At 46.3% G+C, this 72,089-nt stretch overlaps 1 long non-coding RNA gene across 2 annotated transcripts; it reads left to right on the top strand.

Moving 5' to 3' along the window:
• Positions 1 to 13,469: 13,469 nt before the first annotated feature.
• LOC134345012 (uncharacterized) lies at positions 13,470 to 50,111 on the top strand. Of its 2 annotated transcripts, none has more exons than XR_010017592.1 (3): positions 13,470 to 14,064; positions 19,555 to 19,757; positions 50,072 to 50,111. It is a non-coding gene; the product is annotated as an uncharacterized LOC134345012 (long non-coding RNA). The 2 variants fall into 2 exon arrangements; XR_010017591.1 differs by lacking the exon at positions 50,072 to 50,111 and adding an exon at positions 20,790 to 23,462.
• Positions 50,112 to 72,089: the final 21,978 nt, after the last annotated feature.

Here is a 72,089-nt window from a genome sequence, read left to right on the forward strand (position 1 = left end):
GTACAACCTCGCTCACTCCTCGGTTTTCCTCTGCCTAATCCTTGCTCCCTGATCTTCCCTGCAACCATTAATAAACACTCTTCTGATTATACTACCTCCATGTCAGTGTCCTGCGTTTAGGTTCACCCATTGTTGTTCACCTGTTTTCTCCGCAACAGAACAGTCTGGCCAGATTGAACCCCGCGGACACAAACACTATCCTACAAGCCCCCGCCAGCCAGAGTTCTCTACTGAAACCCCGCCCAGAGAGCAAGTTGAAGAAAGTGACTCAGAGCTCCCAGGTATCAAATGAGAAAATTGTGCAATTACAAAGACAATTAGAAGAAGCCAATAACAGGAATTCTGCAGATGCTGGAAATTCAAGCAACACACATCAGAGTTGCTGGTGAACGCAGCAGGCCAGGCAGCATCTCTAGGAAGAGGTACAGTCGACGTTTCAGGCCGAGACCCTTCGTCAGGACTAACTGAAGGAAGAGTTAGTTCTCTTACTAACTCTTCCTTCAGTTAGTCCTGATGAAGGGTCTCGGCCTGAAACGTCGACTGTATCTCTTCCTACAGTTGCTGCCTGGCCTGCTGCGTTCACCAGCAACTTTGATGTGTGTTGCTAGAAGAAGCCAATGTCTTGTCACGAACTGAATCATACTTCAGAGAAAGGATTAAGCGACTGTCGCCATTTGACAAGGTCAGGGGTGGTATGACATGGTGTATTACAACATGCAACTTTGATGTTGATGCTGATTTGCTTTTTCAAGAAAATTCTACAACTGGTCAGAAAATAACCTTGACTGAGAGAATTGTCTGTGTTGCCAAACATGAAGTGCCTGCACCGTTTGGAACCACATCAAATTCAGGGTCTGGACTTCATACACATGTTCCCTGTTGTACATTGATTGGTAAAATGTGCTATTGAAACCAGAGAATTGGCAAACCTTCTTAAGGATGGTGAAGATTTCATAGATGAAAGTGTTTGGTAATTTTATACCCAGCAGTGGGAAGATTACAAGTTTTCTAGTAAAAGTGTTGAATGGAATCTGTGCCTACCTCAATCAACATTGGGTCCACCGTGAATGTGATGAAAGTACCCAGGATGAGCTGGCTCGTAAATGTGAACAGGTACTTATTGAGAAACATCTAGAAATTCTTCATATGGAATTCCAGAACTTAGTAGCTGCTGATAAAAATAAGGACTTGGATAAAAGTATAACTCAGTGTCTCGAATCCAAGATGGTCTTGGGGAGCTGAAGAAACTTCTAGAAACACATATCCATAACCAGGGCTTGGCTGCAATTGAGAAGTGTGAAGAAGCTGCTCTGAATGATCCCAAGATGTATGTACAGACAATTCTGGATGTTCATAAGAAGTATAATGCATGAGTGATGTCAGCTTTCAACAATGATGCTGGTTTTGTGGCTGCTTTAGATAAGGACGTGGCCGTTTACTAAATAATAATGCAGTCACAAAAAATGGCTCGGTCATCAAGTAAATCTCCGGAATTATTGGCACGATACTGTGACTCTCTACTGAAGAAAAGCTCCAAGAATCCTGAAGAAGCTGAGCTTGAAGACACACTTAATCAAGTGATGGTGGTATTTAAGTATATTGAAGCCATACCCGTTCAAGCACAAAGGTTGAAGATAAAGCAAGAAACCTAACCAGTGATGTAAGTAGCCAGAGCAAACCAACCACTCTTGCAGCGAAGAAAGTAAGCAGTCCTGAGCACTTGTCTGTAACTGAGCAAGAAAAGCGTTCACTGACTTCCACAAAGGAGAAACCAACAACTGATTTAAAGTCAGGAAAATCTCCAGCACCAGTTATCAGTTACAAGAACAAGAAATCAACCGTCTCCTGTGATTTAAAAAAAAAAGGCATAAAGGAGAAGCAAGTCCAGAATGCAAAAGATGACGATATAAAACTCAAGCTACCCAGATCCAGGGGCATTCATCCCACGTTCCACGTCTCCCAGCTGAAACCTGTGTCTGTCAGCCTGTTGTGCCCTCCTGCCAAACTCTCTCCACCCACCCGGGTCATCAACAATCCGGGCAAGCCTGGTGATTCACCTGGAGACTCCCGTTGGGGGGGGGGGGGGGGGAACTGTCCTGGTCCCGACCGTTAATTCCTCTTATTCTCCTAATTCCCTTTTTCCCCTGTTCTCCTGGGCTCCTTGATTGCGACACCTGATTCTCATCTAAACCTGCAGCATAAAAGCCCCGACTTTGCATCCACTCATTACCAGACCTTTGCTTCAGCCAGTGCGGTAATTCACGTTTCCGGCCACTTAGCATTGTGTATTCTAAGTTTTGTTTGCACGTTGTTTGCCTGTGTTAACCTTGTCTCTCGGCTGCTTAGAATTGTGTATTCTAAGGTCTGTTCCCGCGCTGTTTGCCAGTGTTATCCCTGTCAAGGTTGGTAATGGATCTCAAGAGAATGAATTTGTTGAATGCCTACAAGGATGGCTTTTTAGAGCAATTTGTTATTAAGCCTACTAGGAGATTAGCTATACTGGATTGGGTGTTATGTAATAAACCAGAGGCGATTAGGGAGCTTAAGTAAAGGAACCCTTAGGAAACAGTGATCACAATATGTCTGAGTTCAACTTGGTAGGGAGAAAGTGAAGTCTGACATAGTAGTATTTCAGTGAAGGAAATTACAGTGTTAGGGGAGAGGAGTTGAGCAAAGTAAATTGGAAGAAGATGCAAGCAGGAATGGCTTCAGTTTCTGGAAAAAATGAGAAAGTACAGAGTAGATGTTTTCCACAAGGGAAGAAATACTCAAATGGCAAAATAGTACACCCGTGGCTAACAAGGGAAATTAAAGCTAATGTAAAAGCAAAAAAGAGGGCATACAGGAAAGCAAAAAATAGTGGGAAGATAGAGGATTGGGAAGCTACAGAAAGCAACTAAAATAATCATTAGGAAGGAAAATATGAAATATGAAAGCAAGCTAGCAAACAATATAAAGATGGATAGAAAAAGCTTTATCAAGTATATAAAAAATAAAAGGGAGATGACAATGGATATAGTGAGAATTATATACAGAATTAAAAGGGCTAAAACCTGACTGACATTTGCAGCTTGATAGGTTACACTGTGAGAATAATGTTGCAAGATAACTCAGGAACAAAGGAGTGCTGGTTGCATGAGAAAGCTGCTTTGTGTAACCACTAAGGTGTTCAAAAGGCTTAAAGACCAAAGGGTACATAAGTCTCCCTGGCCAGATGAACTACACCCTAGGGTTCTGAAAAAGGTAGCAGTAGAGATTGTGGAGGCATAGAAAGGATCTTTCAAAAATCATCGGAGTCTGACTTGGTTCTGGAGGACTGGAAAATTGCAAATAGCACTTCACTCTTTAAGAAGGGAAGGAGGCAGCAGAAAGGAAATTGTAGACCAGTTAGTCTGACCTCTGTGGTTGGGGAGATGTTGGAGTCCATCTTGCCTGACGAACCTGTTGGAATTCTTTGAGGAGCTTACAAGTAGGACAGATAAAGGGGATGCAGTAGATGTTGTATGTTTGGACTTTCAGAAGGCCTTTGACAAGGTGCCACACATGAGGCTGCTTACCAAATTAAGAGCCCATGGTATTATAGGAAAGTTACTAACATGTTTAACATGTGCAGCTCGATGACCTTCGTCTGGTCAGGGAGAGTGAGGAGGTGATAGAGAGGAGTGGAAGGCAGGTGGTCACGCCGGGGCCACGGGAGGCAGACAAGTGGGTCACGGTTAGGAGGGGGAAGGGGAAAAGGAAGGTGATGGGGAGTACCCCGGCGGCTGTGCCCCTTAACAACAGGTACTCCTGTTTGAGTACTGTTGGGGGGGACAGCTTACCCGGGGGAAGCGACAGTGGCCCTGCCTCCGGCACAGAGTCTGGCCCTGTAGCTCAGAAGGGTAGGGCAAGGAAGAGGAGGGCAGTTGTGATAGGGGACTCGATAGTAAGGGGGTCAGATAGGCGATTCTGTGGACGCAGTCCAGAGACTCGGATGGTAGTTTGCCTCCCTGGTGCCAGGGTCCGGGATATTTCTGATCGTGTCCAAGATATCCTGAAGTGGGAGGGTGAAGAGCCAGAGGTCCTGGTACATATAGGTACCAATGACATAGGTAGGAAAAGGGATGAGGTCCTGAAAGAAGAATATAGGGAGCTAGGAAGGGAGTTGAGAAAAAGGACCGCAAAGGTAGTAATCTCGGGATTACTGCCTGTGCCACGCGACAGTGAGAGTAGGAATGCGATGAGGTGGAGGATAAATGCGTGGCTGAGGGATTGGAGCAGGGGGCAGGGATTCAAGTTTTTGGATCATTGGGACCTCTTTTGGCGCAGGTGTGACCTGTACAAAAAGGACGGGTTACACTTAAATCCTCGGGGGACCAATATCCTGGCAGGGAGATTAGCGGGGGCTACTGAGGTGACTTTAAACTAGAATGGTTGGGGGGTGGGAATCAAATTAAAGCGGCTAGGTGTGAGGAGGTTAGTTCACAACAGAGGGATGGGAACCAGTGCAGAGAGACAGAGGGGTGTAAAGTGAGCGTAGAAGCAAAAAGTACAAAGGGGAAAAGTAAAAGTGGCAGGCCGACAAATCCAGGGCAAGCATTAAAAAGGGCTAAGAGAGTTGTAAAAGAGTGCCTGAAGGCTTTATGTGTCAATGCAAGGAGCATTCGTAATAAGGTGGATGAATTGAAAGTGCAGATTGTTATTAATGATTATGATATAGTTGGGATCACAGAGACATGGCTCCAGGGTGACCAGGGATGGGAGCTCAACGTTCAGGGATATTCAATATTCAGGAGGGATAGACACGAAGGAAGGGGAGGTGGGGTGGCGTTGCTGGTTAAAAAAGAGATTAACGCAATAGAAAGGAAGGACATAAGCCGGGAAGATGTGGAATCGATATGGGTAGAGCTGCGTAACACTAAGGGGCAGAAGACGCTGGTGGGAGTTGTGTACAGGCCACCTAACAGTAGTAGTGAGGTCGGAGATGGTATTAAACAGGAAATTAGAAATGTGTGCAATAAAGGAACAGCAGTTATAATGGGTGACTTCAATCTACATGTAGACTGGGTGAACCAAATTGGTAAAGGTGCTGAGGAAGAGGATTTCTTGGAATGTATGCGGGATGGTTTTTTGAACCAACATGTCGAGGAACCGACTAGAGAGCAGGCTATTCTGGACTGGGTTTTGAGCAATGAGGAAGGGTTAATTAGCGATCTTGTCGTGAGAGGCCCCTTGGGTAAGAGTGACCATAATATGGTGGAATTCTTCATTAACATGGAGAGTGACGTAGTTAATTCAGAAACAAAGGTTCTGAACTTAAAGAGGGGTAACTTTGAAGGTATGAGACATGAATTAGCTAAGATAGACTGGCAAATGACACTTCAAGGATTGACGGTGGATATGCAATGGCAGGCATTTAAAGGTTGCATGGATGAACTACAACAATTGTTCATCCCAGTTTGGCAAAAGAATAAATCAAGGAAGGTAGTGCACCCGTGGCTGACAAGAGAAATTAGGGATAGTATCAATTCCAAAGAAGTAGCATACAAATTAGCCAGAGAAAGTGGCTCACCTGAGGACTGGGAGAAATTCAGAGTTCAGCAGAGGAGGACAATGGGCTTAATTAGGAAGGGGAAAAAAGATTATGAGAGAAAACTGGCAGAGAACATAAAAACGGACTGTAAAAGCTTTTATAGATATGTAAAAAGGAAAAGACTGATAAAGACAAATGTAGGTCCCCTGCAAACAGAAACAGGTGAATTGATTATGGGGAGCAAGGACATGGCAGACCAATTGAATAATTACTTTGGTTCTGTCTTCACTAAGGAGGACATAAATAATCTTCCAGAAATAGTAAGGGACAGAGGGTCCAGTGAGATGGAGGAACTGAGCGAAATACATGTTAGTAGGGAAGTGGTGTTAGGTAAATTGAAGGGATTGAAGGCAGATAAATCCCCAGGGCCAGATGGTCTGCATCCCAGAGTGCTTAAGGAAGTGGCCCAAGAAATAGTGGATGCATTAGTGATAATTTTTCAAAACTCGTTAGATTCTGGACTAGTTCCTGAGGATTGGAGGGTGGCTAATGTAACGCCACTTTTTAAAAAAGGAGGGAGAGAGAAACCGGGGAATTATAGGCCGGTTAGCCTAACGTCGGTGGTGGGGAAACTGCTGGAGTCAGTTATCAAGGATGTGATAACAGCACATTTGGAAAGCGGTGAAATGATCGGACAAAGTCAGCATGGATTTGTGAAAGGAAAATCATGTCTGACGAATCTCATAGAATTTTTTGAGGATGTAACTAGTAGAGTGGATAGGGGAGAACCAGTGGATGTGGTATATTTGGATTTTCAAAAGGCTTTTGACAAGGTCCCACATAGGAGATTAGTGTGCAAACTTAAAGCACACGGTATTGGGGGTAAGGTATTGGTGTGGGTGGAGAATTGGTTAGCAGACAGGAAGCAAAGAGTGGGAATAAACGGGACCTTTTCAGAATGGCAGGCGGTGACTAGTGGGGTACCGCAAGGCTCAGTGCTGGGACCCCAGTTGTTTACAATATATATTAATGACTTGGATGAGGGAATTAAATGCAGCATCTCCAAGTTTGCGGATGACACGAAGCTGGGTGGCAGTGTTAGCAGTGAGGAGGATGCTAAGAGGATGCAGGGTGACTTGGATAGGTTGGGTGAGTGGGCAAACTCATGGCAGATGCAATTTAATGTGGATAAATGTGAAGTTATCCACTTTGGTGGCAAAAATAGGAAAACAGATTATTATCTGAATGGTGGCCGATTAGGAAAAGGGGAGGTGCAACGAGACCTGGGTGTCATTATACACCAGTCATTGAAAGTGGGCATGCAGGTACAGCAGGCGGTGAAAAAGGCGAACGGTATGCTGGCATTTATAGCGAGAGGATTCGAGTACAGGAGCAGGGAGGTACTACTGCAGTTGTACAAGGCCTTGGTGAGACCACACCTGGAGTATTGTGTGCAGTTTTGGTCCCCTAATCTGAGGAAAGACATCTTTGCCATAGAGGGAGTACAAAGAAGGTTCACCAGATTGATTCCTGGGATGGCAGGTCTTTCATATGAAGAAAGACTGGATGAACTGGGCTTGTACTCGTTGGAATTTAGAAGATTGAGGGGGGATCTGATTGAAACGTATAAGATCCTAAAGGGATTGGACAGGCTAGATGCAGGAAGATTGTTCCCGATGTTGGGGAGGTCTAGAACGAGGGGTCACAGTTTGAGGATAGAGGGGAAGCCTTTTAGGACCGAGGTTAGGAAAAACTTCTTCACACAGAGAGTGGTGAATCTGTGGAATTCTCTGCCACAGCAAACTGTTGAGGCCAGTTCATTAGCTATGTTTAAAAGGAAGTTAGATATGGCCCTTGTGGCTACAGGGGTCAGGGGGTATGGAGGGAAGGCTGGGTTCTGAGTTGGATGATCAGCCATGATCATAATAAATGGCGGTGCAGGCTCGAAGGGCCGAATGGCCTACTCCTGCACCTATTTTCTATGTTTCTATGTTTCTATGTTTAGAGCATTGGCTGATTAGTAGGAGGTAGCAGGTGGGAATAAAAGTATCCTTGTCTGGTTGGCTGCCAGCAACTAGTGGTGTTCCGCAGGGGTCAGTGTTGGCATCACTTCTTCTTATGCTTGCAACACTGTGTGTCCGACAGAGTGATCAGCAGCACTGGGGCTCCACAGGGGTCTGTCTTGTCTCCCTTTCTCTTCACCATTTACACCTCGGACTTCAACTACTGCACAGAGTCTTGTCATCTTCAGAAGTTTTCTGATGGCTCTGCCATAGTTGGATGCATCAGCAAGGGAGATGAGGCTGAGTACAGGGCTACGGTAGGAAACTTTGTCACATGGTGTGAGCAGAATTATCTGCAGCTTAATGTGAAAAAGACTAAGGAGCTGGTGGTAGACCTGAGGAGAGCTAAGGTACCGGTGACCCCTGTTTCCATCCAGGGGGTCAGTGTGGACATGGTGGAGGATTACAGATACCTGAGGATACGAATTGACAATAAACTGGACTGGTCAAAGAACACGGAGGCTGTCTACAAGAAGGGTCAGAGCCGTCTCTATTTCCTGAGGAGACTGAGGTCCTTTATCATCTGCCGGACGATGCTGAGGATGTTCTACGAGTCTGTGCTGGCCAGTGCAATCATGTTTGCTGCTGTGTGCTGGGGCAGCAGGCTGAGAGTAGCAGACACCAACAGAACCAACAAACTCATTTGTAAGGCCAGTGATGTTGTGGGGATGGAACGGGACTCTCTCACAGTGGTGTCTGAAAAGAGGATGCTGTCCAAGTTGCATGCCATCTTGGACAATGTCTCCCATCCACTACATAATGTACTGGTTGGGCACAGGAGTACAGTCAGCCAGAGACTCATTCCACCGAGATGCAGCACTGAGCGTCATAGGAAGTCATTCCTGCCTGTGGCCATCAAACTTTACAACTCCCCCCTTGGAGGGTGAGCCAATAGGTTGGTCCTGGACTTATTTCCTGGCATAATTTACATATTACTATTTAACTATTTATGGTTTTATTACTATTTAATTATTTATGGTGCAACTGTAACGAAAACCAATTTCCCCCGGGATCAATAAAGTATGACAATGACTATGACTGTGTAGCAATGACTTAGATGATGGAATAGATGGTTCTGTTGTCAAGTTTGCAGATGATACGAAGATTGGTGGAGGGACAGGTAATGTTGAGGAAACAGGAAGGCTGCAGATGGACTTAAGACAGATTAGGAGAATAGGCCAGGAAGAGGCAAATGAAATACAATGTTGGAAAATGCATGGTCATGCACATTGTAGAAGAAATAAATGTGCAGACTATTTTCTAAATGGGGAAAAAAAATCCAAAAATCAGACACACAAAGGAACTCCGGAGTCCTTGTGCAGAACACCCTGAAAGTTAACTTGTGTGGTGAAGAAGGCAAATACAATGATAGCATTCATTTGAACAGGTCTATAAGAGCAGATATATGATGCTGAGCCTTTACAAGGCACTGTTAAGGCCTCATCTAGAGTATTGTGAACAGTTCTGGGCTTCTTATGGAAGAAAATGTGTGCTAGCATTGGAGAGGGTTCACAAGGATGATTCCAGGAATTAAAGGGTTATCATATGAGGAACGGTTGATGGCTCTGGGCCTGTACTCACTGGAATTTAGAAGCATGAGGGTAGATCTCATTGAAATCTTTCAAATGTTGAATGATGTGGAAAAGATGTTTTCCATGGTGGGGGACTCTAGGGTAAAAGGGCACCGCTTCAGGATAGAGGGGCTTCCATTTAAAAGAGATGTGGTGACATTTCTTTAGCCAGAGGGTGGCAAATTTGTGGAATTTGTTACCACAGGTAGCTCTGGAGGTCAGGTCATTGAGTGTATTTGAGGTGGTGCTTGACAGATTCTTCATTGGCCACGGCATCAAAGGTTACGGGGAGTGGAGCTAAGGAGGCGGAAGAAGGATCAGCCATGACTGAATGGCAGAGCAGACTCGATGGACCACATGGCCTAATTTTGCTCCCATGTCTTATAGTCTTAACCTCATAAAATTCTAATTTGGGACCCACTATACCCCAAGTGAGGTCTCCAAATCGATAATCCTAGGTTCCCGACACTGAATAATAGTTTTAAGTTTCTGAATAGATTAATCAAAACCTCTCTCCGGTCGGGCAGTTCTTCGACCCGATTCCCCTGCTGTCCAAGGTCAATATACACTCCTTGGATCCTCATCCGTAATTCCGATACCGATCCCTACCGTTAATTGTTAGACATACGCCATGCTGGTTGATGCAAGGAGGGACTCACCTTGTCCAAATATTACCTATTTCTAGTCTCTCTTTCTCTGTCGTTTACTTTTACCCTTTTTTTTCTTTCGTTCACTACAGCATCCTGTCTGCGGATTAAATTCATGAACTCAGTTTTCACAAATCCCGCTTATTTACTCTTTCCACCGGTGCGATCACGACGTGATCGTGTGTTGCCTCCCTGAAGGCAGATCTTAGATGTCTTTGACACACTTACCGTATAAATATGTCGCGTCCCTGATACTCTCAACATTCAGATTTAATCATTGATGCTTAAATGTTTCTGGTCGTCGTTCCGAAAGCAACGGAATCACGGAGAGGGAAACTAATCCACTCAATACTGCAGCACAGATCGCAGTGTGTAGAACGGAAGCGGGACAGAATCCAATATTTATTTGCTCCTCGTCTGGCAAGGTCACACAGAGCAAAAAAAAAACCCAAGCCTACTTTTTGGTGATCACGCCTCTGCCGGATTTCCCACGGGAGCAGGCGGTCACAAGAATCCCACGGTCCGCACCTGCAGCTAAACACGCGATCTCGGTGGGAACTTAAAGTTCTGTCCAGCACCTTTTCGGTATGTTTTGCAACAAACAACAATTAACTCAGAGTGGATCAATCATAAACGCCTCCCCCCTTGGTCTCATCTCGGTGCTCCGCCGTGGAGTGCACCACAGGTCCCCGGGCCACAAGCACATTCCAGAGCTCCGCTGTGGAGACTGAGGACTCGCAGCACGGCCGGGCTGAAAGCGCCTCCCTCCTTGGTCACAGCCCGGAGCTCCGCTGTGGAGACTGAGGACTCGCAGCACGGCCGGGCTGAAAGCGCCTCCTTCCTTGGTCACAGCCCGGAGCTCCGCTGTGGAGACTGAGGAGTCGCAGCACGGCCGGGCTGAAAGCGCCTCCCTCCTTGGTCACAGCCCGGAGCTCCGCTGTGGAGACTGAGGACTCGCAGCACGGCCGGGCTGAAAGCGCCTCCTTCCTTGGTCACAGCCCGGAGCTCCGCTGTGGAGACTGAGGAGTCGCAGCACGGCCGGGCTGAAAGCGCCTCCCTCCTTGGTCACAGCCCGGAGCTCCGCTGTGGAGACTGAGGACTCGCAGCACGGCCGGGCTGAAAGCGCCTCCCTCCTTGGTCACAGCCCGGAGCTCCGCTGTGGAGACTGAGGAGTCGCAGCACGGCCGGGCTGAAAGCGCCTCCCTCCTTGGTCACAGCCCGGAGCTCCGCTGTGGAGACTGAGGACTCGCAGCACGGCCGGGCTGAAAGCGCCTCCTTCCTTGGTCACAGCCCGGAGCTCCGCTGTGGAGACTGAGGAGTCGCAGCACGGCCGGGCTGAAAGCGCCTCCCTCCTTGGTCACAGCCCGGAGCTCCGCTGTGGAGACTGAGGACTCGCAGCACGGCCGGGCTGAAAGCGCCTCCCTCCTTGGTCACAGCCCGGAGCTCCGCTGTGGAGACTGAGGACTCGCAGCACGGCCGGGCTGAAAGCGCCTCCCTCCTTGGTCACAGCCCGGAGCTCCGCTGTGGAGACTGAGGAGTCGCAGCACGGCCGGGCTGAAAGCGCCTCCCTCCTTGGTCACAGCCCGGAGCTCCGCTGTGGAGACTGAGGAGTCGCAGCACGGCCGGGCTGAAAGCGCCTCCCTCCTTGGTCACAGCCCGGAGCTCCGCTGTGGAGACTGAGGACTCGCAGCACGGCCGGTCTGAAAGCGCCTCCCTCCTTGGTCACAGCCCGGAGCTCCGCTGTGGAGACTGAGGAGTCGCAGCACGGCCGGGCTGAAAGCGCCTCCCTCCTTGGTCACAGCCCGGAGCTCCGCTGTGGAGACTGAGGACTCGCAGCACGGCCGGGCTGAAAGCGCCTCCCTCCTTGGTCACAGCTCGGAGCTCTGCTCTGGAGACTGTGTCTCGCAGCACGGCCGGGCTGAAAGCGCCTCCCTCCTTGGTCACAGCTCGGAGCTCTGCTCTGGAGACTGTGTCTCGCAGCACGGCCGGGCTGAAAGCGCCTCCCTCCTTGGTCACAGCCCGGAGCTCTGCTCTGGAGACGGTGTCTCGCAGCACGACCGGGCTGAGAGCGCCTCCCTCCTTGGTCACAGCTCGGAGCTCTGCTCTGGACCCGTGACTCGACGCACGGCTATTTGAAAGCGCCTCGCGCTTCTGCGTATTTCCCGCCCGAGCTGACTGCGCACGCGCAGTGCGGGGGGGGCGACGTTCTCGGACGGATGAAATGTCTCTGCCTCAACCTCCTGTCGGTCCTCAGGGTCGCAGTGCAAGAGGCGACAGATGCGGCAGTGATCGGAGGCATCAGCGCTGGTAGAATCTGCCGGAGCGACACTCACAACACGCTGGAGGAACTCAGCAGGTCGGGCAGCATCCGTGGAAACGATGAGTCGACGTTTCGGGCCGGAACCTTTCGTCAGGACTGAAGAGGGAAGGGGCAGAGGCCCAATAAAGAAGGTGGGGGAGGGTTCCAACCGCCGTTTCTTCTCCTTCCTCGCGTCCAAGAAGGACCACAAGCTCGCCCGCCTGGAGCCCACAACGACGACCGACTCCAGCCCGGACCTCGACTTCTCAGGCCTTCGGCAGGCCGGAGATCCATCCGCCTCTGATTCTGACCCCGACTGGAACCACCGCCTCCCGGACATGGACGCTAGCCCCCGGCGGGCCATGGACTCCCTCGCCTCCGACTCCGACCTCAGTTCTGGGGCCCTGCAGGTTACAGGCTCCGCCAGCCCCAGCTCCAGATCCAGCTCGGACCATGATCCCGACCCTCTCCAGACCGGGACCCCTCTTACTGCCGCTGGGTCCTCCCGCTCGGCTTATTCTCCAACCACCCTCTTCCCTCCCCGAGACTCCCAACCTTCCCTCTACCCCTCATCGCCCCTCCATTCCTCTGATCCCACATCCTCCCCTCACCCCGCTCTCCCTGAACATCCCAACCACCCTTTCCCTCCTGAGAACTCCCACTCTTCACACTCCTCCGACCCCAGCCTCAACCCTTGCCCTGTCTTCATCCCCTCTGACCTTCCCCTCTCTGAGACAGAACGTTCTGTCCTTAGCAAGGGCCTCACTTTTGTCCCCCTCTGTCCACACCTCAGTGAGTTCCGTGCCCGCCATGACGCTAACTCTTTTTCTGTCACCTACGTCTCCGAGCCTACTACTTTAGCAGAAATTCCCGCCCTCCGCCCCCACTGATGACCCATTCTCCTGTCTTCAACCCTCCTCCTCCTCCTGGACTCCCCTCCCGGGCCTTCTACCTGAACTCAATCTCTTCATCTCTAACCGTCCCCGAGACAACAACCGTCTCAACTTCACCACTACTATCTCCTGTTCCAACCTCACTCCCTCTGAACACACTGCCCTCCACTCTCTCCACACTAATCCCAACCTCACCATCAAACCCGCTGACAAAGGCGGTGCCATAGTAGACTGGCGGACGGACGTCTACCTCACTGAGGCCAAACGGCAGCTCTCTGACACCTCCTCTTACTTACCCCTGGAACAGGACCCCATCAAAAAACATCAAACCATTGTCTCCCGCACCATCACTGCCCTTATCAACCCCGGAGACCTTCCATCCTCAGCCCTTCCAACCCTCCCCCACCTTCTTTATTGGGCCTCTGCCCCTTCCCTCTTCAGTCCTGACGAAGGGTTCCGGCCCGAAACGTCGACTCATCGTTTCCACGGATGCTGCCCGACCTGCAGAGTTCCTCCAGAGTGTTGTGAGTGTTACTTTGACCCCAGCATCTGCAGATTATTTTGTGTTTGGAATCTGCCGGAGGAGCCTGGGCTGCTGCTGCACTGCCAACTCCTTTCGCGGAATGGAGGCTTTGGAGGAGATTACCTGCTCTCAGCCGTGGGAGCTCTGTGAGACCCTCGCTGACTGTTTCCTCACTGTCAGTTAGATTTAGATGAATTTATCACATGTACATTGAAACATACAGTAAAATGTGTCGATTGCCTGAACAACCAGAGCACTTCAGAGTGTGCTGGAACAGCCCGGAAGTGTCGCCCAACATTCCAGCGCTGAGATGGCACGTTCACCATGTTCAGCTTCAGCAGATTAATGACTGCTCCAGTGACAGTAACAAAGAAGATTAGGATCTCTCCCGTAAACTGGATCTACTCGCTCACTCAAGCTGCAATGGATTTTTCCAGCGTAGAGGAGACCACGATGTGATCACCGAATGTGGTGGACTAGATTGGAAAAATGTACGACCGAATCACTGATTCATCTGAAAGAAAAGTACAGGTCCCTGAACTGGGAGCAGGATGAGGTGAGAGTCAGAATACAGCACACACTCAGGCCCTTCAGCCCATCCAGTCCCTGTCGACCGGTCATTCTCCCACTGTCTATGGAATGAAATCCTAAACTATTCAACATTTCCTTATAATTCAGATCCTCCCCAACCCCTTTAATTTTTTTCTGCACTCTGAAGCTTATTGATATCTTTGCTGTAGTTGGGTGACCAGAAATGCACACTATACTCCAAATTAACCACAAACAAAAGAGGAAATCTGCACATGCTGGAAATCCAAGCAACAGACACAAAATGCTGGAGTAGGCAGCATCTATGGAAAAAAGTGAACAATCGATGTTTCAGGGCCCAGACCCTTCATCAGTACTCGGTCTGTTTACTCTTTTCCATGGATGCTACTTGGCTTGCTGAGGTCTTCTGGCATTTTGTGTGTTACTCCAAGTTAACCAATGTCATTTACAACTGCTACAATATCCCAACTTCTGTACTCAGTGTTCTGATGTATGAAGGTGAATGTGCCAAAAACTCTTTATGACCCATTCTACCTGTGACACCACTTTCAAGAAATTATAGCTGTGTATTCCCAGATCCCTCTGTTCTACTGCACACCTACAATTTGCTGTGTACGTCCTACCCTGGTCCGTCTTCCCAAAGTGCAACACCTCACATTTGCATTAAATTCCATCCTCCATTTTTCAGCCTAATTTTTCCAGCTGAAAAACATCCTGCTGCAGACTTTGATAGCTTTTCTCACTATCCACAATGTCACCATTCTTGGTGTCATCTGCAAATTTGCTATATCAGTTCACTGTATTATCATCTAAATCATTAATATAGATCATAAGCAACAACAGACCAAGCACCAATCGCTGAGCCTACATCCAGTAACAGGCCTCCAGTCAGTGAGACCACATTCTACTGAATCCAATTTAGTACTTCATTCTGAAAGCCAATTGACCAGCCTCCCATAAAGGACTTTGTCAAAACCCTTGTTAACGTCTGTATAGACAATGTCCACCACTTTTCCTTCATCGGCTTTTCTCGTAACCTCCTCAAACGAACTCAATAAGATTGGTTAGAAATGACCTCTCTCGCCCAAGCTTATGTTGACAATGGTACATATCTACTTATATGTCCTGTTTCTTAGAATACCTTCAAATTATTACCCATGAATGATGTCAGGCTCTCCATCCTGTAATTACCTGGTTTATTCATTGAAGTATTATTAAACAATGAAACAACATTTGCTATCCTGCAGTCCTGTTGCTAAGGATGTTATAAATATCTCTGCCAAGGCCCCTGCAGTTTCTGCACTAGCTTCCTGAAATGTCTGAAGAGAGGCTTGTCAGCACTGTGGATTTATCCACCTTAATTTGCCTCAAGATGGAAAGCATTTCCTTGTCTGTAACTGGGATTAGGTCCATCACCTCACTGCTCTTTTCCCTCAGTTGTACAGAACTAGTGTCTGGCTCCCAAGTAAATACAAATGCCAAAAATTAATTTAAGGTTTCCTCCGTCTCATTTCCATACATAAAACCCCATACTGATATTCAAAGCCAGCAATTCTATCCCTTGTTTTGCTTTTGTCCTTTAATATAGCTTTAGAAGCCCTTTGGGAGTCCTCTTTTAGCTCTCTTGATTTCTCTCTTAATTGTTCTCTTGCATTTTTTTATACTCCTTAAACACCTAATTTGACTCAACTGTCTATACCGGATATCCTCCTTCTTATCCAAGGCCTCAATATCCCTTAAAAACCAAGGTTTCCAAAATGTGTTAGCATTGTGTTTTATTCTAAAAGGAACGTACAAATTCTATAATGTCAACATTTCTGAGGACATTGTGGTTGCAGAGGCAGTGCCATAATTAGGAGGGTGGGGTGGGAGGGAGTTGGTTGAGGGTAGGTGGGAGTGGATCAGTGAGCCCTAAGTGAATGTAAAACCAGATGATGTCCATACACTGGAAAGGGGACAAAGGAGATTTACAGGGATTTTGCTGGGATTGAGTTCTGGAAGGAGTTTGCACAGGTTGTGGCTTATCTGGGTTGTAGGAGAACAAGGGGTGATTTGCAGGGATGTATAAAGTTGTTGGTAAGTTGGTTTACTATTGTCACATGTACTGAGATTCAGTGAAAACCTTATCTTGCATTCTGTTCATACAGATCAAATTATTCCATGGTGGACTGAGGTAGAACAAAGTAAAACAATACATGAAATATACAGCAAACACGAATTCTGCAGATGCTGGAAATTCAAACAACACATGTCAAAGTTGCTGGTGAACGCAGCAGGCCAGGCAGCATCTCTAGGAAGAGGTACAGTCGACGTTTTGGGCCAAGACCCTTCGTCAGGACTAACTGAAAGAAGAGATAGTAAGAGATTTGAAAGTGGGAGGGGAAGGGGGAGATCCAAACTGATAGGAGAAGACAGGAGAGGGAGGGATTTCCAAAATGATAGGAGAAGATGGGAGGGGGAAGGATACCCCTTGCCCATCCTCTGGGTCCCCCCCTCCCCCTTTTCTTTCTCCCAGGCCTCCTGTCCCATGATCCTCTCATATCCCTTTTGCCAATCAACTGTCCAGCTCTTGGCTCCATCCCTCCCCCTCCTGTCTTCTCCTATCATTTTGGATCTCCCCCTCCCCCTCCCACTTTCAAATCTCTGACTAGCTCTTCTTTCAGTTAGTCCTGACGAAGGGTCTCGGCCCGAAACGTCGACTGTACCTCTTCCTAGAGATGCTGCCTGGCCTGCTGCGTTCACCAGCAACTTTGATGTGTGTTGCAGAAATATGGAGTATGGGTAGACAAGATGATAAAATATCATATCAAGTTTGATTGTGAGGTAATAATCATATATTAGATAGGAGATGGGAGCTGTCCTTCAGCTTGGTGGGACATAGTTTCAGACTTTTGTATTTTCTGCCCAATGTGAGTTATATACAGGCTTCGGAGCAGTAGCAAAGATGTGTACTACAGATTACAACAGGAGATAGAAGAAGCATGTCAAAAGGGTAATGTTACATTAATCATGGGAGATTTCAATATGCAGGTAGATTGGAGAAATGTTGCTGCTGGATAACAAGAGGGGGAATTTGTAAAATGCCTTCAAGGTGGGATTTTTGAGCAGCTCATGGTTGAGCAAAAATTTGTGAGAAGTTAGAGGATTGGTAAACTTTTAAAAATTGCTGGAAGGCAATTAAAAATGTTGTAAAGAAGGAATATGAAGGTACCTAACTAATAATATTAAAGAGGATATAAAATGTTTATTCAGCTATATAAAGGAGGCAAGAGTTTAAATTGGACCGCTGGAAATGATGATGTAGAGATAATAATGGGGGACAAAGAAATGGCGGATAAAGTGAATAAATATTTTGCATCATTTCTCACTGTGGAAGACACAAGCAGTATGCCAGAAGTTTGAGTTTGCCTGGGGCTGAGTAAGTAAAGTTACTGGGGAGAAGGTGCTTGGAAAACTAGAAGATCTGAAGCTAGATCAATCACCTGAACCAGATGGTCAACAGCCACGGTTCTGGAAAAGGTGGCTGAAAAGATTGTGGAGGAAAGAGTCAAATTTTGGCATGGGTCCAGAGGACTGCAAAGTTAAGAGTACTTCATAATATAGGAATGAAGCTAGGAAGGATAGTGCATTGGCTGATTGGCAGGATCAAGAGTGGTAATAAAGGGAGCCTTTTCTGGTTGGCTGCTGATGACTGGTGGTGGTCTATTTTTTACGTTATATGTCAGTGATCTAGATGATGGAATTGATGGCTTTGTGGCCAAGTTTGCAGATGATACGAAGATAACTGGAGGGACTGGTAGTGTTGTGGAAGCAGGGAGGCGACAGAAGGACTTGTATGAGGGGAATGGACAAAGAGGTGGCAGATGGAATAAGTCTGGGGAAGTGTATGGTCATGTACATTGGTAAAAAAAAAACTAAAAGCTGTCTAGAGTGGAGAGAAATTTTGGAAGTCCAAGGTGCAAAGAGACTTGGAAGTCCTCGTACAGGAACCCTGAAAGTTAATTTGTAAGTTGAGTCAGTGGTGAGAAAGGCGAATGCAAGGTCAGCATTCATTTGAAATCAAAGATGTATGTTAAGGCTTTATAAGGCATTGGTAAGGCCTCATTTGGAATACTAAGAGCAGTTTTGGGCCTCTTATCTAACAAAGAATGTGCTGATACTGGAGATGGCTCAGAGAGATTCAGAAGAACGATTCCAGAAATAAGAAGGTATGCCATATAAGGACCGAATGATGACTCAGAAGAGTGGATGTGGAAAGGATGTTTTCTATGTGGGAGGAGTCTAGGACCAGAGAGCACTGCCTCAGAATAGAGGGAAGTCCATTTAGAACTGAGATGAGGCGGTATTTCTTTAGCCAGAGAGTGGTGAATCTGGAATTCGTTGATCCATTTCCTTCTCAACACCATTCCTTACATTTATATTACAGCTATTATCTACTTGTAAACCTGCTAACTCATCCTCAGCTCTATCATACTGGTTCCCATCCCCCTGCAATATTAGTTTAAACCACTCCCTACAGCTCTAGCAAACCTGCCCTCAAGGATGTTGGTCCCTCTCAGATTTAAGAGGGCATGTCCCTTTTGTACAGGTCACTCCTGACCCAGAAGAGGTCCCAATCATCCAGAATTCTGAATCCCTGCCCCCTGCTCTAATTCTTCAACCACACGTTCATTTGCCACCTCATTCTATTCCTATCCTCACTGTCACATGGCACAGGCAGCAATCCCAAGATTACTACCCTTGAGGTCCTGCTTCTCAACTTCCTTCCTAACTCCCTGTGTTCTGTTTCCAGGACCTACTCCCTTTCTACCTATGTCGTTGGTGCCAATATGTACCACGACTTCTGGCTGCTCACCATCCCTTTTCAGGATATAGTGGACGTGTTCAGAAACATTGCAGACCCTGGCACCTGGGAGGTAAACTACCATCCGTGTTTCTTTTTCACATCCACAGAATCACCTATCTGTCTCCATAGCTATAGAGTTCCCTATTACTGCTGCCATCCTCTTCACTTCCCTACCCTGATGAGCCACGGGGCCAGACAGTGCCTGAGGCACGGCTGCTGTTCCCCCAGGTAGGTCATCCTTCCTAACAGTACTCAAAATGGAGTACCTATTGTTGAGGGGGTCGGCCACAGGGGTGCTCTCCACTATCTGATGTTTTCCCTTCTGTCTCTTGACAGTCACCCATTTATCGGTCTCCTGTAGCCTTGGGGTGACTACCTCCCTGCAGCTCCTGTCTATCACCTCCTCACCTTCCCTAATAAGCCGAAGGTCATCAAGCTGCAGCTCCAGTTCCCTAACACAGTCTCTAAGGAGCTACATCTCGATGAACCTGGTGCAGATGTGACCATCAGGGAGGCTGGAAGTCTCCTCAAAATCCCACATCTAACACCCAGAACAGAACCCTGGCCCTGCGGACATACCCCCTAACCTTTCAAGAATTAATTAAGAAAAAAAAAAGAAATAGACTTACCTATTTACCTCACCTCTGCCAGATCTCGCCGAAGCCTGTTGAGACAAAGCCTTACCACTCGGACTCAGACCACTCCAACGGTGACTGTTCTGCTAGACGATACCTCTCTTTTATGGAGACTGGGTTTTTCAAGCTCTGCTCCGGACCTGCGTGAGACTGTTTCTACTACATCTGCAACCACTATCCAATCTTATGGTCTAATACTCATAATATGGAGAGTGCACGGTAAGGAGATACATGAAAGCGTGGCAAGGGGGGAGAGAACCAACTATGTCCACACTGATCTAGTGAAATCGTCACTCAGGATCTTCAAAAAATGCAGAGGTGCTCATACATGATGATTAATTTTACTCATCTAAAAAAGGATGTGCTAGCATTTGAGAGGTTCCAGAGAAGGCTCACAAGAATGATTCCAGGAATAAGAAGGTTAATGTATGAGGAATGTTTGGCTCTGAGACTGTACTCGCTGAAGCTTAGAAGAATGAGGGGGGATTTCACTGAAACATATCAAATGTTGAAAGGCCTAGAGTGGACATGAAGAGCAATTTTTGTGTAGTTTGAGAGTCTAGAAGCAGAGGACATGGCCTCAGAATAGAGGGCATCCATTTAGAACAGAGTTGAGGAGGAATTTCTTTAGCCAGAGAGTGGTGAGTTTGTTGAATTCATTGTCATGGACAGCTGTGGAGGCTAGTTCATTGAGTATATTTGCAATGGAGGTGGAAAGATACCGTTCCGTTGGAAAGAGTACAGAGGAGATTTATGACAATGTTGTTGGCACTCGAAGGACTGAGTTATGGCAAGAGGTTGAGACTTCATTCCTTTGTGTGCAGGAGATTGAGGGGTGATCTTACACGGGTGTATGAAACCACGAGGGGCATAGCGTGAATGTGCAGCCCATGGTTGGGGAAGCAAGAATCAGAGGGCAAGTGTTTAAAGTGAGAAGGGAGCGAGTTAATAGAGACCCGAGGGGAAAATTATAACCCAAAGCGCAGTCCATATATGGAGCAAGCTGCCAGTGGAAGTGGGGTGTGCAAGTATGCATATTAACAACATTTAAAAGACACTCAGACAGGTGCATGGATAGGAAAGGCTTAGAGGGATATGGGCCAAATGCAGACAAATGGGTCTGACTCAGATGGAAATCCATCCAACCCCCTTCCCCTTCCCTCTGCTTCCTCTCCGTCCATTACTCTGCTCCCTCCAGTTTATCCAAACTGCCTGACGCAATTCGCTCAACAACATTGTTGTCATTAACAGGTTCATCCAAATCAATTTGCCTGATTGGCTTCTGGACATCGATATCATCAACCAATCCTTGCAGACCGGTCTTTGTGATTGGCTCCAAGATGATGACATCGCCGACTTAGTTGATCAACTCCTTGGCTGTGATTGGTCCCAAAACTCCGTCATTTCCAACGGTTCTGCAGTAATGGCTCCTGCGATTGACTCTGGGTTGTCCCCACAGCGACGGTGATTTTGCTCCAGAGCTCTGATGTTATTATGCAGCCTGACCAGTTTCAACCCTGTGATAGGCTCCACCATTGGTTCCTGGGCCACCTTGCTGTCGGTTGGCTAATTGCGTGACCCAGCGACACTTGCCTGTCACGCATGGGTGGTTCTCCATTAACAGCATCAGTTATTGGCTGCAGTGGACTGCTATCATCCATGAACTAACCTCCATCACATTCACTGATTGGCTTCTATCCAATATCCCTGCTGATCCCCACTGGGTGACCTCATTGGCTGACACATCATTGGATTTCAGTAAATAGCTTCGTACCGTGACACCGATGAGTTGATCACAATACCAATGCAACAGACCCAATTGGCCAATTGATTGACACCAGAACATCAGCTATAATTGGCTTGTCAAATAATTTTACTGTGGTTATTGTAATTGGATTCTCCAGTGACAACACCGATTAGTTCACTGAACAATTCAACTAAGGGGGTACTGACTGGCTCTTCCAATGACATAAGTACAACAGCACCAGTTGGGTCCCTTAGTGAGTCAAGCACGACACCACTGTTGGCTCATCCAGTGGGACAGCCTTGACTCAGCCAATTAGCTGGTTCAACAACTCAGTTCAGACCATGCTGATTGTCTTCTTAAATGATCAGCGGCCGACCAAACCTGGAGCACCCCCCACTGGCATAACCAGTGACGCCATCTCTTCGGCCCCTACTCCAATCCTGCCCTCCGTCCTCTCCTCCCTTCCCTCGCATTCACTCTGCCCTCTGTCTTGGCAGTTTGTGCTGTCACTGCCTGGGTCCTCCAGTGAGTGAATATCTCCCTCCTCCTCTCCCACCCCTAACCCTATCTTCCCCCACACATTCTTCCCCAAACACACACCCCCTCCCCTCTCCCTTTCCCCGCTCCATCCCCAACCCTCCTCTTACACCCTTCCCCCATCCGCCACCACCACCCCATTCACTTACCCCTCTGGGACCTTGTGAGGGAGCCCTCCTTCCCATTCCTCCTCACTTCCTCCCCCCCTCCAGGACCTTGTGAGGGAGCCTTCCCTCCATTCTCCTCCCTCTTACTCCTCACTCCATCTCCCATTACCCACCCCCACCGCACCCCTTCCCCATCGCCCTTCCCTGCCCTCTCACCCTTCCTCTGCCTTTCTATGCCCATCCACTCCTCCTCCCCTATCCCTCTCCATCCCTATTCCCCTCCCCTTACCCTCACTCTTCTCTCCCTCCCCCAGTCCCCTTCTCCTCCTCTCCCCACAACCACCAAGTGCACAACAGCTCCCCCACGCACTGCAACCCCTGCGCATATTGCATCTCTTCCATGCACAATGACCCCTGCACACACAGCGCACACCACAAACCCCCACCTGCACAACAAGCTCCCCGTGTGTACCGCAACTCCCGCTCTGCTCACTGCACACCACCACGATACAGCAACCTCCACGCACATTGGAACACTCGCACACACCACAAACTACAGCAATCCCCCACATACACCACAACCCCTAGCACACAGTACAGCCACTCTACCCACATCACATCTCCTACGTACACCGCAATCCTTGCTCACTCCCTCCACATGGACTGCAGCCTCTGTGTACACACCAGATGTGATGCACTGCAAGCCCCACATGAAAGGCAACCCATGCACACACCTGAATCCATATGCACACTATGCCAATGCACACCCCAATCCCACACACACTCCACAACCCCTGTGCACACTGTAACCGCCGAGTGAACCACAACTGCCACGTGCACTGCATCCCCCTACACGCACTTCAATCCTCATGCACACTGCACTCCCCCGTGTGCACCAAACCCCCTACGCATACCACAACCCTAATGAGCACTGCAAATCTTGTACCAACTGGACACCCTTCCCCATTACTCATTGTTCACTTCCCCGCTGTCCCTTCCTCTGTCCAATTCTAACCCCCTTGTGTCCCCTCCCTGCTCGTCTTCACCTCACCATGCCCTTCTTCCTTTCTCCATTTCTAACACCCTCCTCCACTCCCCATCCCCACCAGTACACACTCCTCCTCCCCTCCCCCTTCACACACACCCACAAACACCCAAACAGTTGGGGAGGGGTGAGAGCAGGAGGGGGAGTAAGGAGGAAGCATGAGGGAGGGGTAACAGGAAGTAAGAGGGAGGAGGAGATATGGGAGAGGAGGCCAGGGGAAAGCAAAGAGGGCTGCCTCATGAGGTCCCAGATCTCCCCCCACCCCCTCCCCCTTTGGGAGGGCTCCCACACAAGCATCCCCCACTCTCTCCCCCTTCCCGTCTGGAATTGACTCCATTCGATTCCCAAGACTGGGGGTGAGTGTTGAGTTGCCATGCCTGCAAGAAAATGAATTATTGGATAGTATATGCTTAAAATCCTTTGATAATAAATTTACTTTGAACTTCAAATTTGAAATGTATTGTTTGTAAAATATGTTCTGATGAGAAATGGTCTCAATAAAGGTCTGAGAGTGGAAAACAAACCAGTGTTCAGCCCCTCTGCTCCATGCCAGCCAAGAACTCCGTCCTGAATCTGTCCCATTTGCCTGCACTTGATCTGTCTCTAAAGTTTCCTCTCTGCATAACAGTCCCAGTGTCTTTTATTTTCCCTGTCAACCTATTCTTCTGCCTACTCCCCATAAACTTTGACACTCTTACTAATCAAGCACATATCAACCTCCGTTTTAAATATACCCAATCACTTGGCTTCTGAGCTATCTGTGGCAATGAATTGCACAGATTCATCACCCTCTGACTAAAGAAATTTCTCCTTATCTCTCTAAATGCATGCTGTCTGCTCTTAGACTTTTTGACCCTGGGGGGATAAAATATCAGCTATCTGCTCTTCCGTTGTCTCTCTCTCTGTGCCTACTTCTTTGGCAGTACTCTCCAGCCCACACCGATGACCCCTTCTCCTGTCTTTAACCCTCTTCCTCTTCTTGGACACCCCACTCTGGTCCATGTTTCAAGTGTGACCCTCAGGTTTGGCCGGCGGTGTTAGTCTAGGGATAACCGCCTCTGGCCCTGCCAAACTTCTGAAATCCGAGGTGCAGAACCTCTTGTTTGTGTGGGTGCTGTGCAATCTGTTCCCCTGTTACAAATCAGTACCACAAAATAACAGACAGTAATAAAATGATTTAGCTTTATAATTCTTAATATGACTCTTTAGTCATATACAGTTAGTAAAGAAAAACAAAATGAAAAGGGCCCATTTTAATGAAACAGTCCAATGTGCACATTGGAGCTCAAGGTTTCCCTTCCGATAGTCCTCCATCGATTTCCCCGGGCTTCCTCGACTCCCGGCCCCACTCTGTTCTGCAGTCTACAACCTGCTCTTTTTCATGTCTTTTCTCTTCATCTCTCGCCAAACAAAAGGCTCAGCTCACCTCGCTCTCAGGCACACAAGAAGAAAAAAAATACTCCCTTCATTGGACAGCACAGATTCCAAAGCCCCCAATATCTCTAGTAATAACCCAAACACTGCTACAGAAAAACCATTACATTAGCATTGAAACCTTTCCCAGGGCAATACACAAGCCTACACCAACATTGCTTCCCAACTCTGCGTGCACTACAGTGATAACTGCATTGGTGCTGCTTCAACCATCTCGACTTTAACACTCCTCTCTCCAATTCAAAACTCACGCCTTCTGAACATGCTGCTGTCTGCTCTCTCTGCACTAATCCTAACCTCACTATCAAACCCACAGATAAGAGGGGTGCTGTAATATCTGGCTGGCTGATCTCTATCTTCCTGAGTCCAGTTGGCAACTCTCAGACACCTCCTCTTACTTATACCCCTTGAATCTCATCCATCTGCGCTCATCTGCCCTCACCCCATCCTACTGCAGTCACACCAGGGGTAGGGTTCCATCCTCACCATGGCACAAGCCTCCTTGTCCAACACATAATTCTCCGTAACTTCTACCATCCCCAACAGGATCCCACAATTAAGCACATCTTTCCCTCCCTTCCTCACTTTCTGCTTTCTGCAGTAATTGCTCCCTATGCAACTCCTTGTCCGCTCCATCACTCCCCACTGATGTTCCTCCTGTCACTTAAGCCTCCAAGCGGAACAAGTGCCACACCTGCCCTTACATCTCCTCACTCACTACCATTCAGTGGTATTTATTAAACAACATTAATATTAATTACTTGGTATTCAATGCCATGTAGTGTATTAACCATACTTAAGCCAAGTGTTCTTAAATGTATTCAAGAATAATCAAACATATTTAAGTCTACTCAAGTGATATTAAGCATCCTTAAGTTTTCTTCGGTGTTATTAAGTGGTCAACAAAAAAGATACCATTACTGGCTGTAATATGAATATTGAATATGTAACTAAACTCTTCACTTCTACTATGTTGCTAACTGCCATAATAAATATGCAACACGAACTACAATACAGATAGAAAGTAGATATATGGCTCCTACAAAAGGCATAGACTATTTTCTAAAGTAGGAGAAAATTCAAAAATCAGAGGTGCAAAGGAATGTGGAAATCCTGGTAAAAGATTCCCAAGGGTTACCTTGCAAGTTGAGTCGGTAGTGAGGAAAGCAAATGCAATGTTTGCATTCATTTTCAGAGGACTAGAATTTGAAATGATGTAATGCCGACGCTTTATAAGGCATTGGTCAGAATGCATTTGGAAAATTGTGAGCTTTGGGCCCCTTTTCTAAGAAAGGAAATGCTGACATTTGTGGATTGGATGGCTCTAAGCCTGTACTCACTGAGTTTAGAAAAATTATGAGGGATGTCATTGAAACCTATCGAATATTTAAAAAAAACCTTGGAAGAGTGGATATGGAGTCTATGTTTCCAATAGTGGGGGAGTCTAGGACCAGAAGGGCACGGCCTTAGAATAGAGGAACATCAATTTAGAACAGATATGACTGGGTATTTCTTTAGTCAGATGGTGGTGAACCTGTGAAATTCATTGCCATAGACAGCTGAGGGCAAGACTTTGGATATAGTCAAAGCAGAGGTTGATAGGTTATTGATTAATAAGTATGTTATAGGTTACAGGTAGAAGGCAGAGGAATGGGGTTGAGACGGAAAATCGTGAAAGCCATGATTGAGTGACGAAGCCAATTCATTGGACTAAATGGCCTAATTATGCTGCTGTGTCCTATGGTATATTGGTGGGAGCGCAAAGCAGTGGGGAGGTAGGTAAGAGTATATGTCTGGGGAGGAGGTGGTGTTGAGCAGTTTTTCGCTATGTCCGGTAACAGACAACAATTAACTCAGAGTGGACCAATCATAAATGCACTAATTTTACTTGCAGCAAGGGAAGACTAGCACCACACAAGAGACAATGATAATTTTGAGAAAACAGACAGCATAGTCACTCCTTTATATACCATAAGACCATAAGATATAGGAGCAGAAGTAGGCCATTCGGACCATCGAGTCTGCTCCGCCGTTCAATTATGTGCTGATCCAATACTTCCAGTCATCTCCACTCCCCTGCCTTCACCCCATACCCTTTGATGCCCTGGCTAATCAAGAACCTATCTATCTCTGCCTTAAATACACCCAATGACTTGGCCTCCACAGCTGCTCGTGACAACAAATTCCACAGATTTACTACCCTCTGACTAAGTTAATTTCTCCGCATCTCAATTCTAAATGGACGTCCTTCAATCCCGAAGTCATCCCCTCTTGTTCTAGAATCCCCTGCCATGGGAAATAACTTTGCCATATCTAATCTGTTCAGGCCTTTTAACACTCAGAATGTTTCTGTAAGATCCCCCCTCATTCTCCTGAACTCCAGGGAATACAGCCCAAGAGCTGCCAGATGTTCCTCATATGGTAACCTTTTCATTCCTGGAATCATTCTTGTGAATCTTCTCTGAACACTCTCCAATGTCAGTATATCCTTTCTAAAATAAGGAGCCCAAAACTGCACACAATATTCCAAGTGTGGTCTCACGAATGCCTTACAGAGCCTCAAAATCACATCCCTGCCCTTATATTCTATACCTCTAGAAATGAATGACAACAGTGCAGTCACCTTCTTCACCACCGACTCAGCCTAGAAGTTAACCTTTAGGGTATCCTGTACAAGGACTCCCAAGTCCCTTTGCATCTCTGCATTTTGAATTCTCTCCCCATCTAAATAATAGTCTGCCATTTATTCCTTCCACCAACGCGCAGGACCATACACTTTCCAACATTGTATTTCATTTGCCACTTCTTTGCCCATTCCCCTAAGCTATCTAAGTCTGCAGGCTTTCTGTTTCCTCAACACTACCCACTCCACCTATCTTTATATCATCGGCCTACTTAGCCACAAATCCATTAATACCATAGTCCAAATCATTGACATACTTCGTAAAAAGTAGCAGTCCCAACACCGACCTCTATGGAACTTCACTGGTAACTGGCAGCCAGCCATAATAGGATCCCTTTATTTCCACTCTCTGTTTTCACCCCTCATGCTAGTAACTTCCCTGTAATTCCATGGGCTGTTATCTTGCTAAGCAGCTTCATGCTTAGCACTTTGTCAAGGGCCTTCTGTAAATCTGAGTACACCACGTCCACTGCATCTCCTTTGTCTACCTTGCGTGTAATTTCCTCAAAGAATTGCAGTAGGTTTGTCAGGCGGGATTTTCCTTTCAGGAAACCATGCTGACTTTGGCCTATCTTGTCATGTGCCTTCAGGTACTCCATAATCTCATCCCTATCAATCGATTTCAACAACTTCCCCGCCACTGATGTCAGGCTAACAGGTCTATAGTTTCCTTTCTGCTGTCTCCCACCCTTCTTAAATGGAGTAACATTTGCAATTTTCCAGTCATCCGTTACAATGCCAGAATCTTGATTCTTGAAAGATCATCATTAGTGCCTCTGCAATCTCTCCAGCTACTTCCTTCAGAACCTCAGAGTGCATTCCATTAGGTCCAGGAGATTTATCCACCCTCAGACCATTAAGCTTCCTGAGCACATTCTCAGTCGTAATTTTCACTGCACAAACTTCACTTCCCTGACACTCTTGAATGTTCGGTATACTGTAGACGTCTTCCACTGTGAAGACTGATGCAAAATACACATTCAGTTCCTCTGCCATCTCTGCATCTCTCAATACAATATCTCCAGCATCATTTTCTATTGATCCTATATCTACCCTCAACTCTCTTTTACCCGTTAAAAGCTTTTAGTATCTCTTTGATATTAGTCACCAGCTTCTTTTCATAATTCATCTTTTCCTTCCTAATGACCTTAGTTTCCTTCTGCAAGTTTTTAAAAGCTTCCCAATCTTCTATCTTCCCACTAGCTTTGGCTTCCTTGTATGCCCTCTTTTGCTTTTACTTTGGCTCTGACTTCACTTGTCAGCCACGGTAGTGTCCTTCCCTTTGAAAATTTCTTCTTATTTGGAACATACCTGTCTTGTACTTCCATCAATTTTCGTGGAAAATCCAGCCATTGCTGTTCTGCTGTCCTTCCTCCAAATGTCCCTTTCAAAGTTTCAAAGGTTCAAAGGTCAAATTTATCGTCAGAAATGTATTCAATATACATCCTGAAATGCTTTTTCTTTGCAAACATCCACAAAAACAGAGGAGTGCCCCAAAGAATGAATGACAGTTAAACGTGAGAACCCCAAAGTCCCTCCCAGCTCCCCCCCCACACATAAGCAGCAGCGAGCAATGATCCCCCTCCTCCCACCAGCAAAAAAAATGCGCATTGGTACTGTCACCAAGCCCAAGCATGTGCTAAGCAATAGCAAAGACACAGATCAACGTTACCCCAAAAGCTCTGCTTTTCATCCGAATTTTGACAAACCACAGGTCCTGGCAAGGGAGAGGAAGGTGTCCCTCATTTTCACAGCGAGCGGGAGACATAACTACAATCCACTGGTTTACGATCTTAGAAGTCCATTTTGTTGCTTTTTTTGAGCTCTGTGTCCAAAGATTGTAAAGACCTCGGGTCTTCAGACCCACAGCAAAAGATTTTCCGGGCTCCCCAACGACACACGAGTCTCCTGCTGTGACACCGACCCTTGATCCACCTGTCTCCAGAGCCCCAAGATCTGAGGCTTCTGAACATGATCGAGGTTCTCAGGACAAACCCTTGGCCTGTCGAATAGTGGCCAGTCGTGGAACCCTGAGAACGGGTCCCATTCCCACAAAGAACTGTGGCCTGCATCTAACTCCAGGTCAGGGTCTTCAAAAGAACCCTGAAAGGGAAAAATAAGGATGTTAAAAGTAGAAATAGAGCTGTTTCCAAAGATGCAAGCAAAGGAGTCGTTGTTAGATGCCATCATCCCTCCTAAGCTCAACAACAAGCTGCTCTAAAAAGCCATCCCTTAGACTACAAATTCTCTCTTGTGTCCTTGAACACAAGTTCAAGGACAGGCTGCATTCTGTTTGCTTGCTTAATCAGTGTATTTGGCATTCTTCCAGTAATGCATCTGCTGGTCGTCAGCTTGTCAAGGACTCCTCTTCCAGTGGCATAATGTTGAACAAACTCTATTAGCAAAGCACTCTGGTACAATACAGGTTCCACTTTGTTACGGGCAAAAACACCATTTTGTTCTCCAAATAAACTACATTTCCACATTCCCTCTTTTTTCTCATTTCATGACACTACATTTCACCAAATGCAGTAATTGAATGATGCATATATGTACAGTATATAAAGCAATGATACAATTTCAAAGTTCTACCCTTAATTTCCTTTCATCTGTGCACTTCAACAAGTACCCTTTTGTCTCCTTCATATCCTGTCCTTTGTCCAGTTACTTCACACAAAAATCATAAAGGAAAAGCAGATATTCTTATAATACCAATAGTTACACCATGATACAATATAGCTACCTACCATCCTCCAGCACCCCAAATGGCCACCATCCATCTCCCAGAGTGTAATGGTTGTGAGAATGCTCCCCTACTTTCTTAAACTCTTTGCTGGCTTTTCAGATGTGATTTGCCAAGTGAGTTATATCTTCCAATTTTTCAAGTATATAGGTACAGCAACACAAGTGCCCTTTTTTCCTGATAGAATAAAATCCAAAGCCATTCTGTTCTGTAATGCCACTGTACAAAAAGCCATCAGTTCTGCCAACAACTTGGTTAATGCTTATTGCGTTTGATGAAAGGCATATGTGCACTCATTGACTATTTTGTCCTAAGCCAATGCCAATCAGTTCACGGGACAATCTCGCAGTCCCATATCCCAGAAAAATAATCAACCAGAATCTTTTGGCCTCAGTTATGGACTTCTGGTGCTACCAGACCAGTGTTGAGGAAGTGACATTAGATATCGTATGTGGGACAATATGTCGGCATCACTTCCAGGGTAACGTTCACTCCACTTCCCCTCAGACTCGGGACTTGCTCGGCTGCCAGGAGCAGGGTACCCACATATCCCATTAGTGCCATTCAGCACATGGGGTGGACTGAGATTTGTCAGTTCCGTAAATGTCCCTTTACTGCTCCACTGATGGGGCCCTTGCCTTTCCAGTTGCAGTGACATGTTAACTGATTAATGCCCTTGGCAACTGCTCCAGACAATTTCATGTGTAGGTGATGAACAGGTACTGCATTACACAGGTTTTCAGAAGAAGTAGGTAGTTGCTGTTGTAATTGTCTACCCCATAGCCCCCAGACTCCATCCCAGGTATTGTGGTCTCTTCCCACTCAAGCGTCGAAATACCCAAGGACAAGGGGCTTGTCTGACCATGGTACAACTACAATCAGGGAATCAAGCTCTCTATAGAACTTGTCATAGAACTTGTCTCTGGGTTGCTCATTGTTGGGCCGAAGGCACTGATCAGCGTGATGTTGCGTTTGTTACTAAGGGGTAGCTGCATGGTCATTAGACAGTTGTTGAATCCTTTTGGCAGACTGATAAGTTTTCGGACAAGGTGGTTTTTGATAGCAATTCCAACTCCTGCTTCGAGACATTCAGTGAAGGTATGACCTGTACAAAAAGGACGGGTTACACCTGAACCCAAACGGGTCCAATATCCAAACAGGCAGGTTTAATGGAGCTGTTAGGGAAGGTTTGAACTAATTTGACAGGGGGAATGGGAAATGGAGTGATAGGGCTGAGGAAGGGGAAAACTGAAATAAATCAGAGATAGTGTGCAACAGAAATGATAGAAAGGACAGGCAGGAGATGAGGCATAATCACAGCCAGTGGGATGACATACAGGGCAATAGAGACGTGGTGCAGTTAAAGCAGGAAGCAACAAATAGACAATAGACAATAGGTGCAGGAGTAGGCCATTCAGCCCTTCGAGCCAGCACTGCTATTCACTGTGATCATGGCTGATCTTCCACAATCAGTACCCTTTTCCTGCCTTCTCCCCATATCCCTTCACTCCGCTATCTTTAAGAGCTCTATCTAACTCTATCCTGAAAGAATCCAGAGAATTGGCCTCCACTGCCTTCTGAGGCAGAGCATTCCACAGAACCACAACCCTCTGTGTGAAAAAGTTTTTCCTCAACTCCGTTCTAAATTCTCTACCCCTTATTCGTAAACTGTGGCCTCTGGTTCTGGACTCCCCCAACATCAGGGACATGTTTCCTGACTTTAGCGTGTCCAATCCCTTAATAATCTTATAGGTTTCAATCAGATCCTCTCTCATCCTTCTAAATTCCAGTGTATACATCCCCAGTCGTTCCAATCTTTCAACATATGACAGTCCCGCCATCCCGGGAATTCATCTTGTGAATCTACGCAGCACTCCCTCAATAGCAAGAATGTCCTTCCTCAAATTTGGAGACCAAAACTGTACACAATACTCCAGGTGTGGTCTCACCGGGGAAACAGCACGGAACAGGCCTTTCCGGCCCACCGAGACACACTGCCCAGCAGCACACTTATTTAATCCTAGTCTAATCGCAGGTACTGGACTGAAAGTGTTATATTTGAATGCATGCAGCATAAGAAATAAAATGGATGATCTTGACATTCAGCTACAGATTAGCAAGTATGACTTTGTGACCATCTCTGAAACTTGGCTAGAGGATGGTTGCCATTGGGAGCTGAACGTCCAAGGATATACAGTGTATTGGAAAGATAGGTTAGTAGGCAGAGGGGGTGGTGTGGCCCTCTGTATAAGAAATAATATTAAATCATTAGAAAGGGATGACATAGGGAAGGTGTGGAGTCTCTATGGGTTGGTTAAGAAATGAGTTGAGTTAAGGTCACCAAACAGCAGCCAGGATATATATGGATTATAAATTACAGCGGGAGATAGAAAAGGCGTGTTAGAAGGGCAATGTCATGATAATCACTGGGGATTTTAATGTGAAAGTGGATTGGGAAAACCAGGTCAGCAATGGACCTCAAGAGAGAGAATTTGTGGAATGTCTAAGGGATCGCTTTTTAGAACAGCTTGTTGTTAAGCCCACTAATGGATTGGCTGTGCTAGATTGGGTGTTGTGCAATGATCCGGAGGTGATAAGAGAGCTTAAGGTTAAGGAACACTTAGGGAACAGTGATCACAATATGATCGAGTTCACTTTGAAATTTGAGAAGGAGAAACTAGATCCCAATGTGACGGTATTTCTGTGGAATAAAGGAAATTACAATGGCATGAGAGGGGAACTGGCCAAAGTTAACTGGAAAAGAACACTAGCAGGAAGGACAGCAGAGCAGCAATGGCTGGAGTTTCTGCGATAAATGGTTGAGAAGTTTTTGGAATCAATTGTTTGGGGTAAGATTATGGAGTACCTGGAGGCACATGACAAGATAGGCCAAAGCCAGCATGGTTTCCTGAAAAGAAAATCCTGCCTGACTAACCTACTGCAATTTTTTGAGGAAATTACAAGCAGGATAGACAAAGAAGATGCAGTTGATGTGGTGTATTTGGATTTTCAGTAGGCCTTTGACAAGGTGCCGCACATGAGGCTGCTTAGCAAGATAAGAGCCCATAGAATTACAGGGAAGTTACTAGCATGGGTGGAGCATTGGTTGATCGGCAGAAAACAGAGATTGGGAATAAAGGGATCCTATTTAACTATTTAACTATTTAACCATTTAACTATTTATGGTTCTATTACTATTTATTATTTATTGAGCAACTGTAACGAAAACCAATTTCCCCCGGGATTAATAAAGTATGACTACTACTACGACTACTACTATTCTGGCTGGCTGCCGGTTACCAGTGGAGTTCCACAGGGGTTGGTGTTGGGACCACTGCTTTTTACGATGTATGTCAATGATTTGGACTGTGGGATTAATGGATTTGTGGCTAATTTTGCCGATGATACAGAGATAGATGGAGGAGCGGGTAGTGTTGAGAAAACAGAGAGCCTGCAGAGAGACTTAGATAGCTTAGGGGAATGGGCAAAGAAGTGGCAAATGAAACACACGGGTGGAAAATGTATGGTCATGCACTTTGGTGGAAGAAATAATTGGGCAGACTATTATTTAGATGGAGAGAGAATTCAAAATGTAAGATGCAAAGGGACTTGGGAGTCCTTGTGCAGGATACCCTGAAGGTTAACCTCCAGGTTGAGTCGGTGGTGAAGAAGGCGAATGCAATGTTGGCATTCATTTCTAGAGGTATAAAATATAAGAGCAGGGATGTGATGTTGAGGTTCTATAAGGCACTCGTGAGACCACACTTGAAGTATTGTGTGCAGTTTTGGGCTCCATAGTTTAGAAAGGATATACTGACATTGGAGAGGGTTCAGAGAGGATTCTCGAGAATGGTTCCAGGAATGAAAGGGTTACCATATGAGGAGCGTCTTGCAGCTCTTGGACTGTATTCCCTGGAGTTCAGAGGAATGAGGGGGGATCTCATAGAAACATTCCGAATGTTAAAAGGCCTGAAAAGATTGGATATGGCAAAGTTATTTCCCATGGTAAGGGAGTCCAGGACAAGAGGGCACAACTTCAGGATTGAAGGACGACCATGTAGAACAGAGATGAGGAGAAATTACTTTAGTCAGAAGGTGGTAAATCTGTGGAGTTTGTTGCCACAAGCAGCTGTGGAGGCCAAGTCATTGGGTGCATTTAAAGCAGAGATAGATAGTTTCTTGATGAGCCAGGCCATCAAGGGGTAAGGGGAGAATGCAGGGGAGTAGGGATGAATGGAGGAATTGGATCAGCCCATGATTGAATGGCGGAGCAGACTCGATGGGCCGAATGGCTTACATCTGCTCCTATATCTTATGGTCTTATGGTATTATGGTGCTGCTGTGTCTACTCCAGAAGAAAGTGTAGCCACCACCTGTTTCTGTCAGTTGGTCTTCGTTGGCCAGTCGAGTCTTGGAGAGAGCTGCAATGTCAATCTTGTACCTCTCCAATTCTCTTACCACCAAAGTAGTTCTTCTCTCTGGTTGGTCAGACTTGGCGTTGTCCATTAAGGTTCACACGTTCCATGTGCCATTTCTGAGGAGTGTCACTTTTGTTCGATTACTTTGATTTTGACCTCTGAAATGGGATCCCCGCCAGCTGCGATTTGCTGACCAGTTTCAGTGAAATAGACAATGTTTAGGGCATTTTTCTTGGCCCTTCCTCGTATTAGGGAGGTGAGCAGTGTGGTCCTGAAAAGAGCTGCTCAGTCACTCAGGTTACTCCTGAGTTCCGTTGCTACTTTGGTCAATGAAAAAGGACCCGTAGACTTGAAGCGCCTGTGTGCAGGTCTGCAGCTACAGCTTCCAGTGGATCCTTACGTGCTGCTTCGTCACTCACTCATCACCACAGGATTTGGTTTTGGATATCATGACTTGTGCGCCAGTTTGATTAATGTCAGGGAGAGTTGCACACCTCCTCAAAACACACTCTCTCATCCTACTCTACCAGGATCTAGAGGCAAGGCGAGAGTTTTCTCTCACTTATCCCATGCTGAATCCAATTTAATACTTCATCCTGAATACCAATTGACCAGCCTCCATATGGGACTTAGTCAATGTCCATGTACACAACGTCCACTGCTTTCGTCATTAGCCTTTCTCATAGCGTCCACAAATTAACTCAATAAGATTGGTTAGAAATGACCTCCCTTGCACAAGCTTATACTGACTATAGCACATATCTACTTATACATGCTGTTTCTTAGAATACCTTCAAATTATTACTCATGACTGATGTCAGGCTCTCCATCCTGTAATTGCCTGGTTTATTCATTGAAACATTATTAAACAATGAAACAACATTTGCTATCCTGCAGACCTGCGGCTAAGGACGTTATAAATATCTCTGCCAAGGCCCCTGCAATTCCTGCACTCACTGAACTCACTTACCACAAGGTCTGACGGATGGCTTGTCAGCCTTGGAGATTTATCCACCCTAATTTACTTCAAGATGGCAAGCAGTTCCTTTTCTGTAATCGGGATTCAGTCCATCGCATCACTGCTCTTTTCCCTCAGTTGTCTGGCTCCCAAGTAAATACAGATGCCAAAAATTTCCTCTATCTCACTCCCATACATAAGTCCTCACACTCATCTTCAAAGTCAGCAACTCTGGCCCTTGTTGTGCTTCTGCCCTTTAGACCACATGACATAGGAGCTGAATTAGGCCATTTGGCCCATGAAGTCTGCTCTGCCATTCAATCATAACTGATACTTTTTTTCCCCTCCTCACCCCCACTCCCTGGCCTTCTCCCCGTAACCTTTACTGCCATAGCCCATCAAGAAACTATCAAGCTCTTCCTGAAATACACCCACTGACTTGGCTTCCATAGCTGCCTGTGGTAATATACTACCCTTTGGCTAAAGACATTTCTCTACATCTCTGGTTTGAAAGGGTGCCCCTCTACCCTGAGGCTGTGCCCTCTTGTCCTTAACTCCATCACCACAGGATACATACTTTCCACATCTACTCTGTCTAGGCCTTTCAACATTCAGAAGGTTTCAATGAGATCCCCCCTCATATTTCTAAATTCCAGCAAGTATAGACCCAGAGATATCAAACGTTCCTCGTATGACAACCCTTTCATTCCTGGAATCATCCTTGTGAACCTCCTCCGAACCCTCTCCAATGCCAGCACATCTTTTCTTAGATGAGAACTTAACAGTTCTCAAGGTGAGGCCTGACCAGTGCCTTATACAGCCTCAGCATCACATCCTTGCTCTTGTATTCTATACTTCTTGAAATGAATGCTAACATTGACGAGACCATCAGCACCCACGAGACTGAACATCCAGAAGCTGCCTTCATCATCGCCAGTAACTGTAATAGAACTTCATTGTCCAATGTCTCTCCGAAGTTTTGTCAACACATCCGGGTGAGCACACAGGGAGATCGCAAACTCAACCATCTGCAACGCTAACAAAGCGCTCCTCCACCCGCCATTTGGAAAGTCAGATCACTCCACCATCTTGCTTTTGCCGAGGTACAGGCAGAAGTTGAAACAAGAGGTGGCCACAGTTAAAACCATCCAATGTTGGTCCGACCATCGGCCTCCATGCTACAGGACTGCTTTGATGACGTCAACCAGAATGTCTTCCATGATGAGGATGTCTCCGAGTTCACGGAAGGGGTCACGAGTTTCATCCAGAAGTGCATCAAGGATGTTGTCCTCCAGAAATTGGTCAGGGTCTATCCACACCAGAAACCCTGGATCAACAGTTCCGTGTGAGCAGCACTTAACCGTGTGACACAGAAAATACATTGCTGGTGACTAACAGGAACTCAGCAAATGTAGCTATGATCTGTGCAAAGTCATCAAGGCAGTGAAACGACAATATAGGAACAAGATCCAGACACAACTCTCCACCAACAACACACGCAGCTTATGGCAAGGTCTGCACACCATCACAGACTTCAAAGCTAAACATTTACATCTTTTGTGTAGGTAGGCAACCAAAACTGTACACAAAACTCCAAATTAGGCCAGCTTGTACAACTTCAACATAACATCCCATCTCCTGTACACAAATAGAGGGAAGGGAGATCCCATTGATCTTCTCAGTAGTTTTTACTATTCCCTGGAGAGAGCTGTGATCCGATGCAGTTTCCATACCACATAATGATGCAGCCAGACTTTCGATTGTGCTCCTGTAAAAAGTTACTACAACAGGGATGGGGAGCCTTGCAGACCTCATTCTCCTCAGATGCTGTAATGCCTTCTTGACTAACGAGGAGGTGTTGTAGGTCCAGGTTAGATCATCACCAAGGAACTTTACGCTCTTCACTCTCTCCGCGGCAGAGCCACTGACCTCCTGAGCCTTCCCGAAGTCCACATTCATCTCTTTTGTTTTGCCCAATTTGAGACTTGGATTGCTGTCCAGGCAGCATTTGACAAGCCTCTCTACCTCCAATCCGTATACCGACTCGTCATTGTTAGTGATGAGGCCAACCACTGTAGTCTCATCAGCGAACTTTATAATGCCATTTCAGCTGAATCTGGCAGTGCAGTCATGAGTCAGCAGAAGCTGGCGTTGGTGTGGGTATCATGCTCAGTGTGATAGACCATAAGACCATAAGACAAAGGAGCAGAAGTAGGCCATTGGGCCCATCGAGCCTGCTCCGCCATTTTATCATGAGCCGATCCATTCTCCTATTTAGTCCCACTCCCCCGCCTTCTCACCATAACCTTTGATGCCCTGGCTACTCTATAGAGTTTGAGATGTTGCTACCCGTCTGGACTGACTCAGGTTTTTCTGTGAATAAGATAGAGATCTAATTCTGGAGAGGGATGATAAATTCCAACGAGCACAATTTACCCATCAGTCTCAGAGGGATAATTGTGTTAAACAGCAAGCTAAAGTTGATAAGTTCTGCTGTATGAAGCATCAGTTTCTAGGTAGGGCAGGACGGAGTGGAGGGCTGAGGCTGTGGCATTTTCAGTGCACTGGTTTGAGCAGCAGATGAATTGGAAAGCGTCCAACGTAGCTGGAAGGTGGGATTTATGCGATCCATTACCAGCCGTTCAAGACACTTCATGAGTGTTCAAAATTCAAAGTACATTTATTATCAAACTGTGTGTGCATGATACAACTTTGAGATTCATTTCCTTAACGGTAGACACAAAACGAAGAAACCTATAAAAACGCAAACATGAGGACTCATTTTTAAAAAAAAGACTGTCAAACCCCCAATGTGCTGAGAAAAAACTAAATTGTGCAAAAAATAAAAGCAAGCAAATAGTGTTCAGAGCTCAAGTCCACAAAAGAGAGTCCATCCACAGATACAAAGCCACAATCTCAGTTCAGTGCAAGGAAACGTGGGGAAGTGGCGAGTCAAACTGATCCATCCTTTGCCTCGGGCCCCGACACCCTGACCTTTTCAATCTGGCCCGGCGCTTAAATCATTGTCCAAACATCAGGTCCTGTTGCTTTGATATGCTCTGGGGCCTGGAGTTGAAGTCATTGCCACCAGGTGGTAATAGTTTAGGCCAGGTACCATTGATCTCTTGGGCACCGGAATGATGGTAGCTGCCCTAAAGCCTGCAAGGATAGTGGACTATTGCAAACAGGTATTAAAGATGGTCATTAAGACCTCTGTTAGCTGGGCCACCCAACCAGGTATGTTGCCCAGTCCTGCAGCTTTGCGTGGATATACCCCGGCTAGGATCATGCTCACCTCAGCTGCAGCCAAACAGAGTGCCTGCTCCTCAGGCAGAGAGTGGTCTTTCCTCAAAATTACATTCATTGCATCAAATTGTGTGTAGAAGGCCTTCAGCCTATCAGGAAGTGAGGTGTCACTATCTTTGACACGCAGGATGTACTTGTAATCTGTTATGGTTTGTATCCCTTGCCACATTCGCTGCGTGTCCCTGGTGTCAGAAAGGTGTCTGTGAATTTTCTGTGAGTACTCTCACTTTGCCTTCCTGATGGCATGTGAGAGCACTGTTCTTGCTGACCTTAGAGCCACCCTGTCCTCCGATCTGAAGGCAGTGTCCAGATCCCTAAGCAGTGCACCTTCATCTGCAGTCAACCATCATTTCTGGTTTGCCCCGGCGGTGTAGTATTTAATCATAGTAATATCCCCAATACCTTTATCAACATAGCTGGTCACTGATAATGCATATTCACCAACGTCGACACGATGATTGTAGGTAGCTGCCTCTCTGCACGTGCTCCAGTCCGCGCTTTCGAAACAGTCCTGTAGTGCTGAGGTGGTACCTTCTGGCCAGGTCCTGACCTTTCTATAAACTGGTTTGTCTCACATAACCAGTGGTCTGTATGCAGGGTCTAGCAAAATGGGTATTTGGTCTGAGTAGCCGAGGTGAGGGCAGGAGTAGCCTTGTAAGCTCCACAAGCAATAGATTAGTCCAGGTCTAACATATTCTCTCCTCTGGTTGTGAAGCTGACTTGCTGGTAGAACTTTGGCAGGACTGTTTTTAAATTGGCATGAGGGAACATGAGGGGAAACTTCTTCACTCAGAGGGTCGTAAGAATGTGGAGCAAGCTGCCAGTGTAAGTGGTGCGGACGGGGTCTGTTTCAAAGTTTAAGAGAAGCTTGGATTGGTACATGGATGGTAGGGGTATAGAGGGCTATGGTCAACGGGAGTAGGCAGTTTAAATGGCTCAGTACAGACTGGCTGAGCCGAAGGGCCTGTGTTTCTGTGCTATACTTAGAAACATAGAAACAAAGAAAACCTACAGGCCCTTCGGCCCACGAAGCTGAGCCGAACATGTCCCTACCTTAGAACTACCTAGGCTTTGCCCATAGCTCCACGTACCCATCCAGGTGTCTCTTAAAAGACCCTATCATTTCCGCCTCCACCACCGTCACCGGCAGCCCATTCCACGCACTCACCACTCTCTGCGTAAAAAACTTACCCCTGACATTCCCTCTGTACCTACTTCCAAGCACCATAAAACTATGCCCTCTCGTGCTAGCCATTTCAGCCCTGGGGAAAAGCCTCTGATTATCCATACAATCAATGTCTCTCATAATCTTGTACACCTCTGTCAGGACACCTCTCATCCTCCGTCGCTCCAAGGAGAAAAGGCCGAGTTCACTCAACCTATTCTCATAAGGCATGCTCCCCAATCCAGACAGCATCCTTGCAAATCTCCTCTGTACCATTTCTATAGTGTCCATGTCCTTCCTGTAGTGAGGCAACCAGAACTGAGCACAGTACCTGTACTCCAAGTGGCGTCTGACCAGGGTCCTATATAGCTGCTACATTACCTCTCAGCTCTTAAACTCAATCCCACGATTGATGAAGGCCAATGCACCCTATGCCTTCTTAACCACAGAGTCAACCTGTGTAGCAGCTTTGAGTATCCTGTAGACTCGGACCCCAAGATCCCTCTGATCCTCCACACTGCCAGGAGTCTTACCATTAATGCTATATTCTGCCATCATATTTGACCTACCAAAATGAACCACCTCACACTTATCTGGGTTGAACTCCATCTGCTACTTTTCAGCCCAGTTTTGCATCCTATCAATGTCCCGTTGTAACCTCTGACAGCCCTCCACACTATCCACAACACCCCCAACCTTAGTGTCATCAGCAAACTTACTAACCCATCCCTCCACTTCCCCATCCAAGTCATTTATAAAAATCACAAAGAGTAGGGGTCCTAGAACAGATCCCTGAGGCACACCACTGGTCACTGCCCTCCATGCAGAATATGACTCGTCTACAACCACTCTTTGCCTTCAGTGGACAAGCCGGTTCTGGATCCACAAAGCAATATCCCCTTGAATCCAATGCCTCCTTACTTTCTGAATAAGCCTTGCATGGGGAACCATGTGGAAGCTTTAGAGAGGGTGCAGAGGAGATTCACCAGGATGCTGCCTGGATTAGAAAGCATGTCTTATGAGGAAAGGTTGAACAAGTTACGACTTTTCTCTTTGGAGCAAAGGAGGATGAAAGGTGATTTGATGGAGATATAAGATGCAAGGAGGCATAGACAGAGTGCACAGGCTAATTCATGTGGGTTTAATTTTAATTTTAAGGTGATTGGAGGAAAGTATGGGACGGTGATGTCACTTTATAGAGAGTGGAAGGTGTGTGGAATGCACTGCCAGGGGAATGCCAGGGGAAGTGGTAGAGGCAGATACATTAGGGATATTTAAAGAATCTTAGATAGGCATCTGGATCAAAGAAAAACGGAGGATTATGTGGGAGGAAATGGTTAGATTGAACTTGGAGTAGGTTAAAATGCTGGAGCACCATTGTGGGCGAAGGGCCTGTACTGTGCTGTACTATTCAATGTTTAAAAAAAGAAATAGATAGGTAAGTTGGTTTAGTATTGTCACATGTAAGGATGTACAGTGAAAAATTTGTCTTCCATATCAATCATACAGATCCATTCATTACAACAGTACATTGAGGTAGAACAAGGTCAAACAATAACAGAATGCAGAATAAAGTGTAACAGCTACAGAGAAAGTGCAGTGCAGGTAGACAATAATGTGCGAGGTCATAACAAGGTAGATTGTGAGGTTAAGAGTTCATCTTATTGTACTAGGAAACTATTCAACAATCTTAAACAGTGGAATAGAAGCTGTCCTTTGGTAGGCTTCTTACATAGAAAATGGTGGGTGTGTGGAATGCACCACCTGGGTGGTGGTATAGATGGTTTCACTGGGGACAGCAAAGAGACTCTTAGCCACATGGATGAGAGAAAAATGGCGTGCTATGTGGGAGGAAAGCGTTAGATTGATGTTCAAGTAGGTTAAAAGGTCAGAACAAAATCGTGGGTCAAAGTGCCTGTACTATGCTGTATTGTTCTATGTTCTGTGTTCAAACCCTTCGTCAATTACACTGGACAGCAAACGTTTTGAAAAGTGTTGCTTCCACAGAAGTGATTTTTGTTTCTGTTGGGCCTTGACAGAGTGAATGTGGAGAAGATGTTTCCTATGATGGGAGAGTCTAAGACCAGGGGACGCAGCTTCAGAGTAGAGGGACCTCCTTTTAGAATGGACGTGAGGAGGAATTTCTTTAGTCAGAGAACGGTGAATCTGGCAGCTGTGGAGACTACGTTTTTATGTATATTTAAGGCAGAGGTTGATAAGATCCTTGATTGGGTCAGGGCATGAAGGAATACAGAGAGAAGGCAGGAGGTTGGGGTTGAGAGAAAAATTGGATCAGCCATGATGAAATGGCAGAGCAAACTCAATAGGTCAAATGGCCTAATTCTACTCCTAAATCTTATAATAGATTGTTTGAAGCAGAACACAAATATAATTTCAAACCACATAGGAATTTGGAGAAACAAGTAATTAACTTTTATTGAATATAAGTGTCTAATTTGCATAATGGTACTGATGCTTTGTTAAAAATGTTTTGTTGATTTTCGTTTGTACTGTGTCTGAGGCGTTTTGCTGAAGTGTCCGACAATAACACTGGACAACAATTTTTTTCAAAACTGTTCCTTCCTCAGAATTTGTTTTTGTTGATGATAGGCTGCTTGAAGCTGAACACTAGTATAATTTTAGACTACTTGCAGGAATTTGGAGAAACGATAAATTAGCTTTTATTGAATATAATGCGTTCAATTGAGGGTGCTGACAGCTTGCAATTGTCAGCTAAGCTAAAAATGTTTTGTTGATGATTTTAATTTGTACTCAGTGTCTGAGGCTTTTCGCTTAAGTATCCAATAATAATCAGTCTGTATTTGATGGATTCCAGTTGCCCTGTTACTGCTTATTCATCACCACAATGTCCTGGTGAACTCTTTCACCATGCTCATCACTGACAGCGCCATGATTTGCAGGGGAGAAGTCCAAATGGGAATGCAGAAAATGAATCTTTAGTGACATAGTTCACTTCATGATTTTATATGTTTGAAGCATGTTGTCAACCAGCTGAACGTAATTTGCTGCTCTGTAGGCGCCAGGAAAATTTTCATCGGCAGCTTTGAATGCCTACCATGCAATTTTCTCCAGTCCCACTACAAGTTATTCAAATTACCTTTCCTTGATTACCTGTTTGATCTGTAGCCAAAAAAAAGTCTTCCTTAATCTTGGCATCAATTATTCTGTCTTGAATTATGAATTGAAATAACAAATATAGCCAATTTTAAAAATGGTGCGTGACAGCAAAATAGTTTTTAGATTATGAGAACACTCAGTCCTCTTTTATTGTCATTTAGAAATGTATACATGTATTAAGAAATGATACAATGATACTCTGGAGTGATATCACAGAAAACAGGACAAACCAAAGACTAACATTGACAGAACCACATAATTATAACATATAGTTACAGCAGTGCAAAACAATACCATAATTTGATGAAGAACAAACCATGAGCACGGTAAAAAAAGTCTCAAAAGTCCCCAAGTCCCCGATAGCAGGCGGCAAAAGGGAGAAACTCCCTGCCATAAATCTCCAGGCACCGTCAACTTGCCGATGCCTTGGAAGCAGCCGACCACAGCCGACATTGAGTCCATCCGTCTGAAAACTTCGAACCTCTGACCAGACCCTCCGATACAGCCTCCGAAGCGCCATCCTCTGCCGAGCACCTTCGACCTCGCCCCGGCTGCTGAAACAAGCAAAGCCGAGGATTTCGGGGCCTTCTGCTCTGGAGATTCCGGTTACCACACAGTAGCAGTAGCAGCGAAGCGTGCATTTCAGAAGTTTTCCAGATGTTGCTCCGTACTCTCACGTCCGTCTCCATCAAATCAGAATTGTGCACAGTCCCCTACTTGACAGATAACAGATATTCATCACCAGAGAGGCCACGTGTGCTGCCGTCGCGCCGCCATTTTCTCCTCCAATTTCACAGCGATTTTCATGATTGGCAGCCCAAAATCCATAAGATACACCCAAAAGTATTCAGGAAGCAAAATCTTTGTTGTACAGTGTAATCAGCCGGCAAAGATGGATTCCAGTTGCCCTGATACCATTTCTCCATGATCTCAATGTCCTGGTGAAACCTTTCACTATGCTCGTCAATTACAGTGACAAAGTTTGCAGGGAAGAAGTCCAAATGAGAATGCAGAAAATTAATCTTTAGTGACACGTTGTGTTTCATGGTTTTGTATGCTTAAAGCATGTTGTCAACGAGATGCATATAGTTTGGTGCTTTGTAGTTGTAGGGTTTTCAGTAATACTCATTGTAATGTTAATTATGTTAAGGCTTCTCTGTACTGTTAACTGCTGAGTAAGGGGTTCTCTGTAGTAGCATGTTTAGGTTATAATTAATGATATCGGGACTTGTATTCATTTGCTAGCCAATGGAAGTCATGTTATTTTATCTGTATGTGCGGGAACTGGAGGAGAAGCGTGGGCTTTTGGTGGAGGAGAAGAGAAGAGGTCGGACGTGGGTCGAGCGCTCGGGTAGATCACTGGGAGTGATCCCAGTTGAGAGTCGAGGGAGTTTGGAGGAGATCGAGGGGAGGGATGGATACCGAATCTCGTGAGCGCCAACAAATTATTTGTGCACAGAACTGATAAAATTTACTGATTTGGCGCGTTTATTTTATATGTTTCTACTAACCCATCACCGAGAAATAATTATAAAGTGTAATCATTTACTTGCCTATCGTGTACCATCTGATATTGTATGTCGTGGGCTTGTACCTGGCAGCAATCACATAGTATCCACACCAATGCAATTACAGAGTCGGCGGGGTCAACGCCAGTTTACCCTAGACGAACGGGAATCAGGTGGGGCAGAGTCGCTACATTGTGGGGGCTCGTCCGGGATTTGAATTTTGACGGATACTGTGTAATTAGTGGAGATGGACCCAGATAAGATTGAATGTTGGTGTGAGATCGAGGAAGTACCGGTTAATCATGCCTGCATGTTAAATGGGGTGGATATGCATACCTCAGAGGAAGTGTTAATTCGATGGTTGAGTACAGTAAAAGCTGTAGGTAAAGTTGAAATCGTAGCCAGAAAGTTTGGAAAAATGGCGGAGGCCGGCTTTGTGTTAGTTCAGAGTAGTGCTGATGTCACGGCGGCAGGACTGCCAGCGTCTATCGATGTCCCTGGTGAGGCAGGGACTTGGGATGTGCACATTGTCACAGAGGAAGTGTCTGAGGGGACACCAGAGGAGTTGCCTGATGCTGGGGGGCCGGGGGGCGGGGTGGAGATTTTAGAGATAGGGTCCTGTTGTTTCTGAAGGATGAAGGAAGAGAGTGGTCAGATTTGAAAGATTTACTTAGTCCCCATCCCCCACGGAAGGGTGAAGGCTCCGAGTTGGCCTTAGCTATTAACTCCCTGGTGAACAAGGTGGCAGGTCCTCGTCAGAAGTTCAGGGTTTTCTCAGGGAGGACTCCCAACCCCAAAAGGGGAGACGATTATGAGACATGGATAGAGCACGTGTCTCAGCTACTAGGTGAGTGGCAGTGTTCAGAGGAAGAAAGAAGACAGCGATCGGTTGAATGTTTGAGGGGGGTGGCGGCTGAGGTAGTAAGAGGGGTGAAAGTTAATCAGCCTTATGCTTCTCTGACTGAATATCTAAAAGCATTAGAGGAGGCTTTTGGTCTGACGGGGAGCACGGTGGAGCTTTTTGGCTTGCTGAGTATCTTTTCCGGATAGAGCGACGGCTAAATTGTTTGAGGCGCCGGGGGGTCATTTCGGGGACTGAAGTGGATCAGATAAGGATAGACCAGGTAGCCAGGGGCATACAGAGGAATGACGTAATTGCTATGGGTCTCCAGCAGTCCCTTAGAACGCTGTCCCCTCCGTCCTTCGTTCAGTTGCTCAGAGAGGTGAGGGAGGAGGAGGACGCACGGGAGTCGGAAGAGGGCTCCGTGAGTACAGTGCAGTCCTTGGTAGTAGTCCCTTGTGGTGAAGTGACCGGGGCCAGCTCCACTCGGGAAATAGTAAAGGGGGTTGTGGCCGGAGGTTTTCCTCCGCGTGAAGGGACTAGCAGAGAGGGCCCCTCCCTGAAGGGACAGACTGCACAACGGCTCGTGGGAGGCCGGGGTCCCGTGACATGAGGCGTGTGTTATAACTGTGGGGAAGAGGGGCACTTCAGGCAGAAATGTGACTGGCGGGGGCCCCTCGGAGCGCGAGTCCATGGGTGTCCCAGCAGGGAGAGGGGTCGGGAAACTTAGAAGAGACCCAGTGAGGGAACAGCCTGGAGTCTCTGGGAAAACACGTTCCCAGCAATGTGCCATGGGGCCCCCGAGAGGAAAAGACCCTATCCCAGAAGGATTGGTGGGACCCCGATCCAGCGTGTCGATTCGGGTAGAGGGAATAGATGCAATAGCCATTCTTGACACTGGGTTGCAGGTCATGTTACTGTACCGTTCGTTCTGCGATCAGTATTTGCAGCATTTACCCTTGACACCCTTCAGTGCACTGGAGATTTGGGGTATCAGCTCTGGTGATTACCCGTACGACGGTTATTTGTCAGTGAAGCTGGAGTTCTTGGAGGCCGAGGTAGGAGTGTCTGAGGCTCATGAGGCCCTGGTACTGGTTTGCCCGGACCCCATTGAGACTGGGGGTGTGCCCATTCTGGTGGGGACCAACACCCCTATTGTACGGAAGCTCCTGGGGGCCTGCAAGGAGCAGGCAGGCGAGGACTTTTTGGACACCCTGTCGGTACACCCAGTGTTTCAAGCTGCTTTTAAGGAAGTGTATGGCCGCACTGGGCTGGACACGTAATTTAAAAGAGGAACGGTGTGGTGTGCCCAGTCAAAGCCCAAGGTGGTACGACCCGGGGAAGTAACGAGAGTAATAGGGACCCCCAGATTTCCCGGGGTGCCTGAGGGTAAGGGCCTTTTTGTTGACGCCCTGGAAGATCTTGAGGGGGAATTGAGATTTCCAGCTGGGGTGCTGGTGAGACCTGAGTTGCAGAAGCCCTCGGTGGTACAGACACGCAGGATTGTGATAATCGTCAGGAACACTATGGAAAGGAAGGTCACCTTTAAGCGAGGGGTGCTCTCAGCGCATTTGTTCCCAGTGACGGTGATGCATAGTGCCCCAGTGAGGCTCACTGGGGAAAAGCTATTGGAAAACAGGGATAAGTTGACCGCTCGGGCTTTTAACTTTGGGGCCTCACCTGTGCCGGAGGGTTGGAAGTGGAGGCTGGTGGAGAAGGTGTTGACACTGAAAGATGTTTTCTCCCTGGACGAGTTTGATGTGAGTTGTTCTAGGAGCACTCGCCACACCATCCGGGTGATTGAGGATACCCTGTTTCGAGAGAGGTTGCGGCAACTGGCCCCTGCCGACATGGAAGACGTGCGGCAGCAGTTGTGTAATTTGAAGGAAGCCGGGATCGTCACGGAGTCCCGAAGCCCTTATGCATCCCCAATAGCAGTGGCCCGGAAGAAAAGTGTGAAGATTCGTATGTGTGTGGATTACAGGACCCTGAACAGGCACACCGTCCCCGACCAGTATACGGTCCAAGGGTCGAAGACGTGCTGGCCTGTCTGAGTGGGGTAAAGTGGTTCAGCATACTGGACCTGAGGAGTGGATGTTACCAGATCCTGATGAGTGAGGCCAATAAAGAGAAGACGGCATTCATATGCCCTCTGGGATTTTTCCAGTTCGAAAGGATGCCCCAGGGCATATCGGGAGCCCCTGCCGCCTTTCAGAGGGTCATGGAGAAGACGGTGGGGGATATGAACTTGCTCGAAGTGCTGGTATATTTGGATGACCTGATAGTATTTGGATCCACCTTGGATGAACACGAAGCAAGGCTAATGAAGGTGCTGAACCGACTGAAGGATGAAGGATTACAACTTTCCTTGGACAAATGTCAGTTCTGCCAGACGTCTGTTAGCTATGTTGGACACATAATCTTGCGAATTGGGAGTAGTGACTGACCCGGCTAAGAAAGAAGCGGAGACTACCTGGCTGAGGCCCCAGACTGTGAGTGCTCTGCGCTCCTTTTGGGGGTTCTGTGAATACTACCGGAGATTCGTGAAGGGCTACGCCAAGGTGAGTCACCCCTTGAACCAGCTTCTGCGTGGCTACCCTCCCCTGGGACAGAAAGGGAAAGGGAGGAGAGTACGGGAGGTTGGAGAATATCTGAACCCGTCAGAGCCCTTCGGACCAAGGTGGGATGACAAATGTGAGGAGGCTTTTCAGTCGCTGAAAGAGATGCTGACTCAGTCTCCAGTGTTGGCTTTTGCGGACCTCCGATTGCCCTATGTGCTACACATCAATTCCAGCCGTGAGGGATTAGGGGCTAATCAGGATCAGGGCTCCAGGCTAAGGCCTGTAGCATTTGTCAGCCAGAGTTTGTCACCTTCTGGGAGGAACTATCCCACCCACAAGTTGGAGTTCCTGGCGTTGAAATGGGCGAAGGTGGATAAGCTGAGTGACTATCCCTGTGGGCCAAGTTTGAGGTGAGGACGGACAACAACCCGCTCACCTACACCCTGAGCTCAGCGAAACTGGATGCCACAGGCCATTGGTGGCTGGCAGCCTTGCCTGTATATGATTTCAGCCTGAAGTACCGGCCAGGGAGCCGGAATGTCGACGCGGATGCTCTGTCCTGACGGAGGCATGAGGAGCTGGAGAGGGACGAGGAGTGGGAGTGTTCATGCACTGGGGATGTGTCAGTTTGCTATCACCATGCAGGCCGAGGAGAAGGAGAGGCCAGATCATGCAGTGGACCCATTGGGGGCATCCAATGACGCCCTACCCCTAGTTTACTGTGACCTGACTGCTCTGAAGAGCACACAGCTGCCGGAGTTAAGCCCTGGGGAAGTGGCTGCTCAGCGAGATGACCCAGTCATAGGCTCTGTCTGGTACACAGTTGAAGAGGAGGATGTGACACGGGTGGAGAAGGCAAAACACGTTTCAGTGTCCCTGTTATTGAGAGAATGGCTTCGGTTGGGGTTGAAGAACCAAGTTTTATACCGGGTAACGTCAGCCCCGGACCGACCTCAGCATCGGCAGCTGGTCCTGCCGGAGAAGTATCGGAGGGTTATGTTGAAGTCACTCCGTGATGACTCTGGACATTTGGGAGTGGAAAAGACCTATGGATTGCTCAAGGACCAGTTTTACTGGCTCTGAATAAGGTCGGAGCTCGAAGAGTACTGCAAGTCCTGCATTCGTTGCATACACTGGAAGACATTGCCCAGGCAGGTCTGCTCCTTTGTCACGCTCTGCAGAGTGCGGGGCCTTTGGACTGGTGTGTATGGATTTCCTGGCCATAGAACCTGATGCCAGCAACAAGGCGAATGTCTTAGTCATTACGGACCTCTACACCAGGTATGCTCAAACTTTTCCTACTAAGGACTAGAGGGCGACTACAGTGGCAAAAGTGCTATGGAAGAAGTATTTTGTGCATTATGGCCTTCCTCAGTGGATACAGTGACCAGGGACGGGACTTTAAGAGTAAGCTCATCTATAAGTTACTGGGCATGCTGGGGGTTGAGAAATTGATGACAACGCCCTATCATCTGCAGGGCGATCCCCAGCCGGAGAGGTTTAATCGGACGCTGCTAGACATGCTCAGGTCTCTGGAGATCAGCAGAAAGAACAGATGGAGTTGGCATATTGGGCATCTGGTTCACTGTTACAACTGTACATGCAACGAAGCTACTGGATACTTGCCCTATTATGTTATGTTTGGGCACGAGGCAAAGTTGCCCATTGACCTCTGTTTCGGGACTGATGCGGGTGAGGTATCGCCGAAGCCATACTTGAAGTATGTGTCTGATAAGAGAGCTGAAGAGGGAGAGGGTAAGGGGGGGTTAGTGATGGGCAGTCGGTGGTACCGCAGGGCGCTGAAGGAGAGGATGTGGAGCTTGAATGAGAGACAGATGGTTCCGGGGCGCAGAGGGGTTTGAGTGACCGCTCGTAGGAGGGTTCGCCACGTCGCTCCCAAGGGTCCCCTGTAGTGCCTGAGGTGGAAGAGTTAGAAGAGGGGGTACGCAGGTCTCAGGGAAGTAGGAACCCCCCACCCCCCAGAGAGGTTGGCCAATGTAGCTCCTGGGGAATAAGGTGTGGTCTCCACCGTTTTGGGGAGCCATGTCACTGCTTTCTGCACTTGGATTGGGCTTTGTGTTTTGCAGGAAGGGATGACAAATTATTTGCATGTCATGAGTGCATGACTAAATTCGGTGGGGGGAGAACGTAGGGTTCTCAGTAATACTCATTGTAATGTTAATTGTTAAGGCTGTCAAAATGGCTTCTCTGTACTGTTAACTGCTGAGTAAGGGGTTCTCTGTAACAGCATGTTTGGGTTATAATTATTGATAACAGAACTTGTATTCATTTGCCAGCCAATGGAAATCATGTTATTCTATTTATATGTGTGGGAACTGGAGGAGAAGCACGGGCTTTTGTTGGAGAAGAGAAGAGAAGAGGTTGGACGTGAGTCGAGCGCTCTGGTAGATCACCGGGAGAAATCCCAGCCGAGGGTCGACGGAGTTCAGAGGAGATCGAGGGGAGGAACGGATGCCGAATTTTGTGAGCTCCAACAAATTATTTGTGCACAGAACTGATAAAATTTACTGATTTGACGCCTTTATTTTATTTGTTTCTACTAACCCATCACCGAGAAATAATTATAAAGTGTAATAATTTACTTGCCTATCGTGTACCATCTGATATTTTATGTTGTGGGCTTGTACCTGGGTGCAATCACACAGTATCCACACCAACGCGATTACAGAGTTGGCGGGGTCAATGCCAGTTCACCCTAGACGAACGAGAGTCAAGTGGGGCAGAGTCACTACACAGTTGCCAAGAAAATTTTCAACACCATCCTTGAATGCCTTCCATGCGATTTTCTCTAGTCCTAATAGAAGTTCTTCAAATTGCCTGTCATTGATGATCTATTTGGTTTGTGGACCAACAACAATGCCTTCCTGACGAAGGGTCTCGGCCTGAAACGTCGACTGCGCCTCTTCCTATAGATGCTGCTTGGCCTGCTGCGTTCACCAGCAACTTTGATGTATGTTGCTTGAATTTCCAGCATCTGCAGAATTCCTGTTGTTTACGTTTAAATGCCTTCCTTAATCTTGGCATCAGTAATTCTGACTTCAATTATGAATTGAAATAACAAATATTGCATTTTCAAAAGAATAGTGCATGATAGGGAGATTTCATGGTAATTTTCATGATCAGCAGCCCAAAATCCGTAAAATTCACCCAAAAGTATTCAGGAAGTCAAATCTTTGTTGTCTAGTGTTATTTGATAGGCAAATGGATGATAGAAAAATGGAGGGAAGGGTTAGATTGATCCTAGAGTAAGTTAAGAGCCTTGTCTCTGTCGTCTTTTTCTATGTTCTAAAAGCAAAAGAGGGGTTAAACTTTCCTGAAATCATTAACAGCTGACAGTCTCCATCTTCCCAATGGTATCACTGTCCCCTTTGGGAAACCTTGCCTGTAACAAAAATAAAGTGACTCTGTTGTCAAGAACCCTGATATGTACAAAACGAACATGTCCTGAGGGATTGCTCGTTGCAGGAGGCTGTCTCTTGGACACAGTTGCAACGTGTCACCTGATCAATGATAAGCTCCCTGGATGTGGTAGAATCTGTTGACTCCCTCAGTTTTACCATCTGTTGGCGAGAAGCAGACTCAGACAAAAACAGTTCTTTATTTTTGACAGACCCTATGTGATTCTGGCAATTCCAGCGTTGGTTGCCCATCCTTCAAAGTCCTTGAGAAGATGGCGATGAGCCTTCTTTTAGAACTGCTGTCATCCTCTGGGGAAGGTGCTCCTCCCTTGTTCTTGGGGAGAGCAGCCAAGGACTTAGACCCAGTGATAATGCAGGAAAAACAATGTGGAAAAATGACCTGAAAAATAAAATGATTTGGATGATAACATGGCAAACTGGATTAGCGAACCTGCAGATGACACCAAGGTTGGGTACATAGTGGACAGTGAGGAAGACTATCAAAGCTTGCATCAGGATCTGGACCAGCTGCAAAAATAGCAGGTGGAAATTGATGCAGACAAGTGTGGGGTATTGCACTTTGGGAGGATAAACTATGGTAGGACTTACACAGTGAACGGTAGGGCATTGAGGAGTGTGGTAGAACAGAGGGATTTGGGAATACAGATCCATAATGAAAAGTTCAAAGTACATTTACTATCAACGTATGTATGCTATATACAACCTTGAGATTCATCTCCTTACAGGTAGCCACAGCAAAAAGAAACCCAACAGAACCTTTTGAGAGAGAGAAAAAAAATCCTCGGTGACGGTGTCACAGGTAGACAGGGTTGTAAAGAGAGCCTTTAGCACACTGGCCTTCATAAATCAACATTTTGAGTACAGGAGCTGGGATGTCAGGTTAAGTTGTATCTGAGGTTAGTGGGGCTTAATCTGGAGTGTTGTGGTGGGAATTGAACCCCAGTATTACAGTTAGCACTACAGGGTGTTATAAATCACTACAGGGTGTCATAAATCAACGTTTTGAGTACAGGAGCTGGGATGTCAGGTTAAGTTGTATCTGAGGTTAGTGGGGCTTAATCTGTTCTGTTGGGTTTCTTTTTGCTGTGGCTACCTGTAAGGAGATGAATCTCAAGGTTGTATATAGCATACATACGTTGATAGTAAATGTACTTTGAACTTTTCATTATGGATCTGTATTCCCAAATCCCTCTGTTCTACCACACTCCTCAATGCCCTACCGTTCACTGTGTAAGTCCTACCATAGTTTATCCTCCCAAAGTGCAATACCCCACACTTATCTGCATCAATTTCCACCTGCTATTTTTGCAGCTGGTCCAGATCCTGATGCAAGCTTTGATAGTCTTCCTCACTGTCCACTATGTACCCAACCTTGGTGTCATCTGCAGGTTCGCTAATCCAGTTTGCCATGTTATCATCCAAATCATTTTATTTTTCAGGTCATTGCAGGAGGCACCACAGGAGTGTTGTGGTGGGAATTGAACCCCAGTATTACAGTTAGCACTACAGGGTGTTATGCTAAGTGCTGTATTACCATGCCACACATTCCCTTTCCCTGGTTTTGTGTTTCCTTTCCTAAGCAAACAACATTTATGACAGACTCTTGACCTTGTTTTGCTCTCGCAACTTATTATCTACCTACGCTGCACTTCACACTTTATTCCGCATTGTTATTGTCTTACCTTGTACTACCTCAATGCACTGTGTAGTGATTTGATTTTTATAAACGGTATGCAAGACAGGCTTTACACTTTACTTTGGTACATATGGCAATAATGAGCTAATCCCAGTTCCAATAATGAGTGTATCCACAGCTCCAACCTAGGCACAACCCTCCCCACCATTGAAGACATCTTCAAAAGGAAGGCGGCATCCATTATGAAGGACCCCTGCAGTTCAGGACACGCTGTCTTCTCATCACTACCATCAGGGAGGAAGTACAGCAGCCTGAAAGACACACATTCAACATTTTAGGAGCAGTTTTTTTCTACTGTGTCATCAAATTTCTGCAAAGTTCATGAGCCATGAAAACTACCTCACTATTTTGCATAACACATACAAAAATGCTGGAGGAACTCGGTAGGTCAGGCAGCATCCATGGAAAGGAATAAACCGTCGACTTTTTGGGCTGTGGCCCTTCATCAGAACTTGGCCCAAAAACCATTGGATTTGGCCTAAAACGTGAACTGTTTATTCTTTTCCATAGATGCTACTTGTCCAAAATGTCCACATCATTTTGTATGTGTTACTCTGGATTTCAGCATTTGCTGAACCTCTTGTGTTTAACACTATCTCACTATTTTGCTTGCTTTTTGCACTACTTATTTCAATTTTTATATTTCCTTTTGTAACTTATAGTAGTTTTTATGTATTGTATGGTACTGCTGACACAAATAAACACATTTCATGACATATGTTAGTGCTAATAAATCTGATTCTGATTCAGCTTCCAACCAGCCACCATGCTCCAGTGCCATCTTGCACATGCTCTGGGAGTGAACTGGTACAGTTTTAGAGTGCAGGGAAGTCTCTGCAAAGTTCTCCCTCACTATCGAACTTCTGCAGAGAGCTCAGCAACAGAACTTATCAGAAACATCCCCCATAAGGTCTGGACTTCCTCTGAATTGCCCAGATGGAGAATGAAGGATGTCTCCTCTCTTATCAGATTCCTTCCTCTCCAGTCCTTTACCTTTCACACCTACCTGGCTTCACCTATCACCTTCTAACTATCCTCCTTCTCCTCCCCCCACCCTTTTTAATCAGGCATCTTCCCCCTTTCCTCCCCTGTCCTGAAGAAGTGTCTTGGTCCAAAACATCGACTCCTCTCCAGAGATGCTGCATGACCTGCTGGGTTTCTTCAGCATTTTATGTGAGTTGCTTTGGGCTTCCAGCGTCTGCAGGATCTCTTGTGTTTATGTGAAGTATTTGATCGTGGATTGCTCTTCCAGGAGGTGGCAGAGTTTCATCACTAGACAATGTAGAATTCTTGCAGCAGCATCAGCTCTTCAAATTTCAGCTGTTTTTTCCCCTTTCATTTTGAATAAGGATTTTATCATTTCAAAGAACCATAGAAGTCCTGACGAAGGGTCTCGGCCTGAAACGTCGACTGCGCCTCTTCCTATAGATGCTGCCTGGCCTGCTGCGTTCACCAGCAACTTTGATGTGTGTTGCTTGAATTTCCAGCATCTGCAGAATTCCTGTTGTTTGCATAGAATCATTGTGTGGCTACGTACTGCTAATTGGGCAAGAAGAATCTTTTGGCTGTTTGCTCTCTCTCTCACACAGTATTACTGACTATAGCAACACACTAACTCTATCCTCTGACCTGCCCTGGTGCATGGTTTCGACCCATTATGTCAACAGTTACCTCTCTCCCCCAACAAATGCTGCTCAACCCGCAATGTTCCTCTAGCAGATTGTTTGTTGCTCCAGCTCCCAGCAGCAGCAGCCTGTGTAAATGATTAAGTTTAACTTTAGCATAGGGTTCAGGAGAGAACAAATGCGTACAATGCTCCCATGGTCGACATCTTCTGGATAGAACAAAAAACTATTTATTTTATTTCTTTTATGTCTTTTTTTTGGTCTTGAATGTGTTTCTTAGAGCCGGTGAATTCCAGTTGGGAGATCGTTTGGTTGATCCAGTGCTTTGCTGTCTCCGGGAGGCAGCAAGCAGGGGCCTCGTGGTGAGGAGGCTGTGGGGGCGTGAGCCAATATTTGACTCCATCTTGTCAATTAAAGCTTCCATTGTTCACTGATTAAATCAGCGAGGGAGATTGAAACATCAGGGTGAATGCGGAGGGTGAGCACCGGCTGCCCTGCCTTCTGGGTTCGCTCTGCTGGTGGAGAAGGGAATCTGTGAGGCCTGTCACTGTGCTAGGGGGAGGTTACTGAGGTTTTCTGCATTTTGGATATGGATATGGTTTTGGAATATGGACTATGGACTTTTTTTTCCAGTCTTATAGTGTTTTATATTCTGTGTTTTTCCCTCATTCTTTCTTGATTTTTGTGCGAGAGAAGGAGGATTTGGGGGTTGATGTTCTTGTGGCATTTTGTGTGGGGTAGGGGGCTCTGAGGGTCGATGTTCTTATTGCGTTTCAAGCAGGGCAGAGAGTTTTGGGGTTAATGATTGTGTTGCCATTTTTTGTTCTTGGTTTCATGGCTATCTGGAGAAGAAGATTCTCAGTGTTGTATACTTAGATAATAAATGAATCTTTGAATCATTTGATTTATCGCATGTACATCAAAACATGCAGTAAAATGCATTGTTTGCATCATATCAGTAAAGACGTGGGGGAGGTAGCCTGCAATTGTTGCTCCACTTCCGGTGTCAACATAGCATCCCTACAACTCACTAACCCTAACTTATCTTCGGAATGTGGGATGAAACCAGAGCACCCGGAGGAAACCCACACAGTCGTGGGGAGAACATACAAACTCCTTACAGACGGCGGTGGGAATTGAACCGTGATCTTCCAGCTGGCGTACTGCAACATGTTACACTAACTGCTCTGCTACTGTGTGTCTCCTATTCTTTGCCCCTCTGATACAACTTTCCTGATTGTACCACTGTCGTCAGGTCCTTTTAACAATGGGCGACTGTTATAAGGTGATAGAATCATAAGGAACTACTGCACAGATACAGGCCTTTCGGCTAAATGAGTGCATGTCGACCACGGTGCCCACTCAGCCAGTACCAATTCCCTGTATTCAGTCCATATCCACCCAAGCTCCACCCCTCCACGTTCTTATCCAAGTTCTTAAATGACACTATTGTACCTTAGTCACTCCTTCTGTCAGATTTTTCCACATACTCACCAATGGAACCCACTCTCAGGGCCTCATGACCAGCCACTTTTTGATATCCCAAGGACACGGCCTGGAAGGCGAGCATGTCTTCAGGGTTCCGGATTTTCCTGACTCTGGAGACGTGCTGATTCGAGTCCAGTACCCCTGACTGAGGCGTCACGGGAGAACACGGAACATCGGGAGCGGTAGGTTAGCTGCCGGGGTTGTGTGCCCGGAGAGCTGTGCCTTTCTGGGACCAACTCTCTGGGTGCAGAGCTCAGAAAAAGCAACGCCACAGACTTTTAACATCGTAAATAAACGAGTTGTTTGTTATGTCTCCCCTCCCGCTGTGAAACAAGGACACCTCTTTTTCCCTTATTAGAAAGCAAGAGAGCCTGTGGTATGTCAAATACCAGATGAACGAGTAGTCGTTGGGGTACTGCAAGTCTGTGTCTTTATTGATGGTTTGCTGCATGCTTGAGTGCTCGGTGGAGGGTGCTGATGCTTTTTTGTTGGTGGGGGTGGGGGGAGTCGTTGCTTTGTTGCTGCTTGTGCGTGGGAGGGGGGTGCAGGGGAGGTGCTTTAGGGATCTAACGTTTAACTGTTATTCATTCTTTGGGGCACTCCTCTGTTTTTGAAGTTTGTGAAGAAAAAGAATTTCAGGATGTATATTGTATACACTTCTCTGACATTAAATGTACCTATTGAAACCTATCTTCAGTATGAAAAAGATGCCCATCAGGTCCCTTTTAAATCTTTCCCCTCACACCCTCATCCTATGCCCCCTAGTTGTGGACTCCCTACTCTGGGGAAAAGACTCTTGCCATCCACCTTATCAATGTTTCTCCTATTTTCAAACATTTCTAAAGCGCCTATAATTCTCCTATGTGCCAAGGAAAAAGGTCGACCAATCTCTCCCTATAACTCTGGCCCTCCAGTCCTGACAACATTCTCCTATATCTGTTCTGCACTCTTTCAAGTTCAGTTTCAAGTTTATTGTCATCTGATTGTATGTAAATACAACCAAACAAAATAACATTGACCTGTTTGATTTGTGGACCATCAAAATGCTTTCCTTAACCTTGCCATCAGTTATTCTGGGAAACATCTATCTCAAATATCGAAATCCTTCACGGAAATTTTTGTGTCCTGTGACAGCAGATTCCATCCCTGCAGTCTTAAACCCAGTAGTTCTGCTTTTGCTTTTGACAAACCCAAATCTCTGACCAGGTCATTTGACTCAGATTGAGTTATCAGATGAGGCTTATTTGACATAAAGGGTTCAGAATCTGTATCAGTCTCAGTGCTGTTTTCCATTCCTGGCTCGTGCATCGTGGCATCTGCGTCTGCATCCTCTAAACTCCATGTCTCTTGTGGCATCGGTACTGGAAAACTATCGTTATGCTGTACAAGTCTCGTGGTATCTAATGGATTTCTTGCTTTAGCAGAGAAACCAGATACACTGACCGGACAAAAGAAGCAGTCTGTTGCATGATCCCTGCTCTCGGCACAACATCAGGAAGTCAACGGCATTGACTTCCGAGTAGCTCTGAGCCAAGCTCTAAGAGCAACAGGGCATGTTGTGCAACAAATGTGAGGAGCCCAAGCTCCAGGGAAAGATAATCAAAAACTAGAGGGCATAGTTTTGAGGTGAGATCTTCAGGAATGGTCTCATCTGAAGCATGTTTATTTGCTGGAAACTGAGCTGTTGATAGGGCTGAATGTACCTAAGGAATGGAATGTTCCCTTTGTGGACAGGCATACATTCCTGTGCACAGATGTTAGGTAGTCCATAACAGTTTTCACTATCCAAGTCAGCCACTTCCAATCCTGGAATGATGGAGCTACTTACAATATTTTCTTGACCCAAGGTGCATAAGAGAATGCATGTTCCTTTTCCTGTCAAGCTGAACCTGATCATAGGGCTCTCTGTACAGAACACTTGCTGTACTTTTTTTGATCTGGGAAGGCATAAGGAACCACTGTTTTGTTACCCTTCCTAGACTTCACCTGAATTGGAATTATAGAAAGTTTGCAGTCATGATCATCAACACCACCCCGCACCCCCCCCCCCCGTAAGGCCATTCGATGCTGGGTGATACTCACTGCTGTGTTTGCTTCATACATAGCTTGTTTCGAATCTGCACCTTTTTCGTTAGCTCTGGGCTGAGCTTTAGCTTTTCTTTTCACTGGAGCTGCTTCTTTTAACTGGAGAATGAATTTATGATAGTTTTGTTCACACCTTTACTTACCACTGGCGATGTAGCCTTGTATACTTTTCCAAACACTGGAATCTTCCACTTGCCTTTCAATAAAAACAACGTCAATGAAATGACCCTTATGGTTGTGCTTTCTTGCAGTTCACACACCACCGATCTCCATTCTTTTCAAGGTTCAATCTACGCCAAGCTCCATATTAGCAGGCATGTTCAACTCATGCATGACCTGCAGGCCTTTGTGGCATTGCAACAACTTCTAAGAAAAAGGCTGTAGTCTTGAAGAGCTTTCATGTCTTCTGATCTGATATGTGGCCAAGAAAGAGCCTTTTCCATGTAGGCCATAGCAATTTCGTGTTCATCATCAAAATGCTCCCGTAGTAAAGCCTCGGCCTTTCGTGTCCTTACAGGTGTGATTCAGAGAACTTCCTTGGTGCAGACTGAGAATGAACTACCACTTGGGGTTCAAACTCATGGCTCATAGACATTTAATCCTCTGATGTATCCACCTCGACATGGAGTATGTTGGATGTTCTTTGCTCCATGCTCTGGTAGCACTTGATGCTCTTAGCACTTTATCTCTGTCCATCTTGGCTGCAATTTCTTCCTGCAACTTAAGCTCCTCCATTTTCCTTCTGCCTTTTCGTCCAAGGTATGTTTATCCCTCAATGTCTGTTGTCTTGTGTATAACTCAGCTAATGTGACTCGTTACCATAATAAACACAATCAATGCATGACATGGAACACGTGGCTCCTGCTGGTTGCTTAAAGTCAGTCAGTTTGGGCAGTTGGGTCTCGTCGACCATAGTTGGCAGCTCATCTAGGAGAAGGAAAACTCTGCTCTCAAACCTCCACTGCCTTGGGGGAAGACTTTGGGAGAAAGCCCAGAGGAAACATCTGGAGCTGGAGCCCCTAAGGCAGGCCTATGTTGAGTTCAATGCTGACTAGCAAATCCTGCGATGCTGCTGGTGCCAAACTGCGGCTCTTTTCATTTCATCAGCTGCATGGAGACGGGGAGCCCGCTGCATGGGCAGCAGCTTGCTCTTCATATTGTACTGCTCTGGCTTGTGTATCACGTAGACCGCTAGGATTGTCATAGTGGGGGCGTTGATGGCAGACCCAAATGCAAGACACAGACACTGAAGTACTAGGAGCAGGACTTGACTAGGAAAGCAGGACCTGGATGAGGAACTAGGAACAGGAGCCTGGGCTTGGACTCCGAGCTGGAGACTGGACAAGGACCCAGAACCTGGGTCTTAACTCAGGCTCGGACCCCGGAACGAGGAGAGGACATGATGAGGCTTGGGTTCCTCGAGGCGAGGACATGACGAGGCTTGGGTTCCTCGAGGCAAGGACATGATGAGGCTTGGGTTCCTCGAGGCAAGGACATGACAAGGCTTGGGTTCGAACTCCGAGCCAGAGGTGGACAAGGACCCAGAACCTGGGTCTTGACTCGGGCTCAGACTCCAGATCTAGGCAAAGACATGACATGGTCTTGGAAAACAGGAACCTTGGAACACAAAGCTGGGAGCAGAGCCTTCGTCAAGGGAAAGACAGGAACACAGGGACATGGAACATAGAGCCAGGACCCCTCCTTGGGAGCAGGACATGGGGCCAGGACTCATACACAGAACAGAGCCAGGACCCCTCCCTGGGAACAGGACATGGACATGGGGCCAGGACTCATATACTATACCCAGAATGCTGAACACAACAAGACAGTTCCCAACAGCAGGTAGCAGCAAATGGCCAGACCTACCTAGCAAAGGTGTGGACACAGAGACAGATCCCAACACTAGGTAGCAGCAAACAGCCAGACCTACCTAGTGAAGGCACAGACACAAAGAGACAGTTCCAAACAATAATAGACAGTTCCTTATCTTGCTCCAACAGTGGAACTTGACAGCAGTGCAGGCAAGGGTTACAGGCAGGGCTCCAGGAGGAAGATAAAGGGAAGGGAGTCAGACAAGGGGTTTTGACAGGAACAATCCAGCAGCCGTCCTGGTCTCCAGAGGTATTTATGTGTCTACCCAAACAAGAATCATGTGCCTCAATTAGAGCACCCAACAGAAACCGGGGAAAACAGGAAAACCTGCAATACGGATTCATGGACTGGACCGTGAACAGGAATGCGGATTTCACGGACTGGACCATGACAAGGATACAATATCCATGGTCGACCTTGACCAACAGATGGGCCTCACGTGGATAGGGAAGGTTTTGAAGAACATAGGCCCAAACTAGGCAGATGAGACTAGCTCAGAGGTGTATCTTGGATGGCATGGCAAGCTGGGCTGAAGGGCCTGTGACTCTCTGACTCTATCCCTTCCCTCCTGGTATCCCTCTTAAAAGTCAAAGTAAATTCATTATCAAAGTATGTATATATCTCTGACTTCTCATCTCCTTTTTCCAGTCCTGATGAAGGATCTCTGCCTGAAACGTTGGTTATTTACTCTTTTCCTTCGATGTTGCCTGGCCTGCTGAGTTCCTCCAGCATTTTGTGTTTTGCTTGGATTTCCAGCATCTGCAGATTTTCTCTTATTTGTATATGTCACCATATACTACCTTGAGATTCGTTTTCTTGCAGCCATTTTTAGGCAAATAAAGAAATACTATACAATTTATGAAAAACTATACATAAATAAAGACTGGCATTTTCCCTCTGCCTCTCATCTCTATTTTTCATGCTAATTTCCCTCCTCACATTCATCTCTTAACCGCTATTGGTCCACCTCACCTTCTTCCTGTACTCTTTCCTACATCTATAAATTTGCTGACGATACAACCATTGTTGACCGAATCTCAGATGGAGATGAGAAGGCATACCGGAGCAAGATATACCAGCTATTTGAGTGGTGTCACTGCGACAACCTTGTAGTCAAAATCAGTAAGACCAAAGAACTGATTGTGGGCATTAGAAAGGGTGAGACGAGGGAGCACATACCAGTCCTCATAGAGGGATCAGAAAGTGGAGAGGGTGAGCAGTTTCAGGTTCCTGGGTGTCAACGTCTCTGAGGATCTAACCTGGACCCAACATATCAATGCAGCTATAAAGAAGGCAAAGCAGTGGCTATATTTCATTAGGATTTTGAGGAGATTTGATATGTCATCAAAAACACTCGCAAGTTTCTACAGATGTACCTTGGAGAGCATTCTAACTGGTTGCGTCATTATCTGGTATGGGAGGTGGGGCAGCTACTACAGAGAGTTGTAAAATTATTCCGCTCCATCATGGGCACTAACCTTCAAAGTATTCAGGACTTCTTCAAGGAGTGGCGCCTCAAAAGGGCAGCGTCCATCATGAAGGACCCCCATCACTCAGGACATGCCCTCTTCTCAGCAGGAAGAAGATTCAGAAACCTGAAGCCACACGGTGATTCAAGAACGGCTTTTTCCTCTCTGCCATCTGATTTCTGAATAGATATTGAAGCCGTGAACACTACCTTAGTACTTTAATCCTTTTTGCACTACTTACTTAATTATTTCAAATATATATCTGTACTGTAATTCAGTTTAAAAAATATTGTTATGTACCGCATTGTAATGCTATCGCAAAGTTCACAAAGCTCACGACATATGCCAGTGATATTAAATGTGGTTCTCATTCAGAATCAGAAACTTCATCTACCTCCTACCCCTCTGCGCACTTTGCCCATCCCATCTTCTCTCACCTCACCTTTTCCCATTTCAGGCATCTCCTCCTACTTCCCCTCACTTCCTCCATTCTACTTTTGGGGATAGAGAGTGTAGTTAGGGGTCAGGTTAGTGTTTAGGGATGGGGTTTAGAGGATAGGCCAGAATCCAAGCCTCTGTTCAAAGTTTGAAAGCCTGCAGTGGTGGATGTGGTCAAATGTCAAGCTAACGGATCAATGAGGGTGTCCGGTGACTCATCATCAGTGAGTCCAGAGTTCGAGTCCTGGATTTGGGGTCCTCATCCAGGGAGTGCAATCCTCATCACCGCCGAATCCTGGGTCAATACCAAAGCCCGAAGGGCGATCAGAAGTTCAGAAGTTGAGGCCCGATGGCCAGAGCCCTGAGTGGTGAATCTCTGCCAGTCCGCTAGGGAAGTTAAAGGCCCAGTGTCTGAATCTCCGTGTCCGCTGGAGGCCGAAGACAGCTGTCCTGGTATTAGAGGACAGTTTATGTATGGGTGGGAGGGAGGATCGGGGCTTGTTTCACCGTTCTGTTGTGACTTGCTATGTTCTGTTTTGTTGTGACATGCTATGTTGGCGCTGGAATATGTGGCAGCACCCACAGGCTGCCCATATCATATCCTTGGGTGTGTTGTTTGTAAATGCAAATGATGCATTTCACTGTATATTTCAATATATTTCTGATGAATAAATCTGAATCTGAATCTGAATTTCTCTCTCTATCTTTTTCTTTCTCTATTCTATTCATAGACCGGGCTGGTGGCATAGTGGCATCAGTGCCGGACTTCGGGACGAAAGGTCCCGAGTTCGAATCCAGCTGGCACCCCTGCACGCTTTCCATCTGTGCTGGGTTACGAGGTAGTGATCAGAAGGCAACGGCAAACCACTGCTGTAACTTGCCTCGTACATGGTTCCCCACTACGTCAGAGAGGCGTGGAGGGAAATCGTCCGCTAACCGGAGAAACTCTGGATGCGACGTACCTTTCCATTCTATTCATAAGGAGTTGGATGAGCTCCATGTTCACAGAGATAATCTCCCACCATAGAACTTCACATCAGTGTTCATAAAAGAGAATGTTTTCCTTTAATAAAACCTTGCAAAGAATTATAATGGAATAGATAAGACACCTGCTACACCAAAGAGAGGAGAAGATGCACTTGTAATTATAATGACCACTATATTCTTCTTGCAATGACTCAGACCTGTGCTGCATTGACTGCAGTTATTCCGACACCCAGAAGCATCAGATTCAGGTTTAAAATCACGGTATATGTCACGAAATGTGTTAACTTTGCAGCAGCAGTACAATGCAATACATGATAATATATAAAAAAAAACTATTGCAGAAAGTATATATATGTATATCAAATCATTGAATTAAAATAAGTAGTGCAAAAATAGAAATATAAAAATATGAGGTAGTGTTCATGGGTTTAAAGACCATTCAGAAATCGTTGGCAGAGAGGAAGAAGGTGTTTCTGAATCGCTGAGTGTTTGCCTTCAGGCTTCTGTATCTCCTTCCTGATGGTAACAATGAGAAGGGAACATGTCCTGGGTGGTGGGAGTCCTTGATGATGGAAGCCACCTTTCTGAGGCATCACCTCTTGAAGATGTCTTGGATACTACGGAGGCTAGTACTCATGATGGAGCTGACTAAGGTTATAACTCTCTGCAGCTTAATTCAATCATGAGCAGTAGACACACCCCACGCCCCCTCACCCCATACCAGACTGTGATGCAGCCTGTCAGAATGCTCTCCATGGTAGATCTGGAGAGGTTTTCGAGTGTTTTAGATGACAAACCAAATCTCAAACTGCTGATGAAATATAGCCGATGTCTTGCTTTCTTTATAGCTGCATCGATATTATGGGACCAGGTTAGATCCTTAGAGATATTGATGCCCAAGAACCTGAAATTGCTCACTCTCTTCCACTTCTGATCCCTCGGTGAGGATTGTTGTTTGTTCCCTCATCTTCCCCTTTCTGAAGTCCACAATCAGCTGTTTGGTCTTACTGATGCTGAGTGCCAGGTTGTTGCTGCGACTCCACTTGACTAGCTGGTATATCTCACTCCTGTAAGCCCTCTTGTCACCATCTGAGATTCTACCAACAAAGACTGTATAATCAGCAAACTTATAGAAGGCATTTGAGCTATACCTAGCCACACAGTCACCTCACAAAAAAGAAAAACAAAGTAACTTTCAGTAACATGAGCACTCACGTCCTCTTGGGATGGGCCAAAGGAACAGGGTGCACAAGCACAACAGTCAAATAATTGGTGTCACTGACAGACAGAGTGGTGAGGAGACATTTGGCACGTGCGTCTTCATTTGTCAAAGCACTGAGTATAGAGGTTGGGATGTTATGTTGCAATTTTACAAAGTGTTCCAGATTTGGAATATTTTGTTTAGTTTTGGTCAGCCTACCATTGAGCTGGAAATAGTGCAGAGAAAGTTTATAAGAATGCTGCCAGGACTTGGGGGACTGAGATTTGCTTTTGAAGCAACACTCAAAATGCTGGAGGAACTCAGCAGGCCAGGCGGCATCTATGGAAAGGAGTACCGTCGACATGAAACATCGACTATACTCCTTTCCATAGATGCTGCCCGGCCTGCTGAGTTCCTCCAGCATTTTGTGCGTGTAGCTCGGATTTCCAGCATCTGCAGATTTTCTCTTGTTTGCTTTTGAAGATTAGCTTTATTTGTCATGTGTGCATTGAAATATTGAAACATACAGTGAAATATGTTGCTTGCGTTAAATCAAATCAGCGAGGATTGTGCTGGGCAACACGCAAATGTTGCCATTCGACCAGCGGCAGTGTATCATAGCCACAGCTCACAGACCCTAACCCGCACGGTTTTAGACTGTGGGAGGAAACCATAATGCCTGGAGGAAACCCACATGGTCAGCGGGAGAACGTACAAAGTCCTTACAGCCAGCGGTGAGAATTGAACCACGATCTAACTGGTGTTATAGCGGTATACTAACAACTAGGCAACCATGCCACGCATATGATATACAGATATAGAAAGAGATTAAGAAGTCTGGCACTTTATTTTCCTTATTTATTTATCAACACACTGCGGAGTAGGCCCTTCCAGCCCTTCGAGCCACACTCTATAGCAACCACCGCCAACCCCAACTTAACCCTAACCCAATCACAGGACAATTTACAGTGACCATTAACCTATCCAGTGCCACCCTTAGACTGTGGGAGCAAACTGGAGAATGCGGAGAAAACCCTGGGGCGGACATATAGGCTCGTCATAGAGGCTGCCGTGATTGAACTCTGAACTCTGAATCCCCAAACTATAATAACATTGTGCTAACCACAATGCTACTGTGGCACCCATTTATTTGTTCCATGAGGGTGACGTTAAAGAGGTGTGTAACATCAGGACCGGGCATTAATAGGGTGAACACACACAGTATTTTTTCCCTGAAGTAGCATAGGTTTAGGGTGAGGGAGAAAGGTGTAAAATTCTTCTTCTCCAGCCGTTTCTTTCTTCTATCTATCACCTCCCAGTTTCTCTCTTCATCCCCTTTGCCCACCCACCTGGATTACTTAACCCCTTGCACCTGTACTCCTCCCCCTCCCCGCTTCTTAATCCAACTTCTGTCCCCTTCCCTTCCAGTTCTGATGAAGGGTCTCGCCCCAAAACATCAACAGTTTATTCTCCTCCATAGATACTGCCTGACTTGATGAGTTGCTCCAGCATTCTGCGTGCATTTCTCTGGGTTTCCAGCATTTCTATTATTGCTTGTGTGAAAGATTCTGAGGAGGTAATTTTGGATCCACAGGATGATCCATATCTGGAATGAGCTGCCAGAAGAAGTGGTTGAGGCAGGTTCATTAACAACACTTGGAGAATCCTGGACAGTTATATGGACAGGAGAGTTTTAGGGAACGAGGATGAAAAGTAGAGACATGAGTGTAAGAGCCTGAAATATAGGGAGATTTTAGACACAGTGGGACTTTATCCCTTGAAGTGTCGGAGACTGAGAGGCCTGAGGCGCGTCTAAGGTTTTTGCACAGTGCTGTAGTAATTTTATGTTTTGCACTGTACTGCTACTGCAAAAAAAAAATCATGAATTCATGACATAGGTGAATGATGGTAAACCCGATTCTAATCTGGGTCTCTATTATGGACTGAGAGTGGGAAGGGGGCGGTGAGAGGGGAATGGTGGTTGGGAAAAGGGGAAGGGAGTGGAAAACACCAGAAAGGCATTCTGTAATGATCAGTACAATTGTTTGGAATCAATTAACCATGCCTGGTTTCTCAGGGCTGGGTGGGTCTGCACCTACACCAACCCCCGCCCCTGGAATTCCTTCTCTTCCACCTGTCCCACACCCCTCCCACAGCGCCCCAGCCTTGTCGTTCCCAACATCCTCTCATCTCCATGTTGACAAATACAGTACTGTGCAGAAGTCTTAGCCACTCTAGCTATATAATATATATATATACGTGCCTAAGACCTTTGCACAAGACTAACATTCATTACAAACAATATGGAGCTGTCGATGCACGGAATCAGAAAAAACTGCAGAGGATTGTAAACTCAGCCATCTCCATCGTGGGCACTAGCCTGCCCAGCATCCAGGACACCTTCAAAAGGTAATGCCACAAAAAGGCAGCATCTGTCATTAAGACCTCCAGCACCCAGGACATGCTCTCTTCTCATTACTACCATCAGGAAGGTAGAACAAGAGCTTGAAGACACACACCCAACATTCTCACAACTATTTCTTCCCCTGCGCCATCAGACTTCCAAACAGAAACCTGAATTGTAGGGCAAGATTGGCTAGGCTAAGACATTATTCCTTAGAGCACAGGAGATTAAAGGGTGACCTTATAGAGGTGTATAAAATTATGAATGGCACAGATAAAGTGAATGCACACCATCTTTTCCCAAGGAGGGGGAATGAAAAACTAGAGGGTACAGGTTTAGGGTGAAAGGGGAAAGTTTAACATGGATGTGAGAGGTAGCTTCTTTACCTGTAGGGTGCTGTGAGTATAGAGTGGGCTGCCCGAGAAAGTGGTTAAGGCAAGTACAACAATTGGACAGTTATGTGGAGAGGAAAGGGTCTAGAGCAGAGATTCCCAACCTATTGTCTACAGACTCCTTGCTGAATGGTATTGGCCCTGGCATAAAAAAGGTTGGGAACCCCTGATTTAGAGGGATATGGGCCAAAGCAGGCAAAGTGGACTGGCTTAAGTAGGCATCTTGGCTGGCATAGATAAGTTCAGGTAAATGGCCTGTTTCTGTTTTGTGTTACTCTAAGGTAATACAGCAGCAAGATTCCACTCTGCAGAAAATCTAAATGCTGTGGCATCTAATTGTATCCTTGGTTCACCGCCTTGGTATTCAAACCATCGCACGCGCGGAAGTTGCCAAAGATAAAAGTGAAGCAATAAATTCATTGAAGTGGTGATGTGTGAAGAAATTTGCAATCCGCTTTGCAATTCGCCTACTAGAGCAACAGATCAACAGCAGATGCCATCTCTCTGGCCCTACATTGCTCCTTAGAACACCTGGAGAATAAAGACACATATGTAAGGCTCCTTTTCATTGACTACAGCTCTGCCTTTAATACCATCATTCCAAATAAACTGATTCCTAAGCTCCAGAACCTGGGCCTTAGCACTCAGATCTGCAGCTGGATCTTCAACTTCCTCACGGACAGGACCCAGGCTGTAAAAATAGGGGACAAGCTCTCCTCTACAATCACTCTGAGCACTGGTGCCCCACAAGGCTGTGTACTCAGCCCCCTGCTGTACTCACTGTACACCCATGATTGTGTAGCCAAGTTTCCATCGAACTCAATATATAAGTTTGCTGATGACACCACAATTGTAGGCCGTATCTCAGGTAATGATGAGTTCCAGTACAGAGAGGAAATTAAGAACCTGGTGGCATGTGCGAAGGCAATAACCTATCCCTCAACGTCAGCAAGACGAAGGAATTGGTTGTTGACTTCAGAAGGAGTAGCGGACCACACAACCCCATTTACATCAGTGGTGCGCAAGTGAAACAGGTCAAAAGCTTTAAGTTCCTCAGGGTCAATATCACAAATGACCTGACTTAGTCCAACCAAGCAGAGTCCACTGCCAAGAAGACCCACCAGCGCCCTTACTTCCTGAGAAAACTAAAGAAATTTGGCCTGTCCCCTAAAACCCTCACTAATTTTTATAGATGCACCGTAGAAAGCATTCTTCTAGGGTGCATCACAACTTGGTATGCAAGTTGTCCTGTCCAAGACCGGAAGAAGCTGCAGAAGATCGTGAACACAGCCCAGCACATCACACAAACCAATCTTCCATCCTTGGACTCACTTTACACCGCACGCTGTCGGAGCAGTGCTGCCAGGATAATCAAGGACACGACCCACCCAGCCAACACACTTTTCGTCCCTCTTCCCTCCAGGAGAAGGCTCAGGAGCTTGAAGACTCGTACGGCCAGATTTGGGAACAACTTCTTTCCAACTGTGATAAGACTGCTGAACGGATCCTGACCCGGATCTGGGCCGTCCCCTCCAAATATCCGGACCTGCCTCTCGGTTTTTTTGCACTACCTTATTTTCCATTTTTCTATTTTCTATTTATGATTTATAATTTAAATTTTTAATATTTACTATCGATTTGTACTCCAGGGAGCGGGAAGCGCAGAATCAAATATCGCTGTGATGATTGTACGTTCTAGTATCAATTGTTTGGTGACAATAAAGTATAAAGTAAGTAAAGTAAAATAAAGTAATTGGTTCTAAATTTCCTCTTGATAAGTTAATCCCTCAGTACTGTGCCATATTCTCACAGCAACATTTGAATGAAATTGTAACAGGAGTGGTTGCCAGGCTGAGTGTGAACTTGAGTTGTTACAGTGAAATTCCACATCTTTAACCAATGGACCACCAGGAGAGACTTAGAGCAGGTGAACTCAAGTGCAAGGAGATCAGAGACAAGGATGGGATTGAACAAAGAATCTACTTGTGGATTGGTTCATAGAGGATACAAGCCATGATTCAAGAATTACTACACACAGGGTAGGTATACTCAAGACTGAGCAATGACAAGCAACCCAGAGGGAACTTAAATAGACAAACAAAACAAAGCACAGGTGCACTGATAACTAAAACAAGATACAGATGAAAATAATCAACTAATAATCAGGAGAGGAGGATTGTCAGAGTCTGGAGGACATGGGCGCCCCCACATGGTCAGATCAAGGCATGACAGAATTGCCTATTTCAGCTTTATCTCTGTGGTGCTCACACGCAGGCATAAACAGGAGCAGCTGGTTCATGCTGCAGGGAGAACATTGGCCAGGAGGATCAGGAGAATACCATCCCTTCTTTCTAAGATAAATGCAAATGAGTCAATTTTGGTTTAATGGAGGACGCATACTATTCAGTAATCAGGTTTCAATAACTCCCTGTGATACATCCTTGAACACAGATCAGTACAGCACAGGAACAGGCTCTTTGGCACACAGTGCCTGCGTCAGACATGATGCCAACTTAAATTAAATCTCTTCTGCTTGCAATGATTCATTTCTTTCCATTCCCTGCATATTTCTTAACATGGTACAGCACTGCTTGGTATGGTAACTGCACTGTGGCGGACAGGAAGGCTCTACAACAGGTAGTCCAAACTGCCCAACACATCGCTGGCACCAGCCCACCCACTGTCATGGAAATATGTACAGAGAGGTGCCGGAAGAAGGCCAGTAACATCATGATGGATCCTACCCACCCCGCTCATGGACTGTTTGTCCCACTCTCAGCGGGGAGGAGGCTACATAGCACCCATGCCAGGACTCAGAAACAGATACTTTCTCCAAGCTGTAAGGCTGATCAACACCTCCACCCACTAACCCTTCTCTCCGCACCCCCCAACCACCCCTACTTTATCATTTCCTGTCCGAGTCAACTTACGTACAGACACTCCGGTGCCCAGTGTCACTTTATGGACGTACAATTAGTTAGTTCAACACTGTTACAGTTCAGGGCATTGGAGTTCAGAGTTCAAATCCAATGCCATCTGTAAGAAGCTTGTACATCCTTACCATGAAGTGCATGGGTTTCTTCTGGGTGCTTGTGTTTCCTCCCACATTCCAAAGACGTACCGGTCGGTAGGTTAATTGGTGATTGTAAATTGTGCTGTGATTTGGCTAGGGTTAAATCGGTGGGTTGGTGGGAGATGTGGCTCACTGGTCCGAAAGGGCCTGTTCCGTGCTGTATTTTTAAATAAAAATTGAGCAATCAATCTTTGTATGTAATCTATCTTACGTATTTTTATTTTTTATTGCGTTCTTTATCTCATTGTGTTTCTTCTGGTTCTGCATCAGATCAGGAGTAACAATTATTTTGCTGTCCTTGACACTTGTGTTCTGGAGATGACGTTAAAAAATCTCAAACCTGGAATATTCATGCATATCTCTTGCTAATATCGTACCACCCTCACTGGCAGTCCATTCGAGCACCGCACCCACCAGTCTGTTTAAACAAGTTGCCCTGCACATCTCCTTTAAACTTTACCACTCTCAGCTAAAATTCATGTCTTCCAATATTTGACATTTCTACTCTGGAAAGACAGGGTGGATGTGGAGAGGATGTTTCATGTGGTGGGAGTATCCAAGCTAGAGGGCACAGCCTCAACACTGAGAGGCGACCTTTTAGAACAGAGGTAAGGAGGAATTTTTTTTTAGCCAGAGAGTAGTAAATCTATGGAATGTTCTGCCACAGACTGTGGTGGAGGCCAAGGTCATGAGTATGTTTAAGGAAGTTGATCATTTCCTGATCGGTCAGGGCATCAAAGGATATGGCGAGAAGGCAGGTGTGTGGGGTTGAGTGGGATCCGGGATTAGTCATGATGAAATGGCAGAGGAGACTCAATGGGCTGAATGGCCTAATTCTGCTCCTATGTCTTATGGTCTTAAGGTTAAGAAATTTATAACTGTCTAATCTATCTATGTCTCTTCTAAATGTAGAGACTTCAGTCAGCCTCCCTGCTGCAGAGAAAGCAACTCAAGTTTGTCCAACCACTCTAGTCCTGTAAGCAACCTTGTAAACCTCTTCTTCACCCTTTCAAAAGCCTCCACGTACTTCCTGAAATTGAGGAACTAGAACTGCAAGGTGTGCTATGCACTTCATCCACTTCCCCCCACCGACCCACCTTCCCCCTCACCTGATTTCACCTACCAGCTGGCAACCTGTATTCCTTCCTCTCCCCCACCTTCTTCCCCCTTCTTTTCTGGTCCTGATGAAGGGTCTCGGCCCAAACTGTTAACTGTTTATTCCCCTCTGTAGGTACTGCCTAACTTGCTATGTTCCCCCGGCATTTTGTGCATGTTGTTCTGGATTTCTAGCATCTGAAGAATCTCTTGTGTTTACCATCAACAATCATCACCACCATCATTATGTGCTGTGTCGTATGACATGGTTGATCATGGTCTCATGATCATGAATGCTCTTGGTAAATTTTTCTACAGAAGTAGCTTGCCATTACCTTCTAGGCAGTGTCTTTACGAGACGGGTGACCCCAGCCATTATCAATACTCTTCAGAGATTGTCTGCCTGGCGTCAGTGGTCGCATAACCAGGACTTGTGATATGCACCAGCTGCTCATACGACCATCCATCACCTGCTCCCATGGCTTCACGTGACCCTGATCGGGGGTGGGGGGGGGGAGGTGGGAACTAAGTAGCTACTACACCTTGCCCAAGGTTCACCTGCAAGCTAGTGGAGGAAAGGAGTGCCTTCCACCTCCATTGGTAAAGACGTATCCCCACCTTGCCACCGTACTCTTAACAATGCCAATCCAAAAATTTACTAACCATGCCCAATTCATTCTCTTCCAAATGGATGATAAATAATATTTTGCCCAACAGCAATACGTGGGGAACACCACTAGTCATGGCCTTCCATCCAAGCATCAGTTGGATATAGATTGCAGGTTTGAGGGCCGCTATCAGAGAAAACCAGGCCAGTAACTCTTATATATTTTGTAAATGGTCAGGGCGGCACGGGAGATAGCAGTTAGCAAAACGCGCTACAGTTTCAGTGACCCAGGTTCGATTCCTGCTGCTGCCTGTAAGGAGTTTGTACTTTCTCCCCGTGACTACGTGGGTTTCCTCCAGGTGCTCCGGTTTCCTCCACAGCCCAAAGATGTACCAGTTAACTGTTCATTGTAAATTGTCCTGTGATTAGGATAGGGTTAAACTGGGGGTTGCTGGGTAGTGCGGCTTGAAGTGTTGGAAGAGTCTATT

Source organism: Mobula hypostoma, chromosome 4, assembly GCF_963921235.1.
Source record: "Mobula hypostoma chromosome 4, sMobHyp1.1, whole genome shotgun sequence".
Lineage (NCBI taxonomy): Eukaryota > Metazoa > Chordata > Chondrichthyes > Myliobatiformes > Myliobatidae > Mobula > Mobula hypostoma.